This window comes from Ylistrum balloti, unplaced genomic scaffold, assembly GCF_031769215.1.
Source record: "Ylistrum balloti isolate Yb309-2 unplaced genomic scaffold, AGI_CSIRO_Ybal_v1 Utg370844, whole genome shotgun sequence".
Taxonomy (NCBI): domain Eukaryota; kingdom Metazoa; phylum Mollusca; class Bivalvia; order Pectinida; family Pectinidae; genus Ylistrum; species Ylistrum balloti.
In genome coordinates, this window is record NW_026782486.1 from 53,672 (window position 1) to 125,760 (window position 72,089).

Here is a 72,089-nt window from a genome sequence, read left to right on the forward strand (position 1 = left end):
ATCTTGAATAATACACCTGTAGTAGTATTGTGGGCGGTGTCCCTCGGAATCTCTGCTCAAGAAGGTTTTAAATACTTTCGTCCGATATGTCCCTCGGAATCTCTGCTCAAGAAGGTTTTAAATACATTCGTCCGATATGTCCCTCGGAATCTCTGCTCAAGAATGTTTTAAATACATTCGTCCGATATGCCCCTAGGAATCTCTGTTGAGGAAGGTTTTAGAAACATTCGTCCGATATGTCCCTAGGAATCTCTGTTCAGGAAGGTTTTAGAAACATTCTTCCGATATGTCCCTCGGAATCTCTGTTGAGGAAGGTTGTAGAAACATTCGTCCGATATGTCCCTAGGAATCTCTGTTGAGGAAGGTTTTAGAAACATTCGTCCGATATGTCCCTAGGAATCTCTGTTGAGGAAGGTTTTAGAAACATTCGTCCGATATGTCCCTAGGAATCTCTGTTGAGGAAGGTTTTAGAAACATTCGTCCGATATGTCCCTCGGAATCTCTGTTGAGGAAGGTTTTAGAAACATTCGTCCGATATGTCCCTAGGAATCTCTGTTGAGGAAGGTTTTAGAAACATTCGTCCGATATGTCCCTCGGAATCTCTGTTGAGGAAGGTTTTAGAAACATTCGTCCGATATGCCCCTAGGAATCTCTGTTGAGGAAGGTTTTAGAAACATTCGTCCGATATGTCCCTCGGAATCTCTGTTGAGGAAGGTTTTAGAAACATTCGTCCGATATGTCCCTCGGAATCTCTGTTGAGGAAGGTTTTAGAAACATTCGTCCGATATGTCCCTAGGAATCTCTGTTGAGGAAGGTTTTAGAAACATTCGTCCGATATGTCCCTCGGAATCTCTGTTGAGGAAGGTTTTAGAAACATTCGTCCGATATGTCCCTCGGAATCTCTGTTGAGGAAGGTTTTAGAAACATTCGTCTGATATGTCCCTAGGAATCTCTGTTGAGGAAGGTTTTAGAAACATTCGTCCGATATGTCCCTAGGAATCTCTGTTGAGGAAGGTTTTAGAAACATTCGTCCGATATGTCCCTAGGAATCTCTGTTGAGGAAGGTTTTAAAAACATTCGTCCGATATGCCCTAGAAATCTCTGTTCAGGAAGGTTTTAGAAACATTCGTCCGATATGTCCCTAGGAATCTCTGTTGAGGAAGGTTTTAGAAACATTCGTCCGATATGTCCCTAGGAATCTCTGCCCAGGAAGGTTTTAGAAACATTCGTCCGATATGTCCCTAGGAATCTCTGCCCAGGAAGGTTTTAGAAACATTCGTCCGATATGTCCCTAGGAATCTCTGCCCAGGAAGGTTTTAGAAACATTCGTCCGATATACCATTACATTCACGATTTTATATTTATTAAATCTCAACGTTGACCTTAAATAACCCTACCTTACAACTAATGCTTGATTAATTACAGGTATCGTTTCAGTCTAAATATGGAGACTTGTGAATCGTTCTGACAGCCAGCTGCTCAAGCCTTTTACCGTTAGTGCAGTATGTTAAATAGATCGTTGTAGATGAGTTAGTCAAACCCCTATTTCGAAAGTGTTTCCATTATTAAGAATAATTTAACAGATACCGAACCTGTCACCTGATTTGAAATGTGAAGAGGTTGTTCTCTCTCTTACATTTAGCTGCCGATGACATAACTAAAACCTCCAACAGGTTCATTCTAGAGAGACATCCTTTCTAAGGAAACGGATTTCTTTATTATTGCATGCATTAGCAACAAATTGATCAACATCGAGACTTTCACTTTGGGAAGGAAAACTGATTCTACAACGTACGATTTCCAGCGTTGAATCGCATTGATGAATCGAAAAGTTAAGAATCAATGTCGTAGATTCTTGAGAGGGGACATTTTGAACGAGATGTTATACTTTGTTTGATTTTGGTTTCCTATTCTTTGTTCAATAACATAGGAAATCCTCAGTGTTACAATCATCCTGTTAATGTAATGATAAAGATACTATGTGTTAATATCAGGTTCCTAAACGTCGGTGTTACCTTCACCAGATTACCGGTTATTGTAATGATAAAGATACTACGTGTTAATATCAGGTTCCTAAACGTCGGTGTTACCCTCACCAGATTACCGGTTATTGTAATGATAAAGATACTTTGTTCCCTGTTAATATGTAGGATTCCAAGGGTATAAACATTTTACTACAGGATCGTCTAGTTAATCAACCAATCTATCCACTTCTTACTGTCGTTGTAAGATCATATCAGGGAAACAGCCTTTTGTAAAATGTGTATTTTACAAGTGCAATTCATAGAAATATAGATTTTTATCAACTTCAAACAGTTCTAAACTATATTTTAATTTAAGCTCCTCAAAAATCCATCTTCTATAAAAAGTGGAACATATCCATTATCTGGTCAAGTGAGTTTTCTTTTCAAAGAAACAGCTGTACAAGTATCTGGTATGAATCATGCTTGGCAGGTTTCGTGAAATGTATGTTTGAAGCGAATATACCAAGGACGAAATTGTGAAAATAATGAATAGCTCCTTTCAAGCCTGACCTCATGTTTTCATATCAGGCTGAATTTATGGAAGGCTTACCATGAAATGTCAGAAAGAGGTGCCAAGTCTTTTACTTTCACTTTTCAGATATATTGATAGCCTCGTGTCTCTTAAATAACAAGACTTGTCTGTGTGTATATGGCCATATTTAAAAATCATAGACATCACAGTATCCTCTTCATTTGTCTTTCAATCTTTATGTACAATACAAGCAACTATTAAAAAGGTACATCTGTCCATTACAGTGCATGAAAAGTGTGCTTCTGACAATCCTCTTGTGAGTTTTACATTTCTTGATAGTAACACATCTGCTCCTCCTCCAGCCAAGTGTTTACAAATGTTTTCAGGGAAATTCACAGTTGGGGATGTTTTAGGCTGTATTTCAGGAGATGCCTGCTGTTGACATTGTTCTCATTCAGGAACCTGACATTACTTATGTGGAGAGACTTATATTACAGCTTTGTTGATGAAGCAGAAACATGGTATTGTTCTCTGTTTTTTGAAAGTGAATTATTCTTCTGTATATAGTTGGCCCCCTTTCCTTGATAATGAATTGGAATTTATAATTTACTAATATGTAATTTCTTCCTTTGTTTTTCTTAACAAACATTGTAACCATTTACTTAAGAATTAAATTTTTCTAGCCTCAGTGCTTAACACACAAAGGAAGGCTATTAAATTTGTAAGAATCTCTTATGAGAACTTAACAGTTTCCTTGCAGAAATTATGGTAGTGAGGTTTCAAGAATCAACCATTCTACTGTACTGACATTGAGAATCCCAATACCAGTAATATCAAGAGGGCCAAAGGGCCTGAATTAATCAGCTGGTATTCAATGTTTTTAAAAAACGATTTTACATCATGAAGTTTAAAGCTTTGGTTAATGAGAAGTCTTTTGAATGTTTTAACAAATTTAACCCCTTTGACATTTGATATGGTTCAAGGTCATTTGCTTTAAAATGTTTGAAAAAAAATGACCCCTGTGACTTTGAAGACTTGATTTATATTTGCAGCTGTTGGGCTTCATCAAAGGAACCTAACAGCCAAATATAAATATTCTAGGCCTTTAAATTACTGAAATGAAATTGATTGAAGATTATAACAATTTTTTCCCCTGTGACCTTGAATATGAGTCAAGGTCATTATTTTCACACACTCTTTTGGGCTTCATCTGTGATATCATTGGCCCTTTGGGCCAAGTGAGGTAAAAGAGTAAATCTACATACCAGGAATAAAAACAAAGAGACGAGATTGAAGAGTAACATCAAGCTCTCCTTTATTAGTTGGGTCTAATGATCCATGTGGTATCAAGCATGTACAGAGCTGTCAATGTATATACAGTAAAACTGCTATAGGCCACACAGACTAGGGCAGCAGAGGGACCCAGGCCCAACCAAGGGACAGCAGAGGGAGGGGCCAAGGCCCAAGGGGCCAGGACAGTGCCATAAAGTATTGGTCGGGTTACAATTGATAAAATCTTATATATTAAAGTTTTAAGTAAAATACATGAATTTGAATTTGATATTTCAGCTGTGAGGCGAGATTCCCTACGTGCCCTTCCTGCTCTTCAAATGGAACATGTGAATCCTATTATGCATAAAGAAATAACTGATATGTCGTTGGACAGATGCTAAAAACAAATGTACAAATAGGTGTTACATAACTGATGTTCAGAGATTTCTTATGAAAGATAATGGCTCTCAACACACTTTTGCTTAAAATATTGGAATCATTTCTTGATGTGAAGCCATTTTATAACATACTTGGAAGTACATTAACATGTTAACTACAAAATCTATATATCATAGTGCCTTCATGAGTGGGTGATATCTTACAAGCATTACCCGACAAGTACTGTGAACATAATCTAGTTCAATTAACACTCTGTTCATGTAGTGTCACATCTGCCTGATGTTCAAGACTCAACATGTTCCAAGATACCAATAACTGTTGGTGCAGAAAAAAAATCAAACCAAAATCACCTTAAAGCATACACTACTGTGATAACATGACAAAATATATAGCTATTTCTCAGTATCAGTTGGGCATTTCTTTTATCACCACAACATATTTACAAATTGGTTCTGAGCCACTTGAACATTATCATCTGAATGGTTTCTAATTCAGTCAACCTTACCAGGTATCTTATAATCTTCTTTTATCATATAAATACTACCTTAAAGAGTTCACACCAAAGGGAGATAAGTTTTCTTATCATGGTTTAAAGACCTGGAGAAAAAAAAAAAAAAAAATGAAAGGTCATTCATCCATATTAAATCCTAAGATTTTTTTTTTTTTTACATAAACACAAATGATAAAGATATTGAAACCATCTTTATCTTTATCTCCCAATTTTTATGTTTGTCTTTATCTCCCAATTGGGCAATCCAAGGCAGCATTGTTATTCCTGAAGGACTTCCTTCACATCAACATACAAAACAGTTAACTTGTTCTTAATATCAACATATAAAATTGTATAACAGAAACTTTTGGCACATGTTATTGACAAAAAGCAGAATAAATGTTAATACAGAAAATTCTATGTCATTTAGATATCCATATGTAAGGGTCCGATACACAGTTAAGTACTTCGTTTATAAACAAAAGTATGGTCGATGACTGAGAGACTGAGAAGTTACTGATTATTTACTATTAGAACACTGTATATAGAAATGAATTTCTGAAATGCAAAAAGCAGATATATGACTTGTGGAATGTCAAACGACACATAATATTGTACTAGTGAGGGGACAGTGAGTGTTCCCTACCCACAATATTGTACTAGTGAGGGGACAGTGAGTGTTCCCTCCACACAATATTGTACTAGTGAGGGGACAGTGAGTGTTCCCTCCACACAATATTGTACTAGTGAGGGGACAGTGAGTGTTCCCTACCCACAATATTGTACTAGTGAGGGGACAGTGAGTGTTCCCTACCCACAATATTGTACTAGTGAGGGGACAGTGAGTGTTCCCTCCACACAATATTGTACTAGTGAGGGGACAGTGAGTGTTCCCTCCACACAATATTGTACTAGTGAGGGGATAGTGAGTGTTCCCTACCCACAATATTGTACTAGTGAGGGGACAGTGAGTGTTCCCTACCCACAATATTGTACTAGTGAGGGGACAGTGAGTGTTCCCTCCACACAATATTGTACTAGTGAGGGGACAGTGAGTGTTCCCTCCACACAATATTGTACTAGTGAGGGGACAGTGAGTGTTCTCTTCACACAATATTGTACTAGTGAGGGGACAGTGAGTGTTCCCTCCACACAATATTGTACTAGTGAGGGGACAGTGAGTGTTCCCTCCACACAATATTGTACTAGTGAGGGGACAGTGAGTGTTCCCTACCCACAATATTGTACTAGTGAGGGGACAGTGAGTGTTCCCTACCCACAATATTGTACTAGTGAGGGGACAGTGAGTGTTCCCTCCACACAATATTGTACTAGTGAGGGGACAGTGAGTGTTCCCTCCACACAATATTGGTATTAACGCCATATCTTCTTCCAAACACTCTCACTACTTATCTGGCAATTTTAAAGTTTATGAAATAATCAATTTCTTTTTTCATTTCAAATAATTAAAGACAAAAAAGGGAAAAGTTTAGATTGTAAAACATAGATATTTTTTCAAAGTCCAATTTAAAGAACCTATGAATATTATGGTTTGGTCAGACTGAGATACAGTTACAGCTCATCCAAAACTGCCTTTATCTTAATTATAACAGAAATGGTTGAGATAAAGGATATGATTGAAGTCTGTATAAAGCAATGACAATAACCAGTTTAGAGCACAAGGAACTTTTCCAAACTGCACAGACATGGTACGAGTATGAAGTCAAACATGGTATTTTGTGGATGAGGGAACTATATATGTAGGGTTATAGTTTTACAGCTTTTATGGAAATTTCAAAACCTGCTATCACTTTTCTTCAAAGTGTATAAATTGTATATACATGCAAGATTCAACCAATAAAAATAGGATATACTCGAATGTTGATTCACACAGGTTAATAATATGTGGATAAGAAGCGGAGCACACTGCAAATTTGTTTAATTTATACAGGCCTGTGTGTAACAATCTATAGCTCTAATACTATCACTGTCTTAAATTATATATTACTTTTCATAAGAAAATATATTCAACCATACAGCTTATATATAAGACACAGCGCATGCACATGGGGAAATATAAATGTCTCCGGCCTAGTACAAACCAATCAAATACCAATGATATGACCACATATATATGGAGAGAAAAACATAATAAATATGTGTGTAATTACTATAGTCTCAAGGTCACATGTGACACATGTACCTGATGGAGAAAGCAAGTCCATGCCTGATTAAGACCTCTGTTGAAGGGTTGTCCTATCTGATACAACACATATACAACTATGACGAGTGCTGTATACTGGTCTCCCATGAAAGCTGATCGACACAGAGAGATGAACAGTGCTGTTGACTCATTCCTATCAGATAGTTTGCTTTCTCCAAAAGGTACATAATTATTTAACAATGAAATCATTGAACAAAATAACAAAAAACGCAAACTACAACAGATATGTTCACAGATGCAATAAGGCACATACAACATGATGTAACAGCAAAATGATGGTGTTGTTTCCTCCTGACAATTGTGAGCAGATCCAAGCTGACCAGTGGTCACAAAAGACATAGGATTTGGTCAGACTGACTAGATACATAAACTAATATGACCTTCCTCTTTTACTGTTAACAGGTGATAAACACAGGAATTGTGGTCTTCAAATGAATTTCGATTTCAGCTGTTATCTACCTGTTGAGTCATTATGTCCCCTTAACAGTGTCAGCACTGAATGCCCCCAGTGCTCACCTGTATGTATGTCTGCTGGCCTAATTACATCTTATTACATATTGAATACCTGATCAAACAGTTTCTTATACGATACAGGATCAACAGTCCTACTTTTATCATATATAACCATGTTAATGTAAAACTTCAAAATGAATTTTAATTCACTTTTCAAAACTGATACTACTAATCATATAAACCTGAAGTCTCCCTGAGTGATGAGAAGTTTTCATCCTAAGCAAGTGTTTATAGACACACAGTGAGGAAGGCCATAGATTTATCTCTAAAGTAAAGGATATCTATCACTGGGTGCTAATCAGATTTATCTCTAAACAATATTTATCACTGGGTTCTAATCAGATTCATTAAACTCAAACCTAACTACTTATTTATACATAAAATTTTACTATTTCACTCTCCTACACATGTTTCTGTTTGCTTACAGTATATACATGATTTTAGGCTTTCCCATCATTTCATTAACGGCAAGAATTATCTTAACACAACATAATACACTGTATTAATTTCTTTGGTGATTCAGTGAAACCGCTGAACACAGTACAGTCTTTTCCCACAAAATTTTCTTAATATCATTCAACAGTGAAAGACAATATCATCCATTTAGGAATAAAGAAGAAATCAACAGTATTTTTAACAATAGAAGATGCCTAATTTGCATAATTACAGTGATGTGAATGAGTAAAATAAGTAATTAACCACAATGCTACAATATAACACTAAGATAGCTTTCTCTGTGCTGAACCATCACACATGTAAAAAAAATTTACAATATTTTCAGCTATTTTTCACCAAAATTGAAATAAGTAAAATAAAACTAAAAAATTCATGAATCCAAAGTCCTTTAAATATTAAAATTCAAACCAAAACTTGTCTAACAGTTGAAATTAAAAAACATGAAGTCCTGCAACGGCTGAATTTAAAACCTAAATTCTTCTAATAGCTGTAGTTAAAACCTAAGCACTCTAACGTTTGAATTTAAAACCTGAAATTCTCAAACGATTGAAATCAAAACCTGAAATCCTCTTCCAATAGTTGAAATTAAAACCTGATTGTAACAGTTGAAGTTAAATCTATGATAAACCATGGAGCCTCAAAAATTCCCAACAAGAATCTTACTTTAATGTTTAAAAATGGGAATCTCAATCTCTTGACCTATAATGACTGTGTATAGGCTTTGATGTAGTACATAAAACAAGTATGTAACACAAATAACATGGGTAGTTTTGTAGGAAGATCTCAAGTTAACACCTGTAACACACCTGGATTAGAAACTGTATATATGTACAATAGATTTTATCATCTCAGTACCTCCATAGATTTTGAATGAGAAAATTCTATTTGAATCCTTTCCTGATATAAAATTTCTTATCTATCTTTTAGATGTGAACATGATCCATCTACAATCAATTGAATTTGCCTGCATTGTGGTATGATCTAGTTCAAACACTACAACATATGCTGTACTAAGGTAAAAAAATCAACAAGAAATTTGATTCTTTCAAACAGATATTTTAAAATTTCAATTATATTGAGCTTATTGTTACGGGAAATCTATAAAATGTTTTATGTTAAAACACACCATAAAAATTCTATTTGATGAGTTATTTGATCAGCAGAATTATAAAGTTGATAAATATAGTTACAGAGCTTCATACTAATACCATTCCAACGACACCCCTCCCATATATATCTATAGGTAATGTTAACCCTAGTACCTAGGAATGGTGAAGTAAGTGTTTACAGATCTAAATTTTGTTTTGATCACTACTTTTATCTACAAGTTTGAAATCACATTTAAAGGTTATATAATTTACTGCACACTGGCAGCACCACACACTTATATGGCTCTGTGTACTGTGGTGAAGTTATAAAACATAATATATATTTTAAATTAAGATTATAAAGGGAGATAACTGCATTAATGCCATAACCATGCGTGGATTTTCATGGGGTTACCCTTGACAGAAGTCCTAAAATGGAACCTTTATCGAGTCCTGGATAAGTGGAATATATTTTGTGGTCCCTTTGACCTTGGCAAATTTCAGTTTTACAGTACACTTCAAAAGGACTGCCTAAAGGTGTCTGTTACATAATGGAAGGGAGAGAAATTTGACGAAAAAAAAACTTGTCAACGCTGTAATGTTGGGCCATATGTTATTGACACATGATGAGAACCCCACTGAATATACATCACATTCTCAATGCCACAGAAATATCAAATATCTATATTTTCAATTTTAATAATGAACCAGGAAGAAAAATGTCACTTTGAGAGCATATGGAGTGAGAAGAATGCTAAGCTTGCCATTGGCTGGTGTCTAGATAACAAGTGATGTGCCCCATGATTGGCCAGTGGTTATAATCGCCATGGTAATGGATCTAGATAACAAGTGATGTGCCCCATGATTGGCCAGTGGTTACAATCGCCATGGTAATGGATGCAAAGTGGTAGTACCAGGGAATGGGGGAATGTATGAGTCCAAATACCTAGTGCTTACCTATCAATTTTATTTGAGATTCTTCAAGCTAATGGTTTCATTCATTAAATCTACATAATACAATGTATTTATAGATCATTCTCACTCTCATCAACATAGTTAGCTAAATCTATATCTCAACCAGGCATCAATGTTTTCACATTCTCCTATTTATAAAAAATACATATGCATGCAATTCTCATGTAAATATGGTCTTGGATACTGTGCCCTCGACATGTCTGGTCGCAGCCGCTCAAACTTTCACACCATGGCAGTCATTTTAAACCCACAAATATTTCTTGATATTATCTTTTAAAGTTTGAAGATGAAAGGACTTACAATACATACTGTTAAGGCAGAGACACATGTCTGACATTAAGGGTAACTTTCATTCAAATTGGCTGCCATGGTAACAAAAGTCGGCTCCAGGAAATAAACGCTTACACTGCTTGGTTCATGTTGGTATGAAATATGGTCCCCAATATTACAAACTTGTCTGGTAGCTCCACTTTGCGGATAAGATTTATTAAATAATAAATAAGGATTTTTATTAATAAATAATTTAATTTAGGAGAAATAAGGAAAATGTTTTCTCTTGGGATGGAATGCATTCGAACACAGCAATGAGTTGAAAAATGAAACAAAAATTAAAACAATTACATACATGTTTTCTGGAGAATCTGCTAGTCACAGTGGCTCTGTCACAGAGAAGACAATCAGTGCAAATTAAACATTCCGATATGAATGGACCCACAACACGTGACAGAGGCATTGTAATTACCAGACAAATGATTAATGTGACATTCTTACATGGGGACACATTCAACCAGAAAGTTTTGGTGTTAGTGCTACTAGTAATGTGAAAAATACACGTGTATGGTCTGAAAAGTCTCTTCTCACAAAATTATCTAATTCACAAAAAAAGGAAACAATGCAATATCACTTACAACAAACCAATACCAGCACTGCAAATAGCTAAGTTATCAATATGCAATTTTTTTTTTTATTGTTTAAAAAAAACTAAATGCTTATTTATATAATTACTGTCCATGCTCACTTGTATGTACAACAAATGGCTTCATCTGTACATATATCTGTATATATTTGAAGATATCAGTCCATCTGGTGAATATACGCAGTGCTTTCTTTCTTCCTCTGACAGTTTTCAGATATAAATCTTTCCCCATCTTGCCTTTCTAATATAAAAGATTTTAAAAAATGTATTTCTGCACCTGTCTTACTTGAAAGTCTTGGTCCAAACTTACAATAAGCACCACATTCATTATTTGTTCAAATTTCATTGTTGAAATTTTGTTTCAATATGAGCTTCATAACATATTAATACAGTTTTATCTGACCCTTACACTACCTAAAATCTCTAGAGTCTGCACTGATGCTCCTTAAATTCACTAGAGCCAGCATTAACACTTCTTACAATCTCTAGAGCAGCCAGCACTGGCATTCTTTTCAATCTCTAGAGCCAGCACTGGCATTCTTTTCAATCTCTAGAGCCAGCACTGACATTCTTTTCAATCTCTAGAGCCAGCACTGACATTCTTTTCATTCTCTAGAGCCAGTACTGGCATTCTTTTCATTCTCTAGAGCCAGCACTGGCATTCTTTTCATTCTCTAGAGCTAGTGTTGACTCTCCACAATCTTATGACCAGCGTTAACACCCTCTACTAACTAGAACCTGTTGTTTCTGTTAATTTTTCCCAGTTGATACCACTGTGTAGATCTGTAGGAGTGTTGAAGTCTGTATCATCAAAGTTGAATAGTTCTAGTACCTCCTGCTGTGTCTTGGGGGTGAGGATGGGATCGGAGGGGAATGACACAGGTGGATTAGCACTGAGTGGGGTCAACCCTGTACTGGGCATGATCACATCCAACCAGTCGGACACATCCATCTGATTATTAGCACAGTTGTCTGGGTCTGTTAGTCCCAGCCCCGTCAGGTCAGGTTCAGACCCGTGGGGTGCCACTTTGTTGTTGCCACCCTGTAACAATGGCACATTTAAGAAGTCATTAACTCCATCACACTTCATTTCTTGGTCTGTCTGCATATGCATTGAAGTTGTGTCATTTAAGTCTAAAGTGAAGGATTGGTCAGAAGTCCAATCCATTGAGTTTAAATCCTGGTTCAACATATAGTCATTTATATCCAGCAGGTCATGAGTACTTGTGTCTGGTGACAACACATTGGCTACCATCAGTGGAGGTGGTGTAGAACTCTCCTGCTTCACGCAGTGTGATGACACTTGTTGTGGGCTGTTCAGCAGCAATGTGACATTATCAGACACAGTGTCTTGTGGAGCAGTCACAGTGAAAGAAGACGACAATCCAGTATACTGTTCTGAACTAGTCACAGCATATGATGCCACTGTAGTTGTGGTGGTTGTGGTTGTCATGGAGACACTCGACTGTGACACACTAATTGGTATAGTAGCGGTCTGTGTGGTTGTTTTTGGTGTTGGAGGAGGTTCCTGCGCAGCACTTGGTGGCAATTCTGTGGGAAATAAAAGTTATCAGATTATTATCTTTACCCACAAAAAAAAGGTTAAGTGAAGCTTTCTGTTCTAAATAACAGGTGAGCAGTCATGGCAGCTCACATGGAATTTCTATAGCTGCTGTTACAGGTACACCAAAAGTGTACAATTATCTTGACCCAGGACTCCATGATCAGGCCCCTCGGTCAACACTGTGGGATCATTATGTTTTGAAAGAAAACTCTATGTATGTGCAAACAAGCATTAAAATAATGTGTTAGAAGTGCTTTTTCAGAAGAAATGTATAAAAAAAAATAACTTTTTCTGAAAGTTGATATTAAACCTGACTGTATGACCTTTATTAATCTTTAATCCCTCTATACTTGTCTCGAGACAATGAAGTGAGAATAAAAACATTTTTCCAGTACATTTATACGCTGTTGATTTCCAAATATCTCTACAAATTGACATGGGGAACTTTTGTAATGTTTAATGAGATTTGGTTGAAAACATAACATCACTATTTAAGTACAAGAAGTATGTCTGATGTCCACAATATAATCGTACCCCCGGTTCGGATGAGTATCTCCAAAACATCGTCCATGGCTTGACTTTTCACTGGAATTTTGTTGGGTACTGTACCATTATTCAGCTCTGTTGCTCCCGATCCCTGTAAACAGCCAGACATTAATTACAACTCAGGACAAACTTAGGAAATAAATTGTTCTTCTGACAGTGGTTCAGACCAAGAGGTTTGTATTAATTTCAGTATAAAAACATTAAGCTGGTGTTTATTACATCATTGGTAACAAATTCTGATCCAAGTGTAAAACTCAAGGTTCCAACCCTGCTGTATCATCTCTCACTCAAAATGACTAACTGAATGTTGTGATAGAATCATAGTTGGTAGCTTTTATAACAAAACAACCCCCTCTTTTGATACACATCAGTTACATGTGAATTTCTATCTTTTAATGATGATATGTGAACAAGATAACAGCAGTCCAACATACACAAGACTTGAACAATCAAACTATCAGCTGGCCAGCCAAATGCTCTTGATCAATTTTTCTTAAATACAAATGATAAAAGAGAAAAGATGATTCTTTTATGTAATTTTAACAGCCAGGAAGTGAACACCCAAATTGACTTCAAGACATAAACGGTCTTTTGTACAACATTGCAAAAGACTGCAATATTTCAAAGGAAGCTTATTGATCTATTAAAGAAGAGTACTTGCACATTTGCTTTCACTCTTCTCTCCAATTGTATGTAATGTTGTGTAAATAGCTAGCCTTCCATCAGGTAATGTGCTGGCTAGACACTGTATACCCAAGCATCATTAATGGTACCCACTCAGCATATTGATGAACCATACAGGAGCAATCTCGTCCACAACATGTGCATCACCCCTGTCACAGGCGGTGTACATATAGCTACTACAGCTACCTGTTCATGTTGATAGGCATAGCACACAAAATGACAATCATTATAAAACTAAATAATGACATTAAATAATGAGTTTGTTAGATAAACATTTTAGTTGCCAGGACACTTGTTCTGTACCATAGTTAACCTATCAGAGCACCTGTTCGGTACCATAGTTAACCTATCAGAGCACCTGTTCTGTACCATAGTTAACCTATCAGAGCACCTGTTCTGTACCACAGTTAACCTATCAGAGCACCTGTTCTGTGCCATAGTTAACCTAACAAGGCACCTGTTCTGTACCATAGTTAACCTAACAGAGTCCATATTCTGTACCGTAGTTGACCTAACAAGGCACCTATTCTGTACGATAATTACCTAAAAGGGCACCTGTTCTGTACCATAGTTAACCTATCAGAGCATCTGTTCTGTACCATATTTAACCTATCAGAGCACCTGTTCTGTACCAAAGTTAACCTACCAGAATATTGCTACCTTTCTGCATAAGATTGATCCTATATAATGCTTGTTATGAAGCTTTGAAACACTCAGTTTACTGGAATCCTTCCAGAAATATGTCAGACTGATAAAGAACAAGTTCTTATGATGTTTTTCATTTTTTCCAATATTAGTTTATATAAAGCAGTGTGTTTTGAGATCGCAGCGCGGGGCTGTGTATCTATACACTACAGAGAAGTACCCTGATCTGTCACTGAGATGGTAGGTACAGCAACAGCACAGGAATGTGAGAGGATGTACCTTGTGAATGCATGCTGTTCATACATGTGCATTGTCAGATATATTTTTAAGAACACCTACGACAGCCCTTGCTGTTTTTTCAGCTTTGGTAGCAGTTCTATCATGGAGATGTCTGGCACATGTTAATCTCTCTTGGTCTGCCATGCTTTCTAGCTACATATGTATGATGGGTTGTTGGAGCAACTTGCCAGTCAATTTAAGCAATCTTTCTACCTAAGTATTTGTTTTATCTCCTAGGTACATTTGTGTATGTTTTGGGTACCTTTCCAGAGCTAGCAGTATTTACATTTCTACCCAATATCCAGCCCTATGAACTCAATTACTGCTTATCCTGGATAAGTCACATCTATGTAGATCTCAAAGGATCAAACATAATGGACTTTCCATAGCCAGACACTGTGTAACTCATTATCATCTTACCTAAGATAGTTTGACCCCTTGACCCCTGTCACACACCTTACCAGTTGTAACCCAACCTAACCTTGTATATCATAACCCTTGTACCACACCTTACCTGTTGTTACCAAACCAAACTTGTATATTATGACCCCTGACCCATACCTTACCTGTAGTGATTCCTGTCATAACCCTGTATATTATGACCCCTGACCTATACCTTACCTGTGGTAATTCCTGTCATAACCCTGTATAATATGACACCTGACCCATACCTAACCTGTGGCAATCCCTGTCATAACCCTGTATATTATGACCCCTGACCCATACCTTACCTGTAGTGATTCCTGTCATAACCCTGTATATTATGACCCCTGACCCATACCTTACCTGTGGCGATTCCTGTCATAACCCTGTATATTATGACCCCTGACCCATACCTTACCTGTAGTGATTCCTGTCATAACCCTGTATATTATGACCCCTGACCCATACCTTACCTGTGGTGATTCCTGTCATAACCTTGTATATCATGACCCCTGACCCATACCTTACCTGTGGTGATTTCTGTCATAACCTTGTATATCATGACCCCTGACCCATACCTTACCTGTGGCAATCCCTGTCATAACCCTGTATATTATGACCCCTGACCCATACCTTACCTGTAGTGATTCCTGTCATAACCCTGTATATTATGACACCTGACCCATACCTTACCTGTAGTGATTCCTGTCATAACCCTGTATATTATGACCCCTGACCCATACCTTACCTGTGGTGATTCCTGTCATAACCCTGTATATTATGACCCCTGACCCACACCTTACCTGTAGTGATTCCTGTCATAACCTTGTATATCATGACCCCTGACCCATACCTTACCTGTGTATTCCTGTCATAACCTGACCCCTGTATATGACCCTTGTATATCATGACCTGTATATTTGTATATCATGACCTGTCATAACTGACCCATACCTTACCTGTGGCAATCCCTGTCATAACCCTGTATATTATGACCCCTGACCCATACCTTACCTGTAGTGATTCCTGTCATAACCCTGTATATTATGACACCTGACCATACCTTACCTGTGGCAATCCCTGTCATAACCCTGTATATTATGACCCCTGACCCACACCTTACCTGTAGTGATTCCTGTCATAACCCTGTATATTATGACACCTGACCATACCTTACCTGTGGCAATCCCTGTCATAACCTTGTATATCATGACCCCTGACCCATACCTTACCTGTGGTGATTCCTGTCATAACCCTGTATATTATGACCCCTGACCCATACCTTACCTGTAGTGATTCCTGTCATAACCCTGTATATTATGACCCCTGACCCATACCTTACCTGTGGTGATTCCTGTCATAACCCTGTATATTATGACCCCTGACCCATACCTTACCTGTGGTGATTCCTGTCATAACCCTGTATATTATGACCCCTGACCCATACCTTACCTGTAGTGATTCCTGTCATAACCCTGTAGTGATTCCTGTCATAACCCTGTATATTATGACCCCTGACCCATACCTTACCTGTGGTGATTCCTGTCATAACCCTGTATATTATGACCCCTGACCCATACCTTACCTGTGGTGATTCCTGTCATAACCCTGTATATTATGACCCCTGACCCATACCTTACCTGTGGTGATTCCTGTCATAACCTTGTATATCATGACTCTGTCTTTAATGCTATGACCTTACCTGTTGTGAGTTATGTTTATTCCTCACAGCCTCATCATACTTAGGAGGTTCCTTCTGTGGCACAAAGAATGGGTTGGACATGGTCCTGCCCAATGACAGTTTGGCCTCTACAGGAGAAGATGGCAAGGAGCTTGTCCTGAAACACAACACAAACACTTCATCTGTGATATCTTTCAATTTGACTGAGTACAATTTTTCATACGAAATGTTTCTTGGGACCATTAGATTTTCATTGAAAGCACAACACTCTCATGTTGAACTTTGCTAATTGCAGCTCATTTTAAAGAACTCATTCCAGCTATGTGTACCATATCCGGGCACCACTGTTACAAGTATTCCGACTAACAAACTAATTATTATGTGATACTTTAAAGTATCTCAAGGAGTATATTGAATCATGAGGCTTACCTTGTGGTAGCTAATCCGTTGAGTGGCGCAGTCAGTGTTATCGTCTTGGCACCAGAGGTCACTAGTAAGGTGGGCTGTTTGAACACAGCACCAGAAGTAGATGTACCAGGTTTTACAATGTTGAGACTCTGATGCAGCGACTGGGTTTTAAAGAAATCTGTGAGATTTGGTTTGGTTCCTTGTTTTTTGTTGTCAGATGCTGAACTTGTGGCAACCATAACAGTAGGAATTCCATGATGTGCAAGCTGAAGACCATGGGCTGTGGTCAACACAGGTGGGTTACCAATCATAGAATGCAAAGATTGAGAGGGGATCTGTACCAACTTGGTTATCCCCACACTGTTAGGTATTGGAGAGATCTTACCATCCCCCAAGTTCACCGTGGTCAGCATCTGAGGAGGGGACAAGGGCTGTTGAGGTGGGGAGATAGGCTGTTGTATTAATTGTGGAGGAGAAATTGGTTGTTGTACTGACTGAGGAGGTGATATTGGCTGCTGTAAGATCATTGGGGGTGAATTGGGTTGAGAGGTTATGGTGTGTATGATCTGTGGAGGAGGGGTTGGCTGTGGGCTTGGCTGTATAAATTGTGGGGGTGAGGTTGGTTGTTGGATTATCTGTTGTATTACTTGTTGTGGAGGAGAGTTTGGCTGTTGGGAAAGCTGTGGTGGTGAGGCTGGCTGTTGTGTCGGGTATGTTGTTTGTTGCTGTTGTAAATGTCGCTGCTGCTGCTGCAGATGATGATGTTGCATCTGCTGCAGCTTAAGTCTCATCTGGGACTCCTCTAACTCCTTCTGTAGCTGGGCAATTCGCCGTTGTTGTTGTAGCAGGATCTCACTACTGATCTGTGGTGTGGCTCCAGGCGGAGAGTTGGCTTGTTTCACTGGTTGAGGTTGGGGTTGTGCTTGGAGTTGTGGTTGTGACTGGGGCTTGGGCGATGTGACAATCGCTGATACTGGTGGAGTTACAGCCTGACTTACATCTGTGGGAGAAAATCTGCGAATATCCTGAGGTCCATCAACATCCATGTTAATGTCCATAGGAGCTACAGACGGAGGTCTGGAGTTGTCAACCGCCATAGGAATGGAGGACTGACTCAAAGTCAGTGATCCACTCTTATTCTGAGCATTTAGTGCTGATTGAGCAATGTCCATGATTTCTGGTGAAAGTGGAGTGGTGGTAATGATTTGTTCTGTCTTTGGGGAGCAGGGAGGAGACTGCATACACACAGTCTCCTCAAGTGGTGTTAGAGGAACAGACTTAACATTCACTAATGTTGGCACAGGTCTCTTTACCAAAGATGATGCATTATCATTTGCCACACTTGTGCTCACTGATCCCTGTGCCACACCAATTATTACATCGACATAGGGCTTCAATCTTTCTATCAACTGAGGCTTAGGACCAGACACTGGCAAATTTCTTTTCTTTAGTTCCAGTTTAAGATCAGCCACTTTCATGTCCTCCAGGTTAGAGAATGGTTTCTGCACTACATGATTGGACTTGCTCTGAGTTTTGGAGTGGTGAGTTTGGGACACTGGATGTGTGTGAGTACGTACTTGTGACCCAGATTTTTGTACTATAGAATGTCCACTTTGCACTTGAACCTGTTGCACTTTTTGAACTGGAGGCTGTGACACAGTTTGAAGTTGAGCAGGTTGCTGTTTTATCACAGTATGGGGAACAGTAGAAGACTGCAGTAATGATGTTGAAACTACAGTAGTAGCTACTTGTGAGGGCACCATGCCTTGTGCTGGCACCACCGTGGGGGTGGATAACATCCCTTGGGCAGGAACTACATTCTGAGGAGGCAGGAGTCCTTGGGCTGGCACCACACCCTGAGCCTGCACCACTGTGGGTGGACTGCTGGCAAATGAGGGAGGACTATTGATAGCAGAGGTGATAATAACACTTCCTGCAACACTGTGTCCCGGTGACACAGTTGTACTCGTCTCTGACTTCTGTTGTGGAAGTAAAGTGACGGGTACCGGGAGGTTCTTTTGCTGAAATTCCAACTGCCACTGCAGAAACAGCTGTTGTTGTTGAAGCATCCAATGGTATTTGGTTTCTGAGGTCGGTGGAGTGGTACTAACAGAACTCTGTGGAGAAGACGATGTAGATGTCACTGTTGACGTCACTTGCGATTTAGACGCACTTGGCGGTCCCTTGTATTCATGAAATTTGATCACTTTTGACTTTGCTGAAGTTTTTGGCTTTGACTTTTTCTGTCGTGAGACTTTGTTAATGCCATTACCAGAGTTTCCATTCTTGGATGATGACGATGAAGACAGGGATCCAGTGAAGGAAGTAATGGGAGTGTTGAGAACAGCAATCGATTGAGTATTGAGCATCTTGTTGAATGTAGGGGTTGTGATAGTTGTCTGTCGTGATTTAAGTTGTAGTGGTGGAGGATCAGGTGCTGGGGGCACCACTGGAGGACTGCCGATGTCCGACATTCCAGATTCCTCTGTCTGGGAAGGAGACGGTGCTCCCTCACTACTGTCATCATCAAACACAAAATGGTAAGACTTGGAATCTTTGTTGTCAGGAACTTGTAACTGCACAACTCCATCTGAAGAAAAGGGCCAAAAATATATATCAACTTATAGCACTAAGGTTTTGCGATTTAAATCATGACAGTCGCTTTACTTGGAAGCAGGTTGAAGAAGATAAATGATAACAATTAGCAAACTATATAGGATAGCAATTTTCAACAATGTCAGTTGGGTGGCACAGTGGTAACACACTCAGATTGGATGTGAAAAGGTAAGGGATTATCTACCCGACCTCATGGGTTTTGCCAGGGTACTCCTATTGCCTCCCTCAATAAAACAACTTGAACACTTCCATCAAGACCAACAGCATGATTAATATGGGTTTAAAGTTTGTTACATAATTGTTGCAAAATAAATAAAGTTTATAATTTAAACATGTCAGTCAGCTGATAGATGGAAGCTATTTAAGTTATATTATGGTATGAATGATGAATTTTGGAAATTAAACCCAACTCATGCCATGCACAAAAAGGAACTGAGATAATTCCACTGAACCATATTTACCAGATTATAAGCCAAACCTTTTCCCCTTGTGAGTCATGTGTGTGGCTTATACACCGGTGTGGCTTATACACCAGTGCGGCTTATATGTGGAACAAAAAAATATCGGCAGGATAACAAAACCAAAAAAACAGGAAGCGTACCAGTATGAGACGGTACTGTGTTTTTTACAAGTACCTGCCCCTGTTTGTGACTGAAACAGATCATCTTGTACCGTCATTTGCAAAATTGAAATAAAGATAACATTCTCATAGATTTAATTAATCATACATTTTAGAATGAATCACAATTATATCTTTTGAACTTTTGTGGTCTCTTCAAAGCCGTAGCGGAAGTTTACAAAAGCCTTTTGCATACTGGGATCAATGGGTCATCTGGTTATAGGTCAAATTCTAGCACACCTGCCATACTTGTCTACGGTATGAAAGGCTTCGTGTAACTTACAAAAAAAATACAGGACTTTAAGAATTTGGTCTTGGTTAATAGATAAAAGTATAGACACCAATGGAGAGATTGTTTAGTGAACCGTACGTTATGTCTGTTCCTATATCTGTGCGTAAACAATCTGTGACGACACCCAAGCTTTTTACGTTTTACATTTTATATCAAGACGGTAAAGGATCAGTCATAACTTTGATAAATTGCCTTCGACTGGCTGTTATAGCAACAAATTTTGGTAAATGTAATGCTTTGTAAGAAGTGCCTACCGCTATCTGTTATTGGTATATATCAAATGTCAACAACAGTGGTCACCACTAGAAAGGGTGCAGCTTATATGTGGATACAATCGGAAAAAATGCTAAAAACTGGCTTATAACCCATAAAATATGGTATATTTAACATTTTGTGTGTTTTTTCTGTATGAATAAGGAGTTGTTGAGGTAGTGGGCTGAGTTACGCTGATTAGATACAAAGATGTTTAATTTGAAAGGACAGAAGGCAATAGAGTGAGAGCATGCAATCAGTTTGTTAAGTGTAGTTTTATAGAATCTGTGTCTACTGTTTAGGGATTGGCTAAGGGTGATTGTTGGGAATGCTAAACAGGAGGAATGAGCCTATTTAATGTCCTTGTATTAATTATGAACCCCTAATGATCTAGCTACCTGTGATAGCATCTGTGAGCATTTCATCCTCAGTTTTTAGAATGTTGCCTCGTATTAGATCCAGTGGGCCTGGCCTGTGAAGGAGTTTTTCATTGAGATCATCTGCAAGTCGAGCACGCTTCAACAGACGTTGACGTTCATGCAGAGAAGGGTCTATTTTTGTATCTGAAAGGCACAAAACCATAAGACATGCAAAACCTTATAGCCACACAATAACCAAAACTTAAAACATAACCAAAGGGGATGTAAAACAACAGCACAGCTTATGGTAATCGGAAAAATATCCCATTTCCTTTACAGTAATTTGTTCCTTATCACCACTGTGAAAAGTAGAAAGGAAACAATCTTATAGGGGTTTAAACTTAAATCATTATTCTTACTATACTGTAGTACACAGTAGTGTATTTTCTAAATAAAACTACGGCACCCGATTCATTCTTGGATGAGGATCCACTTGTGAACAAGGTACAGGACAGTTTACTTTCAGTTCAGTTATTCAATTATGAACAAGGTAGTTCATCAAATAATGCTGCTGTTTTTTTTTATTCCCATCTTTTAAGGGTCTTCTAAAACAAAAGTAATTTAAACAAAACTCCTGTTTCTTCAAACTTAGAGAAGAGCAGCAGGCAGTTAGGCATTAATAATGTTAAAACACACATCAAAACAAGATTAAAGACAAACTTCTACAAAATATACCTGCCTTCTTTGAATGGCACCTGGTCCTAATTTTAACTATGTGCTCCAGATATTTAGGTATCATCCAGCATGCATATACCTTTGTTTTCTGTTCTCAAATTTGCTACATATCAAGATAATGTGTTTTACACGCACAATTTGTTTGTTTTCATCTTTATAGCCTTTCATCCACTTCCTTCGTCTTATTCTCCGATATTCACATTATGTAAATTCAAAGGCTGTAGACATTAAAAGATTAATTTTTTCTGAACTGTAGACTTCCGTTCTTTTTTGGTAATAATAATGGCTACACCAATGGGATCAGATCTGTTATTGTGTAATTAAATGTGCCCCATTAGGGAGCACATGTGCTTGTTTAATTGGCCACCTATGGCTACCCCTATGTGTGACTAACAGGTAAGCATGAGAAGAAATAGCATAGCATTATTAGACAAGATGAAAAGTTATCAGCGTCTTATGCAGAGAGGAAGTGGAGCATGTGGATACTATAGAGAGAATTATGAAGTGGTATTGCTGGGTATATTAAACAGTAGATCTATAACTGGGGAGGGAGAATATCTTACTACATAAATCTGTGTGTCAAATCTTATTTACAGTGTGTCAACTATTTACATAAATCTAGCTGGCCATGCTGAAGAATAATCTTATCTTATACTTTGTGTGTCAACTATTTACATAAATCTAGCTGGCCATGCTGAAGAATAATCTTATCTTATACTTAGTGTGTCAACTATTTACATAAATCTAGCTGGCCATGCTGAAGAATAATCTTATCTTATACTTTGTGTGTCAACTATTTACATAAATCTAGCTGGCCATGCTGAAGAATAATCTTATCTTATACTTTGTGTGTCAACTATTTACATAAATCTAGCTGGCCATGCTGAAGAATAATCTTATCTTATACTTTGTGTGTCAACTATTTACATAAATCTAGCTGGCCATGCTGAAGAATAATCTTATCTTATACTTCATGTGTCAACTATTTACATAAATCTAGCTTTGTGTGCCATGCTGAATAATCTTATCTTATACTTTGTGTGTCAACTATTTACATAAATCTAGCTGGCCATGCTGAAGAATAATCTTATCTTATACTTCATGTGTCAACTATTTACATAAATCTAGCTGGCCATGCTGAAGAATAATCTTATCTTATTCTTTGTGTGTCAACTATTTACATAAATCTAGCTGACCATGCTGAAGAATAATCTTATCTTATACTTTGTGTGTCAACTATTTACATAAATCTAACTACAATATCTATCTTATTCTCTTCTTTTTATTTAAAACATTTTGGAATTTTGGTTTCCATCTCCCTGTGTAGATTTCTATGATCAATAGGCAGAGAAATACAGTACAGTGGAATATTTAGGGCATGAACATGTATTTGATGTCATCCTTCATATCATATAAGTGATACACAGAGAGGATAAATTTTAGGCAAAACTAATTAATATAACTTCACATTTTGTAAAATTTAACGTTGGTTCTGTCAACTCCATGCGTCCTTTAGCTTGGCAAATGTGGTTAGAACACTTCAAAAAAACATAAGTAAGTAGACAGTTCCTAACACTGACTTTCTGATTGTCACTCTTCAAATCAGATCAATATTAAGATAGACTTTAACAATTAGATCAGAGAGAAGTGTTAGAGAACTGTCCACCAAACTTCACTCTTAAGAATTTGTAGTTACCTTCTAATATATGTTGTTGTACCAGCAGCTGGCGATCGGGCCGATGGATGATTTTGTGGCGTAACAAATCTCCAGTCTGCAATGCAGAAATTCAAACTCATATTATCATCAAAACAAAACTGATTTTGTCTACCTTATTAATCAACAACTCTAGTAAACTGAAACAGAAAACCTGTTACTCTGGCCCCATTGTTTTCAACAGAAAGTACCAGGTATTAGTGGTAAAGTTACCAGTGTCAGGACAACAATATCAGTTGTGACAAAAAGATATGACATCCAGGTAGGTGGCAACAGAAAAGTTTCACATCCAGGAACATGGTGACAGGAAAGTGGGACATCCAGGTAGGTGGCAACAGAAAAGTTTCACATCCAGGAACATGGTGACAGGAAAGTGGGACATCCAGGTAGGTGGCAACAGAAAAGTTTCACATCCAGGAACATGGTGACAGGAAAGTGGGACATCCAGGTAGGTGGCAACAGAAAAGTTTCACATCCAGGAACATGGTGACAGGAAAGTGGGACATCCAGGTAGGTGGCAACAGAAAAGTTTCACATCCAGGAACATGGTGACAGGAAAGTGGGACATCCAGGTAGGTGGCAACAGAAAAGTTTCACATCCAGGAACATGGTGACAGGAAAGTGGGACATCCATGTACGTGGACACAGAAAAGTTTCACATCCAGGAACATGGTGACAGGAAAGTGGGACATCCAGGTACGTGGACACAGAAAAGTTTCACATCCAGGAACATGGTGACAGGAAAGTGGGACATCCAGGTACGTGGACACAGAAAAGTTTCACATCCAGGAACATGGTGACAGGAAAGTGGGACATCCATGTACGTGGACACAGAAAAGTTTCACATCCAGGAACATGGTGACAGGATAGTGGGACATCCATGTACGTGGACACAGAAAAGTTTCACAACCAGGTACATGGTGACTAGACAGTGGGACATCCAGGTACATGGTGACAGGATAGTGGGACAACCAGGTACATGGTGACAGGATAGTGGGACAACTAGGTACATGGTGACAGGATAGTGGGACAACCAGGTACATGGTGACAGGATAGTGGGACAACCAGGTACGTGGTGACAGGATAGTGGGACAACCATGTAGGTGGTGACAGGATAGTGTGACAACCATGTATGTGGTGACAGGATAGTGTGACAACCATGTAGGTGGTGACAGCATGTCTGGTCAGTACAATCATGTCAATAAACCTGACGTAAAATAAACAATTATCTGTGATAAGCAACAGTTAATAGATCTACTTCAGTTATCCTAGTATCTGATGAGAACAAAAACACATCAAAAAGCATAGAGGATGTTGTCACCTACAACCTGTAAAGATGTTTACCATTGGGTAGAGTGAGTTGATAAAGACAAGAACCAGCTATTCTACAGACAGCATCCTCTTCCGAAATATCAGTTCAGAAATGTTTGGGTAACTACTATTGCTGGGAAGATCTATTTTAGGATATTACATATAGTCTATGTCCAGATGTGAAATTCTGACAGTCTTTTGTGGATCAAAGTGGAGAAGGGTCGACAGGAACATGGTCCTGGTGAATGGACTGGAAGGGAACACAAAGTTGAAAAGCCATCTCCTCATTATCACCACAGTAACCTCCCCTCTACAGACAACCTGTCTCATCAAGGGTTGTCTAACACATCAAACACCCCCAAACCCAGTCAGCCAGCAAATATGAAGAAATCAGGCTTGGGACAAGAACACAGGCAACAGTTTAATTTAATTTAGTGACTTCCATCAGGTACCCCATAGTGCCAGTATTAGCCAACATGACTTGGCAGAGGCAGGACCTATAGAGCACAGCTATCTGTAGACAGAGTACTATCTCTGACAAAGTAATGAAGGACTCCAGGTTCCTTTATCTTACATAATCCAATAAATAATGAGATAGAAAACTGCAGGCCAATTGATAGGTAGATATGGATGAATTGTACATATTTAAGATAAACAGGCTGATGTCTCCAAAGGCTCTGATTACATAGCACTGATCAGTATCAAATTCTCCCTCACCACGGACTCCCTGTCTCCAGGTACAAGAATATCATGATAATTAGTTGAAATCACATATCCGTATCAAAAACCCAGTAGGTTTGGGTACCAGAGACTCCTGTTTAAATTTTCCTGGTGTTTGTGGCGATACACGGCTGCTGATCATACACCAAATAACCTCTGTGACCTAGTGTTCACAGTGGTATCCACTTTTGTTTTTTTCATTAACTAGTGCTGACAGATCTTCCCAAAAGATGAGACACTCCCGTTACCTAATTCCACTCCCCTATCCATATAGGCCCCCTACTGACCACTACAAACACCAGACATGCTGTACAGATAGCACTTACAAGGCATTGTACTGGTCAGGCTAGAGTCAATACCAACAGACAATTGGTTGTAGGAGCTTACATGTTTGTGCTGGACATACTAGAGTGAATATCAGACAAATACACAAAGACATACCAGAGTCAATATCAGACAAATACACAAAGACATACTAGAGTCAATATCAGACAAATACACAAAGACATACTAGAGTCAATATCAGACAAATACACAAAGACATACTAGAGTGAATATCAGACAAATACACAAAGACATACTAGAGTGAATATCAGACAAATACACAAAGACATACCAGAGTCAATATCAGACAATTGGTTGTAGGAGCTAACATGTTTTCACTTGTCAGATTAGAGTAACTACCAAATGGTGCTGGCAACTTGCATATTAGTTCACCCAAAGTCATAAAAATCACCAAGGGAATGTGACCAATGAGCTGTAGTTATCTCTGACAACCATGCATTATACACTTGTCCATAACATTTGTAAGTAATCAAGACGTAACCTTACCAACACTTAGAAAATAGCAAATATTGAGAAAGAATATGGAGAAAAACCATAAAATAATACGAATCACAACTAAAGTACATAGGAACACCATGAAATGGTGGCAATCAGAACGGAAAAATATCAACAAAACCATCAAACTGGGAGCAATCACCAGGCGGCTTATAAAAACGACCATAAAGATGTTACATACTCTTTATTAAGGAGGCTTCCATCATCTGGCAACAATATAGCACATTGACTGTGACCAAGTTTCTATATATAGATCATTTTTCATCCTGTTGCCACATCACTTTCTATCAGGTACATATTAATACGGGTCACTATCAGGCATTAAGGTGTCTACTGCTGTGTGTACCTGTGTTTGTGACATATGGACTTAAGTTATCATTTTGTGTGTGTTTTTCCAGTGTGAATGACCTTAGTTGTGTATTTGTGCAAGTTGGTTGTACGATGGTAGGTGTCAGTTATGTGTATATGTACATGAAATAATAGATTTAGATGGACTCATCTGAAATTTGTCCAAAAAGAGGTGCCTTTTGATAATTTTGTTAAAGCTTATTCCAAATAATTCTACTGATACTGAGTTCCTTATTTCTGATAAACCTTTACCAAGTAATCCTACTGATAAAGTAACTCTTATTTCTGATAAACCTAATCCTTTATCCAATAATCCTGATAAAGTTACCCTTATTTCTGATAAACCTTATTCTATACCCAATAATCCTACTGATAAAGTGAACTCTTATTTCTGATAAAAACCTTTATCCAATAATCCCTGATAAAGTTACCCTTATTTCTGATAAACCTTATTCTATACCCAATAATCCTACTGATAAAGTGATCCTTATTTCTGATAAACCTAATCCTTTATCCAATAATCCTGATAAAGTTACCCTTATTTCTGATAAACCTTATTCTATACCCAATAATCCTACTGATAAAGTGAACCTTATTTCTGATAAACCTTTACCAAGTAATCCTACTGATAAAGTTACCCTTATTTCTGATAAACCTTATTCTATACCCAATAATCCTACAGATAAAGTGATCCTTATTTCTGATAAACCTAATCCTTTATCCAATAATCCTACAGATAAAGTGAACCTTATTTCTGATAAACCTTTACCAAGTAATCCTACTGATAAAGTTACCCTTATTTCTGATAAACCTTATTCTATACCCAATAATCCTACTGATAAAGTGATCCTTATTTCTGATAAACCTTATTCTATACCCAATAATCCTACTGATAAAGTGATCCTTATTTATGATAAACCTAATCCTTTATCCAATAATCTACTGGTACAGTAACAGATATGTTTAGATAAATGCTTCACCAATAAGAAAGTATACAGCATGTGTCTGACCTTACTGTTCAAGTAACATCACCAGACACTGACTGGCTGCCATCGCAAAACTTACCAAATGGTTTGTTTGAGATAGAAAAACTACTGCTAAAGAAACGAAACTACCCTTGCTAAAGAAATGAAACCACCCTGTGACAGGCTCATTACGTAAACAGAAATTTGTACTCAATGCTCCTTCATACTGTTAGGTATGACGTATGAAACAAAACATTCCTCAGTGCATCACTGACCTTGATCTTCAACAGATAGCAGACATGTTTTAAACAACTTACATAGTTGCAGAAAATTTATTTAGGCATAACAATTAAGACCATACCAATTAAGTTCATAAGTCTTAAATTGTTTCAGTTTGACTGAGGACAAAGTCCAATAATTCTGCAATTATAGCTTGGTATTTTCTGCCTATATTCCCACAAGCTGCTACAGTATTTTTATAACACAGATTTTCCGTGATGATATGGAACAATAACACTCTTGTCATATAAGGGAAATCCAATACAAGTGCATGATAAAACTTCCAGATATGTCACATTAGAAATTTTAAATAAAACCTTCTTTCTCCCATCAAAATATTTATTTCTCTTATTGGCATGATAAGAAACACAAAATCACAAAACTAACATTATCAATTTTTCTATCTCTATATTAAGCCACATTTCAAGATGGAAAAACCGTCCACCATTTTTAACTTTCATAAAACACAGTTATTTCCTATACAATGCTTTCTTTGAAAAGCACTGAGATTGCGTTGCCCCCTGGTGACAGTAATAAACATTTATTTACTGAATCTCAATCATCTGACAAGCATAAAGCAGTGGTGAAAGATCCACCAAATATTCAGAAGGTTTCCATTTAAATGGTGCCATGGTGACCTTAAAGTAACATCTCTGGATTTCTCCCATGTTTGACACACAAAAACATCTATCTCTCTTGTACGATTGACACATGAGGCAATTTATCTTTCTGGAGTAATGGGGTCATCAAGCAGTTTCTCATTAAATTTATTTTGTTGGAAAGAGTTCTTGAGAAAATTGCAGACTGCAGTCAAGTATTTATCTTTTTGATGATCCATCACCTTGGGTACACTACCTAGGTTCCTGAACCCTAAATATTACCTGACATTTGATTCATTAAGCAAGGTGAAATCATTTGAAAAGCTTCATTCCTACAAGTCTCTTTAATTACTTTGTCCTTACTTATGACTACTTCAGTATTAGAGGCCAATCTGAGTCTTGAACTGATGTCCTTGACCTGTTGACCTTGACTATAAAATATGTGCTCATTAAGTCAATATAAAAAAACTGTTGGCTCAGCTGATTTGAACTTGTAACCATGATAATGAGAGCACTACGAGCCTAGAAATAAATCAGTAATACAGGATGGACCAGGAATCTATAAATAAATCCCCTTCTCTAAAACTGAAGTAAATGCTAGCTATATACACCCTTCTCTACAACACAAGTAAATGCTAGCTATATACACCCTTCTCTACAACACTAGCTAGCTATATATACACCCTTCTCTACAACTATATACACCCTTCTCTACAACACAAGTAAATGCTAGCTATATACACCCTTCTCTACAACACAAGTAAATGTAGCTATATATACACCCTTCTCTACAACACAAGTAAATGCTAGCTATATACACCCTTCTCTACAACACAAGTAAATGCTAGCTATATATACACCCTTCTCTACAACACAAGTAAATGCTAGCTATATATACACCCTTCTCTACAACACAAGTAAATGCTAGCTATATATACACCCTTCTCTACAACACAAGTAAATGCAAGTAAATGCTAGCTAGCTAGATAGCTATATATACACCCTTCTCTACAACACAAGTAAATGCTAGCTATATATACACCCTTCTCTACAACACAAGTAAATGCTAGCTATATATACACCCTTCTCTACAACACAAGTAAATGCTAGCTATATATACACCCTTCTCTACAACACAAGTAAATGCTAGCTATATATACACAACACTTCTCTACAACACAAGTAAATGCTAGCTATATATACACCCTTCTCTACAACACAAGTAAATGCTAGCTATATATACACCCTTCTCTACAACACAAGTAAATGCTAGCTATATATATACCCTTCTCTACAACACAAGTAAATGCTAGCTATATATACACCCTTCTCTACAACACAAGTAAATGCTAGCTATATATACACCCTTCTCTACAACACAAGTAAATGCTATATATACACCCTTCTCTACAACACTAGCTATATATACACCCTTCTCTACAACACAAGTAAATGCTAGCTATATATACACCCTTCTCTACAACACAAGTAAATGCTAGCTATATATACACCCTTCTCTACAACACTAGCTATATATACACCCTTCTCTACAACACAAGTAAATGCTAGCTATATATACACCCTTCTCTACAACACAAGTAAATGTAGCTATATACACCCTTCTCTACAACACAAGTAAATGCTAGCTATATATATACCCTTCTCTACAACACAAGTAAATGCTAGCTATATACACCCTTCTCTACAACACAAGTAAATGTAGCTGTATATACACCCTTCTCTACAACACAAGTAAATGCTAGCTATATATACACACTTCTCTACAACACAAGTAAATTCTAGCTATATATACACCCTTCTCTACAACACAAGTAAATGCTAGCTATATATATACCCTTCTCTACAACACAAGTAAATGCTAGCTATATATACACCCTTCTCTACAACACAAGTAAATGCTAGCTAGATATACACCCTTCTCTACAACACAAGTAAATGCTAGCTGTCTATACCATTTTTACAAGGCAGTACTTCATGCTAGCTATCCCTCCTTTTAAACTGATGTCAATCAACACCTGTTTTCACTAAGCAATCACAAATGATGGTGTCAATTAGCCTTCATTAAACCCCCTAAAATAAGTACTTAATTTAAAAGTGATTGAGTGAGATTTGTGTCAGGTATTACTCCCACACTCCCTAGCCATCTGTTACTCAAGGTCATTGGAGGGTTTGTCTACACTGTGATACTGGAGAAAAAAAACCCAAATCTTCAAAGTTTTATCACTGTGAAATACGCAATTGTATTTTGCTTTTATAACTCAACAGTCTTACTCATCTCATAAACTCATCGCTTTATAAAATTTCTTAAAATTCAATGGTCTTTCTCTCATTACTTTATTTAAATAAACCTAGTCACTATCTTATGAACCCATTGCTCCTCCTAAAAATCCCGTGGAGGAACATATCTAGTCATAAAAAGCTACAAATCCGTCAGGGCTAAATTCTTTTCAGATGAACCTAATCCATGAACCTCCCCAAACCCTTGGTGGACATCATTAATATTACCAAATGGTAAAACTAGTGTGCATCTGGTTATCTCTGTTTCCAACCAGCACCATCATCAGTAGAAATAATAAAAAGCCATTGTTTATTATAGTAATTAGACTAAACAACAGGTCCAGCCCTATAAGATATCTTTGTCTCTCCTACTAACATAGCTGGAAACTTAATATATATCATCCTCAAGTGATATTAAACTGTTAATGAAGACCATCAAGTTCATCAACAAAATAAGAAAATTTCACCACTAAACAATTGGCGTTTGTTTCTATTACAAAGTTTTAGTTATGACAACCTTAAAGTGGTCCAATTAAAGAACAGCAATATTATTTCTGAGAGACTTAATCCTCAGCTGATTTGGATATATTTGTGGTTTAGGCTAAGGTTGTGTACAGGATGATTAGATAGGTAAAAGTACATGTGTTGAATGATAGGCTCCAATGTATTAGAGTAAAGTACAACTGGGAGAGGTCATCTATTGGTGGTCCTGACAGCTCCTTACTAGTCAGCATCATCAGCATCTCATAAATAACCCCATGCTCACTTTAATAAGAACAATGATTAAATGTTACTAAAACACTGAGACGTAAGAGTACATGAAAGATATTGGGGGAAAATTGAAGTCCTAATGTTGAAAGCTTGTGTGTAGGCGCTAAGACAAGTATCCCTTGGGTCTGTGTATCAGGTATTGCCAGCCTCAGCAGCAGAGGGAAAAGCATTTGACCAGGTGATAGACAGTACCCATTAAACCTGTGCACCAACTGCTGTGTTAAGGGAGGATAATACACCTGGGGGGCTGCCAAATTCTTCCCTCTCCAGGACTACAGAATGACTCAAGGACTCCCAAATAATTAATACTGTATGATGGATGAAAAAAAATCAACACTTGCATGGCTTTCCCTTCTCCCAGATTACCCTATTCTTCACTTAACAGTAAAAAAAACATGTACACTGTTGTAAATTGCTTTTAATTTGCTGAGATGTGTTTTCTTCTGTCACCTTCAAATGTAAAACAAATATTTGTTTAGCAGTGAGAAAGCTAGGAAAGATTAGAGCACTATGGGTGATAATGTGCTGTCAGAGATAGCTCCAGGCAAATTTCAGTGTAACATGTCAGATGGAGAAATACCCACTGTGCTCCACCATGTCATTTATTTTTGGTGTGAGCGTTATGGCAGTGCCTCTCTGATGTTAGGACCTTAGAGCGACCTCTGATGTATACAGAGGACATAGACTACACAGGGAGAAATACCCACTCAACATTTTACAAGCTTTTCATGTCTTGTCATTATAGCTGAGCCACAAAGACCCTAGGTCAAAGAGACAACTGATATGTACATAGGACATCTACTTTATATTACAGGGAGAAATAATTGCTGTCTAAAACAATATATTTGCACCTCATTTCTTGACAGCCTTACAAAACACAGGGCCTAGTGATCCCTGACATAAACAAAAGACATACAAATACCCACTCTCTTCCTTTAGACTGAATTATGAAATATCCTGAGTCAGCAAAAAGAAAATAGGTCACAACAACCCACATATACTTTAATGTAATACAACCTACATATTGTTTGTCATCAAGCATGAATTGGAGATGATGCTTGAAAGATTTAAAATACAGGAAAATTTATGTGATCATTTCAATATTGGGCTGGCTTTATTCTTATCATGATGTATTAAACCATTTGTATGAAACCACCACTGTTTTCCAGGTGTAAGAACCTCAAAGTTAGTCAAGTATCATCCAATAACAATGCAGTCTTAATCTAAACCATCTGATCACTCTTTCTGAAGGAATTCAGAAAAGTTGTGTAAAATGATGTGTAACAATCAAAGAACATCTCTATACGGTAACTGTTAATTGATTGGTAAATACCCAACAGTGATAAAAAAACACAACGAAAAGTAAAAGTTTGATGGAGAGGTTGGATAGTTTGTAAAGCTGAGCCCTTGTATAAATAATATACAGATGACTTGGTGGTTGTGTATGTTTGATGTGATATCCTTGACTCGAGTGTTATTGTAGATGTACCTATCAATGCCTACTCTACATTATGGAAACAATTGGATATTAATTGCTATTGTACGCAGGACTGAAATGATCATAAACTTATATTTATAGAAAACAATTATAGCACTTAGACATATTGTCTTAGTAAAGACAAACATGGAACTTCAGTAGACATTTTTTATCTAGGCTGTATTGGGCAAATGACACATAATGACATAGGTACAACTCAGCATTTAATGGTGGTGTGGGGGGATGGGGATGGGGGATGGTCTGATGACAAATAGACGTCCTCCACTGTTGGAAGTCTGATGACAAACAGAAATTCACTACAGGGGGAATTTGATGACAAACAGAAATTCCCTACAGGGGGAATCTGATGACAAACAGTAGCCCCCTATAGGAGGGAGTCTGATGAAAAATGACAGTCCCTAACTGGGGAGATTCTGATGACAGTGGTCCCCTATAGAGCAGACTGATCACAAACAGTAGCCCCCTATAGGAGGAGTCTAATAAACAGTTGAAGCAAGGTATCGTTGAGAAAATGGTACAGCTTTAGCTCTGTTACATGTCAATGACACTTGTGTTGTTATCAAACACTAAGCACAAGGTTCACCTTGTGCAGAGAATTACAATGTAATCAAGGTCAAGTATGTTATTACAGACATAAAGTTCTTCAAGTCGCCATTTTTTGTCAGCATCACTGCTGATGAACCAGTGCAGGCAAAAGGCTGATACAGCTGATCTATAAGTAACTACTTATATAAGCTTTTCCACATTTCTCTCTCAGCAGAACATCTGGCAATTCCATCACTACAAGCAACTTCAACATTCAAGTCTAAGTTGGCAACCTATAAGCACCTCCAAGATACATCAAAATGAAACTGTTGTGGATAATTCCGCCACTAGGCAGGCTGCCAATTTCAGACCTTGACAAGAACACTGTGTAATCTGAATACAATGTTTAGAATTAAAATTGATCAACAACCGGGGGAAATTGTGACCTAAATAAGTTTCCTAGGCCATTGTTTGTTCATAGCCTGTGTTATCCTTAGTTATTGCATAATAAATAGGATGGGAATGTGTGCTGTGCATGGACTGCCGTTTGTGGCTACTTCTGACACCAGGCAGTCGGCTACTGTTTACTGTATACAATGTATCAGCTGGAGAACATTTTTACGGCTACACATTCTCAGCAATCTGACTTTCAAACCTAATGTGCAGCTACCAAATTGAAAATATTTTAGACTGGAAGCGAAAAGGGACTTCTTTATCAAAGGCAGTATCTTGGAGAATTCATATTGTCCTGAACTTTCCAATTCAAACTGAAATATAACTTAGACTCAAAGTTGATATTTACAACACTATCCAATGTAGTCTTGCTGAATTCCTATAATTGTACTGAAGGTTAGAATTCAAGAATTTTGTAACAGATACTGTATAATTGAATTTCTTTGAAACAACCTGAACTTATCTACAAATTAAAACCTATATTATCCTGGAGCAACAATGCAATACATAAAGATAATATTTATTACAGTGCTTTAAGTGCAGTCAGATGTAATCGTGGAGCTCGGCCATACATACTTAAAAGAACCCCTGTATAAAGATGCATGCAGTAGAAACTATAACCAGCCACAGTGCTTCACCAACAATTCCACTACACATGTCACACATTACACTGGGTGAACTTCAGTCTGGTTCGTCCCACTTTCAACATCGTTGGTGTGGGATCTCTAATGTGACAAGTGGTTGTGTTTCACATCTTCGCTCAACACAACATTTCAATGGTATGTTTGGAGTATATCCTTAGCAGATAATTCATTTTTGACAAGGTGGAAAGTAATATTTGGTTTGCATCATTTTACACAATATCCATTAAGATAAGAATTAGACGAGAAAAGTGAAAGTGGGGATCTTAAAAGCTATGTGGTAGTCGCCTGTTTCTTCACTCCTGGATGCATGCAATGGTTTATTGAAGTGTGGTTACAACGATTTCCGAAATATCATGTTTTTGTTATCCTTTTTTCAGAGTAAGCCATCAGTGAACTGAAGCTAAAGTGCAATTTTGACAGCCATATCTACTTCTGCACCTTCAGGCAATCTCAGTGTCAATATCCCATTTAGGATCCTCACAACTCTTGCAAGCAATGCCAACACCAACACCAGTAACATCAGAGCAGATAACCTTTAAGCATTTTGATGACAAGGATAGGATGGTTTGTAAGTCATGTACTACTGTGATAATAGTGGTGGGTAATGGATGGAGACACTTACCTTCGCCCGTTCTAGATGTTTTCTCTGCTCCGCAAATGCAGGTGGTGTTTTCAGAGCTGGCAAATACATACAGATAGAGCATGAACCTTCATTATCTGGTGAAAATCTTCCAAACCATGCATACCAAACACAAATCACTAACATTTCCTACAGACCGGCCAAACAAGCTTCAACATTACCTGTTGTTTAGATAGGGCTACAAAAATCTCCTATACAATGAGTAACTACATATTAAACTAATTTCATTTTCCCTTGTTTTGTTTATTGTCTTTAAACCCGGCAGAAATGACTGTTAAAGGATTTTTCCAGTTAACTGATTAAAATTTCAGATATGGCTGATTTTCCCAGGGAGGATGTAAAAGTACACAAAGGATATAGTCCCTCCCTGGTGATATCACACAGGGCGGCTTACTTACGAGGATAAATGCCCTGATCGACCAGCTCTGTCACAGACCGCCTCATCAGCAGCTTACGCTTTAGAGCTGTAACAAACATTGACAAACAGAGATGTACCACCAAAGATATCAAACATAAAATCCATAGGATGTAATTTATATGAAACTGAATCAAACTTAGTGTCAGATTAGAAGAAAGGGTATGAACTGATTTTGACAAAAAACGAAAGAGAGAGAGAGAGAGAGAGAGAAAGAGAGAGAGACAGAGAGAGAAAGAGAGAGAAAATCCAATTTGAACTTCCACAATTCCACTTGAGTTTTATCAACACACTAGTAAGATGAACTCACATTCTTTATTTTTGTCCATGCTTTGTTGTAGTGACATTTCCTCCAACAGAATCTCTGGACTGATAGGTTGTTCTGAAGGGGTATCTGTGGTGTCCCCACCCCCCTCAGGACTGTCTCCCCCTGCGGCTGCGGCAGCTGCTTTGGCCTTCTCCTCCTCCATGCGACAGTCCTTGCAGTAGAACTTGTGTATGTATTGGATGGCCTCCTGGTCTAGGTGTGTCCCTCCCCCATACAGGGGGGCCCAGCCTGAACCACTGCTCGAGTCTGTAACACACAAACATAGCAAACATCATATATACAGTTGAAAAGGTGGGTGGAGGCAGGAAACATTTTACATTAGTATACTGGAAGTCTATCATCCATACTGGAACTGTATTTTATTATGGAAGTGTCAATGTTGTATGACAAACACGTAATTGACAATATTCATTGCAGTCTATTTCTGTCATATATCAACACTGGCCCCTGTGTCAATCTCCATTAAACAATGCAATATACTTAGTCTTTAAAAACAATGGCCTCTCAGTCAGTCTACATTTTAGCATAACAATACCCCTTTGCCTCTCTCAACATCTACATATATTGTATAAGTATTCATAAACACTGGCCCCTGTGTCCCTCCCCATATTATCATACATTGTACTTCAGTCTGTATAAACACTGGCCCCTGTGTCACTCCCAACATTACCATACATTGTACTTCAGTCTGTATAAACACTGGCCCCTGTGTCCCTCCCAATATTATCATACATTGTACTTCAGTCTGTATAAACACTGGCCCCTGAGTCCCTCCCAACATTATCATACATTGTAATTCAGTCTGTATAAACACTGATCCCTGTGTCCCTCCCAACATTACCCTAAAATGTGTTTTAGTCAGTGTCTACAATTCAACCTCATGGTTTTATTTCTGTATTGGTAAAGAATGAGGAGTGATTATGCTGAAGCAGTATCAGAAAAAGGTATGTCTTATCTCTTGTGAAGATTGGTAAATAACTAATGTCTTTCTTAGTGATCAACTTTACCAAGAATTTCTTCCAAAACCAGGAAGGGCTAGCACTGTATTAGTATAGAAAGCAATCTTTATCAAGAAGCAGCTTTCACAGATAAACCATTCAAGTGTAAATCAATCATATAAACAAGACGTGGAGAAATGATAGAAAGTTTATTTACTCCATTGGGGATTGGTACTTTCTCTGAACCCAGAGGGAAGGTTAAAGATGATAAAAAGACATATTTTATCATCATGCCAGCAGAGAGTTATCACCTAGATCACAGTTCCCTCCTAACAGCTCCCAAAACATACCCAAATCACCAACATAACACAACTCTCTCCTAGCAGATCCCAAAACATACCCAGATCACCGACACCACACAACTCTCTCCTTACAGATCCCAAAACATACCCAGATCACCGACACCACACAACTCTCTCCTTACAGATCCCAAAACATACCCAGATCACCGACATAACACAACTCTTTCCTAACAGATCCCAAAACATACCCAGATCACCGACACCACACAACTCTCTCCTTACAGATCCCAAAACATACCCAGATCACCGACATAACACAACTCTCTCCTTACAGATCCCAAAACATACCCAGATCACCGACATAACACAACTCTCTCCTTACAGATCCCAAAACATACCCAGATCACCGACATAACACAACTCTCTCCTAACAGCTCCCAAAACATACCCAGATCACCGACATAACACAACTCTCTCCTAACAGCTCCCAAAACATACCCAGATCACCGACATAACACAACTTTCTCCTAACAGATCCCAAAACATACCCAGATCACTGACACCACAACTCTATCCTAACAGATCCCAAAACATACCTAGATGAATGACTTTCATACCCCATTAATGCTGTGTCAGTTTTCCTTTGAAAATAACAAGTGCTAAGGTAGTGAACAGTTAACTACATTAAATCAATATGATTTACCACATAACTACATTCATATTGTAATTAGGTAGTTCGATAGATTAGTAGGAGTTTTAATCATAAAATTCATTACTGATTAACTCAAACTAGTCTTTTGTCCCAAAAGGATTGTAAGCAAGATGTCAAATCCTAATTTCTAAGCAGCATCTTTACTATAAGGAATTTGAACAATAAAGACATGTTACCTAAGTTTACCAACGATTCTCTGTACTAATTAGCTGGAAATGAGGGGGGCTTTGAAAAGGTCATGTGATCTGTCAGGGCTATCTGGCATGTGATGTGATACATGTCTCCTGGGAAACATTATGGCAGGCTGCCCTACCTGGTGTTACATGTGTTCTCAACTTACATCTTAATATATATACCACACACAATATCAATTTGTATATTCTCTTGGGCATCTCCTACCCGATTAACTACTGAAATATCAATTTGTACAGTATACCTCTCAAGCCTCTCTCACTGAAAGGAATTATTTTGTCTGTTTTTGAAGCTATGCTAAAGATAAAGAGTGTTTTGTTATGACTGACCGAAAATCAAGTGTCTTTACTTAAAATGACTTACCAGTGTATTTTGTTGTTAAGAGAAAATTACAGTAAACTACATAAACATTAAGACAATTTTCTGTGTTTTTTTTTATGTGCTGGACAGGTGTTTTCTCCACAAGGCCTTTGGAAGCACTGACCAGCATGATAAACACTGGAAGGTTTCAACCTCCTTTGCCAGCAGTACATACAGAACATATGGTGCCTATCTCCCAAACTTTGTTTAAAAGTGAACTCCGTCTGATGCTTAAACAAAACCTGAGCTATCCAAACAGAAGACGTTATTTATTTTGTCATACTTCTGTAATTTCCTGCTGGCCACCTTTTAAATTTTGTGGAAAGTGTATGAAAAATTGGTAATTTCTGATCAATTGATTTCAAATAGACTTTGAGTTAATGTAAAAAAAAAGAGTTCAGAAAATGGTGCTCTTGAAGTTTTCTTATGTTTCATAATGATGAGCTTGTGTTTTCATCATCTTAGGGGACCAGACAACCTTCAGATGAGAGGGGTTGTAAGAAGTAGTCTTTTCTAAGCATCCATATTGTCTTGCCATTCATATTTTCTATTGGAAGTCTTGGCAGTACAAAAGCTACACACTGTACAACAGTGGTGTTATGTGGCCATGTAATTTACCTAGGCAACCAAAGGAGAACATCAATTATTCCTGGCTGCAAACATGTTTTGTCAGATGGAGATGATGAGGCTGTATTTGACCTACAATGACTGGCCAGACTTCATAATCCTTTACCTTCATACAGTAAGAGTAAAAATAATCCACAAAGAATATATTTAACAACTAACCACTATATATACATTACTAATTTTCTCTTGCACTGGAGAAAATGTTTCCCTTTGATAAAAAAATCCTTTTCTTTTTTACTACATCAATCATTCTTGGTTGTTTGTTAAGAAAATCAAAATAGATATTTTCTTTTTCCGAAATTTCTATTGACTGAATGTCCTGTCATAAAGAAAACCACTATTTTATTCTCTGAAACCTGTGAATATCATCTTCATGGTGTTCTTATTTAAGTATGAATGACATTTTACCCCTTCAGGATTGTAAAGTTTTCTAGTCACCATGGTTTTCTGGTCACCATGGTTTTCCTGATTTGTATTGGCCTAAAACCCCACAATAGTAGATATACTCCAAGACTGGTGTACTTAGTGATAGGTAATTACATAAGGATGCTCACTGTATTCCCAAACTAATGCTAAAACAAAAATGATTTGTCACAAAAAGACACCAAGATTTCTATAAAGGCAACAGAATCAACATTTTTAATTATGATCTGGTCCCTAGACATGACAACTTGAGTGACCAATTTCCTCTTCAACTTACGAGACCACAAATTATTCCCGTTAGTACTTTGAAGCTTTATGATGACTAAGATCAGACAAAGCTTTCTAATGACAAAGATCACTCTCAAAGATCCAATCAGCTGCCAGTAAGTGATCAAACATCAGAGTAGAGATCTGGATAATAACATCCCTGACAGAGAAAGGAGTGGAGATAGACCACAAAGCAGCTGAACATTCTGTGTTCACATGGCAACATGACCACAAACATTGGTGTGCCAGAGTTCCAGAAATGGCTATCACAAACACTGAACATAAGCCTAATTTGGCACACATGTCATTGCCTTTTATCCATGAAATTGTTTACTATTTTTATAAATGGAAAACATCCTGGAAATTCTGTGAGCTATCATAAATAGTGAAAATCCTTCTTTGAACTTTAACATCAGACCATCTTTAACAAAAGAAAATTAATTCCATTTAACAGGATACAACATCCCTCTGCATACTCTTTCACACTCAGCATTTTGATTTTAAACACGAGCAAATAAAATCCTGTAATTATTCCTATACAATAAGATAATTTTTGAATTGTTAAAGATTGTTATAGCTTGTTCTGTTACTATGTACTTGACATTAAACAAAAATATCATCAATCAATTTATTTCAAATTGTGCCTTTAATAAAACTCTTCCCCACATTATGTTTGTAATTACAGAGTAGATGAGGAATTTGATGTACTAGATATGAGAAGTAAGTCAGGTTTCTTGTAAAACTAGAACACAGAGTGACATAAAAGATTTGTGTGATAGAGTTGTTGGCCTGATAACAGAGGTATTTTACATCAGATAGATTCCAAAAACAGAATACACTTACTAAAATCAGCACACAAACATTTCATGGAAATCTTCCGATTTTTTTTTTTTTAAATTCCTCTATAAAACACAGAAAACAAGAATTCTACAACCTCACTCTAAATAGATAAGGTAGAAGTTTCTGTTATTCTTTAGCTCACCGTAATACAACCAAGTACTGATGCTTCAAATTCAGCTGTTTTATATGCACATATATTTACACTATAAATCTGAAGATATCTTGACTTTTGAGTTAATGTTGTTTAACAAAAATAATATATCTGTCTGAAAGTGTTATCAATTGAATTGCTGACTCTGGTTTAACTCCCAGTGGGCTACCGGGATCTAGGAAACATCACACTTCCACTCTAGACCTCTCCCAGTTTTCTGTCTGAGGTGTGGCAACATATTATATATCAAAACTCATTTTGAAGTAAACTCAATGCTTAAAATTTGAAACAAAATATTTGAATTTGATATGCCTGAAAAAAACTGGTTTAAAGAAATGCTTTACTTACAGTGTGTCTAAGGGAAAAGTTTACCTAACATATTAATGTTTTCCAAAATGTTTTGGTAACCTAACATTGTCTTGTGGCTAGATCAATGTTCTATAAATATATATATATATATATGGAAGCTCTCACACAAAATTCCACAGAAAAATATTGTTTCCAGGTATAATACTTCAAAATAACAGTAAACTTTAAGTCCACGTACATCACAGAGGTTAAGTTTGAACAAGCTTATTGGCCTTTCTTATAGTTTAATTGATTTACACCAATTTGAATTCAAGCCATTTGAATTAGGACAAAACTGTTCTTGGCTTATATTTGTTGGCACTGTATGTCCTTACTACATTATAACAGACTGTAAAATAAATTTGAAATTGTCATAAACAATATTTTATCTCGATGTTTTAATGAGGAGTCATCACTAAACCTTTTGAAGCGTCTCTTCTGATACCATATAAGAGTTTAACACTTATCAGAAATAAACTTCGGTTGAAATTAAATTTTCTCCCTCAACGCAGAAACGACTATAAAAATGAAATTAGAAAACATAAATAGATCCAAAATAGCTCCAGTAAATTGTCTCAGTCTTCATCCCGTTTCAAACTTCATAATCTACTTTTACTGGAGTTTCAGAAAGTGCCATATGAGAAAAATAAAGTAATGTTTCAAGTTAAATTAGAACATTAGAAATGTAATGAGAGTCGGAGAAAACGTACGAGGATTAACTGGAATGTCTAGGTAGGTTAGAGGTTATTAATACTGATGCCGTCTCTGATAAAGAATTGCAGTAGACCATACATCATACCTCATTTGCTCACAACTCTGTCCGAGTCAATTAGAAATGGCTGCCCGAATCAATTAGAAATGGCTGCCCGATATCTACAGACAAGTAACAAGCCGTTTTATTATTTTTTTGAAAAATGTCCCAACAAATCTGCTATAATTAGTAACATATTGGTGCGTATGCTGTGGATGAATGAAAACGTAGGAGATAGAGAGAGATTGCAATGACTCATCCTCATCAGAATGTGTTGTTGCTTATTACCACCAAAGAAAATACCAGGCCAATGTGTAAAACATGTGGTATGCTATCACTGCACTATAAGGAAGGTCTTGGCTGGCTTTCATAATGTATTTTCAACCCTTATACCATCTTATATGTATATATGTTACCTTGACAACTCCCAAAGGAGCTGCAAAGACTACCTACAAGGCGGCATGGATCAACCTCATTTGTTCTTCATCAAATCTGTTTTGGTTTCTGTTTCTCTACATCGTGACATTATAAAGTGGGTCAATAAAAAGGCTATAGCTTCACTCCCCCACTCCCGCTCTGCTGGATGTTGATTTATCTTAAGATGTTGTGTCAGGCTGTTCTTCACTACTCAGCTGCCGAACCAACTTCACAAGACATTTTTTGCATTGACCGATTTATTACCATAAATAATTTAATATCATCTTCAGTTTCTAATCTATGTACACCTTTATAGCGATGATATCCAGGAATTCTGGTTTAAAGTATAAAGCACTCCGCAGTTGTGGGCAACCAAACCTTTAAAAAATCATAGCTCGGAGAAATCGCTCACAGGAAATGGCTAGTCCAAATGATGACAGATTTCGTAGGAAGTGATTGGTCAGAGTGACAACAGAGAAGAAGCTAGCCCTACACAGGCGTAACTGGTCAACATGACAACAGATTGAAGCTAGCTCTACACAGGCCTGACTGGTCAACATGACAACAGAGTAGAAGCTAGCTCTACACAGGAAGTGACTGGTCAACATGACAACAGAGTAGAAGCTAGCCCTACACAGGCGTGACTGGTCAAGATGACAACAGAGTTGTAGCTAGCCCAACACAGGATGTGACTAGTCAACATGACAACAGAGTCATAGCCAGCCCAACACAGGATGTGACTAGTCAACATGACAACAGAGTCGTAGCTAGCCCTACACATGAGTGACTGGTCAACATGGCTACAAAGGATTTCTGTACAGGAAGTAGCTGAATCAGAGAAGTATTCACTGATGAGATTTCCATCATCATGACCAACATCAAATCATTCAATGTGGCTGACTGGGATTCACTTTGAAGATGTTTAAGGAAAGGAAGAACACAAACCACAGCTTACATTAGCAATCCCAAAGCAGATCTAGATCTTTGTACAATACCTATATAAATTTGTTACAATGGACAGCTTGATTTCATCCACATCTCATTCACATCCCATGATAAAGCAACAATATTTTTAAAGTAATTACTTTGAAATTATTTACAAAAACATCAGAATAGGGATAGTAGTTAATATAACCTTGGACAATTAAAACTGTTTTCTATTGTCAGGATGCTGGTAAATTGTTGCAGTATTCAAGATCCATTTCTGAGAACTGGAAATCTTATACCATTTTTTAGAACTGACATAAAAAACATCTCACGGAACATTTCTAGATGAAAATTTTGTGTGTAAGTTGTATATCACATGTAGCTTTTTTTGTGTTTTTGTATTTATCTTAAATAAGTTATATCCACAACATTCCTCCAGTCAATGATATTTTCTAATTACCTTTCATGCATTACAAAATAAACATATATCCCTCTCATTGTGTTGACAATGTATCAAACTCCTGTAATGATGTTCCTCACCAACCATGTGTGTATATCCTTGTCTGAGTATACATACCATGATGTAAATTAATTTAGCGGGGCAAAGCCATTATTTCTTTACAAGCAACAACAATACAGAAATCAATCAGTCTATTGGATACTTTTATTGCAGTAAGGAGGAGTTTGCACATGTACAGTCTGGGCATACTTCCAAGTGAACTGCTGGCTACCTATTCAAGGTCAGGTGACTGACCCCTGCACACTTCCCCTGGACATCAGTAACCTGGTAACACTTCTCCTTATCTTCTCATCTATATATCTCCTGGGCTGTAACTGTCACTGTGCATTGTGACTGTGTGTGGTGCATCAACTGCTGACTCAGCAGTATTCAGCTGTAATTCATAGCACTTTGACAACTACAGCTGTATTCCCACCTGGTTGATTCAGCTAAAGTGATAAAATTAATATCACCTAGTTTCCTTGATTGCTTCTCATATGGAAAAAACAAAAATTAAAATTTTGCAAGCAGAAGTAAACTAAACTTATATTCAAATATCTCTGTTTAAGCCTAGCTAATTCAGGTAATGTGATATTTCTAAGGTTGAATATCTTCCCATTGACATGTAACAAAATAAACCCAAAAGTTGAATTTTCCTATATAAACTATAGCTAAAAAATCAATCCCTGCCTTGCGGAAAACTAGGGACATGAGGGTTATGAAATGTAAAAGTTTTTGAATCTACTGGGTATCAACTATCTGGAGAAGAAATACTTTTGAAATGTAATATTTAGCTATACTTTGTTTAACACTTGGTCATAGATGTGCAAGAATCTGTGGTCCTTGTCAAAGAGAAGCCATCATTACCTCATAGTGACATCACCTAACTGACAACAACAGTTGTCTATACCTCAGAATGACAACCGGATGTCAACACCTCATTATGACTGACAACAGCAGTTGTCTATACCTCAGAATGACAACCGGATGTCAACACCTCATTATGACTGACAACAGCAGTTGTCTATACCTCAGAATGACAACAGGATGTGGACACCTCATTATGACTGACAACAGCAGTTGTCTACACCTCAGAATGACAACAGGATGTCAACATCTCATTATGACTGACAACAGCAGTTGTCTATACCTCAGAATGACAACCGGATGTCAACACCTCATTATGACTGACAACAGCAGTTGTCTATACCTCAGAATGACAACAGGATGTGGACACCTCATTATGACTGACAACAGCAGTTGTCTACACCTCAGAATGACAACAGGATGTCAACACCTCATTATGACTGACAACAGCAGTTGTCTATACCTCAGAATGACAACAGGATGTGGACACCTCATTATGACTGACAACAGCAGTTGTCTATACCTCAGAATGACAACAGGATGTGAACACCTCATTATGACTGACAACAGCAGTTGTCTATACCTCAGAATGACAACCGGATGTCAACACCTCATTATGACTGACAACAGCAGTTGTCTACACCTCAGAATGACAACAGGATGTCAACACCTCATTATGACTGACAACAGCAGTTGTCTATACCTCAGAATGACAACCGGATGTCAACACCTCATTATGACTGACAACAGCAGTTGTCTACACCTCAGAATGACAACAAGATGTCAACACCTCATTATGACTGACAACAGGAGTTGTCTGTACCTTAGAATGACAACATGATTTCAGAGTAATGACATATGTATTTGGATCTAATACACTTTCTCTCTGCCCAGCAACATATCTGTGTTTTTACTTCACTTAAAAATCAATACATCACTTGACAACTTTGGTTTGAATATTTCATAAGGACAAAATGAAGACAAGTGTCTAAGTCTGGTAACATTATTCAGCAGGGATGAAGTCTTATTGTGATGGATATACAATTCTCCTTCTTACCGCAACACGTCACGTCAGGAACATCACGCTGACTGGTAGTCAAATCAATATTGAATAATGATTAAAACTTAACTCATATATTTAGGTTTGAACAAAATCTATCTTCAATCAGGCTGTAGAATATCTCCTATCTACATAGTGGTACATCTTCTATCTACATAGTGGTATATCTTCTATCTACATAGTGGTATATCTTCTATCCATTCAGTACGATGAGTTATACCTATGAAGTATATACTCTATCCACACAGCATCACAAACTGTAAAAGCCACTGGAATGTGTTCAAGTAAGGTTTATGATAACAAGTTTGTTTATAGAATCTGTCAGAATTGTTACATAGCCTTGAAGCAATATATTACATAACATACACAAAGTAGCCTAGGAGATCTACACAATACAACACAGATACAGGGCTGTTGCTCAGCAGGCACTTACTAGCTCTATCTTCATAATCCAGTTCACTTCATCAAATTAAACCAACACACACACCTAGGGTCTATCTTCCTTACATTTCCACAAGATATTACTTATATTCTTACTGAAAATAGAAATCTGTTTTAATCTCAGTTAAACTATAAAGCAGCTTTATCATAATGGGTGTGCTATATAATTCTGAGATATAAACATAATAGATTAGTGTCCTATCAAAATGATCTAAAGAATCGGAAGAATATTTACATAGGAAAGTGAAAGTAGACTGAAATGAAGGCTAGAGGGTACTACAGCTCTAAAGTGATGGCAGATACACCCATACAAAAACACTTAGGTAGCCATGAAACTCTGTTATCAGTCGTGTGTCATTATAGAGCCCATCAGACGTGACCTTATCTGTTCCTCAAAGCAACTCCAGCATCCTAACCCACATGCTACTATCGCTGAACTCTTGGGAATTAAATTTAACCTCGGCAGATTATGTCATAAGACAATGTGATCTATCTCACACCTCTGGAACAACAAAATAGTGTTATACTGCTGATAAAATCATTGCAGTCACTTTCACACCTCAGATTTTTGTAATGAAATGATATTATTAGATCAGAACTAAACAAAAACAAATTCTGTTTAGTGGGTTCATTTTAGGTATCTGAAAAACGTATACAAACTTGAAATGATATTATTAGGTCAGAACTAATCAAAAACAAAGTCTGTTCAGGGAGTTCACTTTTAAGTATCTTAACCACGAATACAAACTTCATTTTCCAAAGCCAGTAAAGTAACCTTCATGGTTACTTCAGTAACAATATAATCAGGTAAGAACTTGATGTAGGATAATACAGTACAACTATAATATGATCAGGTAGTACAGTACAACTATAATATAATCAGGTAAGAACTTGATGTAGGATAGTACAGTACAACTATAATATGATCAGGTAGTACAGTACAACTATAATATGATCAGGTAGTACAGTACAACTATAATATGATCAGGTAGTACAGTACAACTATAATATAATCAGGTAGTACAGTACAGCTATAATATGATCAGGTAGTACAGTACAACTATAATATGATCAGGTAGTACAGTACAACTATAATATAATCAGGTAGTACAGTACAACTATAATATGATCAGGTAGTACAGTACAACTATAATATGATCAGGTAGTACAGTACAACTATAATATGATCAGGTAGTACAGTACAACTATAATATAATCAGGTAAGAACTTGATGTAGGATAGTACAGTACAACTATAATATAATCAGGTAAGAACTTGATGTAGGATAGTACAGTACAACTATAATATGATCAGGTAGTACAGTACAACTATAATATGATCAGGTAGTACAGTACAACTATAATATGATCAGGTAGTACAGTACAACTATAATATGATCAGGTAGTACAGTACAACTATAATATGATCAGGTAGTACAGTACAGCTATAATATGATCAGGTAGTACAGTACAACTATAATATGATCAGGTAGTACAGTACAACTATAATATGATCAGGTAAGAATTGATGTAGGATAGTACAGTACAACTATAATATAATCAGGTAAGAATTGATGTAGGATAGTACAGTACAACTATAATATGATCAGGTAAGAATTGATGTAGGATAGTACAGTACAACTATAATATGATCAGGTAAGAATTGATGTAGGATAGTACAGCACAACTATAATATGATCAGGTAAGAATTGATGTAGGATAGTACAGCACAACTATCAAATAATCAGTTCAAAGTTTTATGAGATAACATGAACACACCTTTTCGTTTCAATATTGATCAAATTATCAACTACCAAAATCTTAGAACTTGCCATGATATCATGATAAAACACAAATAGGTAAAGGGATACATCATCAAATTAAACATGGAGTCTTAATTAATTAGATCTGGAAAAAAAATCCAAGACAGCCATCATTCAAATTATGGAAAGTGTGTTCCCTACTGTTCAGTCATCAGTGGGTTTAATCTATAGCTCCACAGAGACATGATTCTAATTAGGAATCCTATGTAAATCAGGAGAGACTCCATTTAGAGAGGCCCTCCACAGTAGGACACCTAGAAACCACTCTATTGCTTGGTGGAGCCATGCTGGGGGAATCTGGGGGAGGCAGAAAGGCCATCTCCAGAAGACATCTGCTGGTCAGCAGGATTCCTAGTGACCTGGCATGATACTATGACCACAAATCTTTTATGTGACAAATGTCCCAATGGCACCTTAGTAATCAGGGTGGTGCTAAAATGGTTCTCTTAATCTGCCTTATAAACATAAAAACAAAATTTTTTATATATTACAAAATGCAATCTTGTTTTTATTGTAACAATTTTTTTTTTTTTGATAATTCCATGTTATCATGAATATATTTCTTAAAACATCCAACTAATTAAGTTTATTATCAAGCATCTGCCTGCACCTGGTAATAAACTGCTCAAGTTATTACTGTTTAATTGAAGATTAATCTTGGTTTAGATATAGAAACTTACAAGCTATGTCTGGCCTGGAATAAAAAATCTGTAAGCACAGCAGATAATCTGTGAGAGACTCTGACAATGTTTATTAATTGGAACAGAAGGGTAACCTGTGAGGCTGAGTATTGATGTGTTTACAACAAGTGTTTGGTGGAGATGTGCTGAGTAAGCACACTATCAACAATATAGTTTACGATGACATCTTTGATGTGGCCAACTACTTTCTTCACTCCCCTGTCCTTCCTCCACATTATGTAACTTGTAAAAAACATTTACATTTTCATCAGAAACATACATATATAAACAGCCATCCAAACTTACAGGTAGCCCTGTCAAATAAATTGCCTGCCATTCGTGTTCTACACATAAACAAATAACATGGCTAATGAGATAGGGTATTTATTTTTTGGGTGATCTAAGCGATATGGTAACTTGGTCCATTCGGTTTCCATTTTCTGGTGCTTTAACATCAGTGACTATACCTCACAGCTCATGTTTACATCACTTACTGCCAAACTATAAATGTAACCTGCCAAAGCTTATATAGTGTGTTTTGTTGGGTATTGAGTTTTATCATTGTCATTATCAGCTTTCTTTTTTAACAGTGATGAACAGGAATTTATTGAACTTAAATTTCACTTATTAACAAATTGGCAAAAAAGTACTGAAAAGGTAATTAGATTTCAAGTGAAGGTAATAGATGTCTAAAAAAACCTGCCAAATGTTCATGTTCACCTTGGAACCAGTTCTTCTTTATTTATCGTAAATGTTGCTATTTCAATCACTTCTTTGAATGATACACCTTATAAACATGTTTTAAAGTGTGCCTCATCCTTTCTACTTTTATGTTTTACAGTAGTTAGTATAAAACCAAATGAATGGTCTGAGGTAATAGAGAATATCTAGTAACCACTAAAGATTAACATGACAACAATAAGCACTAGATTATAGACTCTACATAACAGGTTTAACTATCAGATATACATTATAGACTCTACATAACAGGTTTAACTATCAGATATACATTATAGACTCTACATAACAGGTTTAACTATCAGATATACATTATGAATCCACATAACAGGTTTAACTATCAAGATATACATTATAATCATACATAACAGGTTGAAATAAGATATACGCTTTGCTGCACCATGTGACATATTTTTCAAAGCAAATACATTATGCTACATAACAGGTTTAACTATAGATATACATTATAGACTCAAAATCCCTTTGAACTTGATATACATGTGTCAGTGTCTACATAACAGGTTTAACCTGATATAAGGTCCTTCTGTCAGACAGTGTCTAATGTATAGTATCCTATATATTAATACAGACTGTTTGGACAGCGTGACTCTAGCGTTCCCTATGTATCTACCAATGTTTCTCACTGGTCAGTCTGTCAGAACTGTATAGGGTACATTTCCAGAACATTTTACCATTGGAAATATGTAACATATTCCAGCATATTCTCCAGCTTTCCTTGGCAAACCTCCCAGTATATTTCAAGGTCAGCAACCCTCGCCTTTGATAGCTACTTAGTAACTTGTTTCTAATTTGTGTTTACTTCTCTCAATTACAACCTTTTCCATGTAGTTAAAGTATGGATGGGTAATTATAACAGACAGGTCAATGATACCATATCATTAATACAAACACAACAAAACACCCGAAACACACAGAATGTCACCTACACAGGTATTACAACACAGAATGACAACTACACAGGTAATACAGCACAGAATGTCACCTCCACAGGTATTACAACACAGAATGTCACCTTCACAGGTATTACAACACAGAATGTCACCTCCACAGGTATTACAACACAGAATGATACCTACACAGGTATTACAACACAGAATGATACCTACACAGGTATTACAACACAGAATGATACCTACACACCTACACAGGTATTACAACACAGAATGATACCTACACAGGTATTACAACACAGAATGATACCTACACAGGTATTACAACACAGAATCACACCTACACAGGTATTACAACACAGAATGATACCTACACACCTCCACAGGTATTACAACACAGAATGTCACCTCCACAGGTATTACAACACTGAATGATACCTACACAGGTATTACAACACAGAATCACACCTACACAGGTATTACAACACAGAATGATACATACACAGGTATTACAACACAGAATGATACCTACACACCTACACAGGTATTACAACACAGAATGATACCTACACAGGTATTACAACACAGAATGATACCTACACAGGTATTACAACACAGAATGATACCTACACAGGTATTACAACACAGAATCACACCTACACAGGTATTACAACACAGAATGATACCTACACACCTCCACAGGTATTACAACACAGAATGTCACCTCCACAGGTATTACAACACAGAATGATACCTACACACCTACACAGGTATTACACCACAGAATGATACCTACACAGGTATTACAACACAGAATCACACCTACACAGGTATTACAACACAGAATGACACCTCCACAGGTATTACAACCTATCTTTGATATCATACTGACAATCCAGATTTCCAACACAATTATTCACTATTTCCAAAGAATTTCAGTACCAATCAATAACGTTTATTGTATAACTGTCCTGTTTTGTCATGTCATATCATATTGAGTAATAAAACTACTGTGACATCATAATCATGTTATGTATTGATGATGTCACATGATTGTGTCTGTAGTAAAACACATACTGTTTATCTGTTACAGAACTTTGTTTAGGAGTTTCCCCTTATTATTCAGAAATAGCTATAGTGTAAAAATAATCTTATACTTGTGTCACTGTAATATGGAATTTATCAGATAAATCCAAAAACTTCAACTAAAGACTTGTGATTTATCAAATTAAACTTACTGAATAAATTCCACATAACACTGACACCGATATTAAAACCTCTGTTTATAAAACATTATTAAATGATAACCAACTTAAAAGTAGGTGTAATTGTCCTTTCTAAAATTGTATGCTCTCCTTGATAAAGAACATGTCAGTATTATGCTATATAAAATTGTATGCTCTCCTTGATAAAGAACATGTCAGTATTATGCTATATAAAATTGTATGCTCTCCTTGATAAAGAACATGTCAGTATTATGCTATATAAAATTGTATGCTCTCCTTGATAAAGAACATGTCAGTATTATGCTATATAAAATTGTATGCTCTCCTTCATAAAGAACATGTCAGTATTATGCTATATAAAATTGTACTTACCGCCAACTGATGGTGTTGTGGTGTTCTGAACGAGACAAGTCATTCTTTATCTCTGTAGTTTGTTAATAAATAGTTGAATAAATTAAATAAATTATTAAATAAATAAATAAATTCACACTTTTTTATCTACATTGTCCACACATTATATACACTGTCCCCAGTACATATGGACACATCCCTCACTGACTGGGTACTACTGGTAAGTCCAGACTTGGTACTGATAAGTCCTGTGGCTCCTGATGATCAGCCAGCCAGTCAGCTGTTTACCAGCCCAGCTGGGGGTCTAATCAGCTGATATTGGTGTTTCAAGTCACCCTCCTCATAGGTCACACACAACACCAAGTCCAATGCCAGTCACACAGACCAAGCTTTGGTACCAGTCTAAGGGTCTTTATACCAACAGTATAAAAACAATTAACTTTAGGTGAAATGTTTTATGTAGAGGTTACAGCATCAGATTCTGGTATGTTGATGGCGGTCGATGTGTTAGATGTCCTTGGGTATCCTACTGCTGCCTGGTCAGTGTGATGGTATGGTATGGAAAGATGACTATTGTTAACCATTTCTGACCCTTTGGTGACATGTGGGTACACTACTTAAGTCCAACCCAGCTGCCTGGCCAGGCAGACTAGCAGTGTGTACTGCTACTCACCATCCACCAGTGCCAGGGCAGGCACCATTCTTTGAGAGGGGAGAACTCATATGTGCTCTCTCTGCTAAAGATAACAGCTGAGTCTGGTCGATCTTATTCCTCAATAAGTGCTAGGTAGCTCTGGTATAATGGCATCCAGCCTAGTGTTGGAGGGGAGAGAGTCCAGTCAAGGTAAACATCCCCTAATACCTATCCACTAACAGTCCAGGTGGTGTTGATTAGTCCTATGTCAGTACATACATACAACAAATATCTCAAAGCCTTTTTCCTACCCCAAACAACAGGACCACTTCAAATTCTAGCTATGGTGGGGGTTAACTGGTACAGACAATCCAATATTTTCATTAGAAAGTCATGATCATCCCACCTTGATCATGGAAAAAAATACCTAGTTACTACAGTCCTTATCACAGAGCTCTGACCAAGAGAACAGCATCCATCACTTACAACCCTTTATCTGTCACTACAGCCCTGTATTACATGGCCTTGACGAGGGCAAAGAATACCTAGTCACCAGAGCCCTTTATCACAGGGCCTTGACCAGGGCAAAGAATACCCAGTCACCACAGCCCTTTATATGTCACTACAGCCCTTTATCACAGGACCTTGACCAGGGCAAAGAATACCTAGTCACTTCAGCCCTTTATCACAGGGCCTTGACCAGGGCAAAGAATACCTGACCAGGGCAAAGAATACCTAGTCACTACAGCCCTTTATCACAGGACCTTGACCAGGGCAAAGAATACCTAGTCACTTCAGCCCTTAATCACAGGGCCTTGACCAGGGCAAAGAATACCTAGTCACTACAGCCCTTTATCACAGGACCTTGACCAGGGCAAAGAATACCTAGTCACTTCAGCCCTTAATCACAGGGCCTTGACCAGGGCAAAGAATACCTTGTCACTTCAGCCCTTAATCACAGGGCCTTGACCAGGGCAAAGAATACCTAGTCACTACAGCCCTTTCTATGTCACTACAGCCCTTTTACCTTGACCAGGGCAAAGAATACCTAGTCACTACAGCCCTTTATCACAGGGCCTTGACCAGGGCAAAGAATACCTAGTCACTTCAGCCCTTTATCACAGGGCCTTGACCAGGGCAAAGAATACCTAGTCACTACAGCCCTTTATATGTCACTACAGCCCTTTATCACAGGACCTTGACCAGGGCAAAGAATACCTAGTCACTACAGCCCTTTATCACAGGGCCTTGACCAGGGCAAAGAATACCTAGTCACTACAGCCCTTTATCAAAGGACCTTGACCAAGGCAAAGAATACCTAGTCACTACAGCCCTTTATCACAGGACCTTGACCAAGGCAAAGAATACCTAGCCACTACAGTCCTTTATCACAGGGCCTTGACCAGGGCAAAGAATACCTAGTCACTACAGCCCTTTATCAAAGGACCTTGACCAAGGCAAAGAATACCTAGTCACTACAGCCCTTTATCACAGGACCTTGACCAAGGCAAAGAATACCTAGCCACTACAGCCCTTTATCACAGGACCTTGACCAGGGCAAAGAATACCTAGTCACTACAGCCCTTTATCACAGGACCTTGACCAGGGCAAAGAATACCTAGTCACTACAGCCCTTTATCACAGGACCTTGACCAAGGCAAAGAATAACTAGCCACTACAGCCCTTTAGTATAACATGGACCAAGTCAAAACATACATAGTCACTTTAGGCATTAATTATATGGACTTAACCATATAACGTAGGGCCTTTATCAGGGCAAAAATCCTAGATTACTTCTATCCATTTATCAGAAGGCCTTAACCAGTGCAAACACATCTAGTCCCTTCAGCTTCTTAACACCTGGCATCAACCAAGACAAAACAAATAACTATACACATTGTTCCCCCTAGTTAAATGGCTCAGACTGGGCTGGCTAAATAAAATAACTTTTCTTTTGTATTTTTTTTTTTGATTTGGAATATTTTTCAAAATACACCACATCAGCATAATAATACATCTGTACACATGATGACAAATATCCATTCAATGATAAGATGTACATGTCTTGTCAGCAGTAGGGGTACAGGAAGTTGTCCAGACTTATCACGCCTCCATTATCTATATCTTGTTATGACCACAACGACGACGTTCAAACAAGGCCACATTAGCCTTACTGTTAATTCTGATCACTACACTGACCAGGAAAGACATCTTAATATAGCTTGTCAATACCTACTGGTAAGTCAATTAAGTCTATTCTGTATCAATAATAAATAACTTCCCATTGACATAAAACTTGGATTTGTTAAGCCCAGAAACAACATTTCTTTTATTCCATTACTAAACAGGAATAAAGATGTGCTATACAGCTGCTACATATGAAAACATTTTCTTTCTTTTATCCCTTAACAGTTGGCATAATTCTGAAAAAGGTGAACATTTGAAAACAAGAATAAACAGAAGTACATGTACTACAGTGGTTTTACTGGTCTCCTTACCATCACACATTGTTGTAAAAACAAAGATGATCATTAATGTCAAGACAAGATATTCTGGATTTCCAAACCCAGTCTAGTACAAGTAATATGTTCCAGGAAAATTAACTTCAATCAAACAAGAGAAAGAAAAGTTCTACCTGAACATAGCAGCAACATACTGAAGGTATAAGACACAGGACAAATGGGTATGTAGCATCAATATGTTTTAGTTTTTGTGTAGATGACGATCTACAGACAGCACATTTAAGTCAATTCTAAAATATAATGCCAAATGAAAACATCAGATTCAAGTATATATTTTTACTATTTTGATAAACATCTAAGGAATTCTAATAAATCTGAGTGGGAAATAAATACTTGTTTTTTGTGTATTCAAGTTTCCTGTTTCATTTGTGTATTACAGCATTGAAGATTCTCCAAGAAATTGAATGGTTGTTGTGTTTATGAAATGATTGATACCGGATACTGTTACTGTACATAAAACAAGAGAAAAAATCTACTACAATTCAACATGAATTACAACCAAGTGTAACTTTACGATGACATTTGGTATATCACAGGAATGTCATAACCATAACATTCTCCACACCAAACATTTATTAAAATTACAAAATCATCTCTGCTGGAATGTGTTGATAATGAAAGTCAGCACTACACTTAAACTAAAAGTTTGTAATATATACAAAAGCTACAATTACAAGTATTTGGCACAAGCTAGAGGTGACCCCTCATCCCCTCCCTATACAGGAGATCTCTATTGGTTGCTACCATCCTTAAGAGTAACCACAATGTCCCCTTCCAGCAGATGTTCCAATGAATGGACATGACACTGCCTCTAATGGGTCCCGGATGTTTATAATTCCTTCCAAGGCTTGTAGGAATCTTAGAAAAAAGGAATTTGGGCCTATTGGTGTAGAGATGCTACAGTAATCTTAACATATACATGCCACAGAAATATAAACATTAAGTGCATCAGGAAAAGGGAAAATTTTATTACTAAAACAAAACTACTGTAATAATCAAATATTTCTCCATTTCAGGAAATTGGAATAAATCAGCATTTTGAATTGTCAAAATCATTTTGAGCAAAGTTTGAATTTTGACTTATAACGACAAACTTAGAATTCAAAGTAAATTACCAACTACCAATATAGACAGAATACCTTGACAGTTAGGTGTAAGTACGGTGTTTTTTTCTGATAATATGACGTCAATTGTTATGTAAACATGTCAAGGGAAATAACTCTGAACAGATAATAACTACTGACATGACAAGACTCACACTCCTAGTTTACCTTCCCTACATATATAATCAACATATTTAAACAATTTACAACAATTTAAAACAAAAGCAGCATTTCATGTAAACAAAGGGAAAAATTTATCCACACAACACAAGTATTGGTTTATCAGATCAGAGTTTACTTAAGAGAAAAACAAAAAAAATAATTAAAATTTTCTTCTGAACACTCTGATGGAAGTTGGTATGAGAACTGTTTATAAACAGAGATCCAGAATTAATGTATGATAACACTCAATGTATCACTAGGTCAGTAATAAGACTGCCAAGTTCTTTGTATCTGCCAGCAAAAGCTTTAATTAACAAAGTGTCACAGGCCATTCCATAGCAATAGTTCTTAAATATCAGTAAACTCCTGCAGGGCATAATTCAAGATTTCAGATAATTATGAACTGTTTGGTTCTGATACAATTCTGTGTATAACAACATTAATGCAGCATTTGCCTTAATAGTTGACACCATTACAAACACGTAACTGCAATATCACTTCAGTCATCACCAACGTGAACAAACAGGTTGTTTCTATCTGATAGGACCAGTCACAGTAGTTATCACTTCTGAGCACATATTAAAACCTTTGTTTTTTTCCCTCCAGAACATCTCCATCATTATAACATTTCTTGTTTCCTATCTGGAAGTATGATTACACATCCTATAGATCCGACTCGGTAATTAAGAACTCATCTGTTAACAAACTCTGATAATGTGGTTCCTTCACTTTTTACCATCAAACATTGATATGAGGAGGATATTGTTGGGTAATTTACTACCATGACAGCTGTTGATGTGTCACTGATCATTTATCATTATATATTAAGTAACATTCCATTTGTAAGCATACCAATATGAAAAGTCTGCAGAAAATTGCAGATGTGAATAACATCCTGTAAGTTGTCCTAATTTATGTTCCTATATTTAATTATACAAATATATATTTAACCAATGTTAAAGAATTCAGTGCACATGTGTTCTAATGGACAGTAGATTGGAGTGTGTTGTGGTGTACAGTAGGAGTGTGTGTTGTGGTGTACAGTAGGAGTGTGTGTTGTGGTGTACAGTAGGAGTGTGTGTTGTGGTGTACAGTAGGTGTGTGTGTTGTGGTGTACAGTAGGAGTGTGTGTTGTGGTGTACAGTAGGAGTGTGTGTTGTGGTATACAGTAGGTGTGTGCGTGTTGTGGTGTAGAGTAGGTGTGTGTGTTGTGGTGTACAGTAGGAGTGTGTGTGTTGTGGTGTACAGTAGGAGTGCGTGTTGTGGTGTACAGTAGGTGTGTGCGTGTTGTGGTGTACAGTAGGAGTGTGCGTGTTGTGGTGTACAGTAGGTGTGCGTGTTGTGGTATACAGTAGGTGTGTGTGTTGTGGTGTACAGAAGGAGTGTGTGTTGTGGTGTATAGTAAGTGTGTGTTATGGTGTACAGTAGGTGTGTGTGTTGTGGTGTATAGTAGGTGTGTGCGTGTTGTAGTGTACAGTAGGACTAGGTTGGAGTGTGTTGTGGTGTACAGTAGGACTAGGTTGGAGTGTGTTGTGGTGTATAGTAGGTGTGTGCGTGTTGTGGTGTACAGTAGGACTAGATTGGAGCGTGTTGTGGTGTACAGTAGGACTAGGTTGGAGTGTGTTGTGGTGTACAGTAGGACTAGGTTGGAGTGTGTTGTGGTGTACAGTAGGACTAGGTTAAAGCGTGTTGTGGTGTACAGTAGGACTAGGTTGGAGTGTGTTGTGGTGTACAGTAGGACTAGATTGGAGTGTGTTGTGGTGTACTGCATAGGACTAGATTGGAGTGTGTTGTGGTGTACAGTAGGACTAGGTTGGAGTGTGTTGTGGTGTACAGTAGGACTAGGTTGGAGTGTGTTGTGGTGTACAGTAGGACTAGGTTGGAGTGTGTTGTGGTGTACAGTAGGACTAGGTTGGAGTGTGTTGTGGTGTACAGTAGGACTAGGTTGGAGTGTGTTGTGGTGTACAGTAGGACTAGAGTGTGTTGTGGTGTACAGTAGGACTAGATTTGAGTGTGTTGTGGTGTACTGCATAGGACTAGATTGGAGTGTGTTGTGGTGTACAGTAGGACTAGGCTGGAGTGTGTTGTGGTGTACAGTAGGACTAGGTTGGAGTGTGTTGTGGTGTACAGTAGGACTAGGCTGGAGTGTGTTGTGGTGTACAGTAGGACTAGGTTGGAGTGTGTTGTGGTGTACTGTATAGGACTAGATTGGAGTGTGTTGTGGTGTACAGCAGGACTAGGTTGGAGTGTGTTGTGATGTACAGTAGGACTAGGTTGGAGTGTGTTGTGGTGTACAGTAGGGCTAGGTTGGAGTGTGTTGTGGTGTACAGTAGGACTAGGTTGGAGTGTGTTGTGGTGTACAGTAGGGCTAGGTTGGAGTGTGTTGTGGTGTATAGTAGGACTAGTTGGAGTGAATTGGAGTAGAAACATGAAGACATTCATGGGTTGTGTATAAATAGGTAGTGAAGAATGTTGAAAGGACTCAAGGTCTTTGTGATATTGACCCAACACTTTCAGAGGCTGTAGGTTACAGGACGCCTGACACTGTCAGAGACCCTGATGGAGCCTGCCAACGGTTAATATCATTGAATAGTTTGGTGAAGGTCTACACAATTTGCTACTGACCCTGTGCCAAGCTCTGTGCCAAGACTCCACTGAATTAATCCGGATCTCCACAGTAGTACAGAATGTCAGGTTAAATAATGAAGTAATCACACCAAACGATCACCTTCTCTAGTACACAATTATGTCATTTGTGTGGGTAATAAAATGTTAACCAGAATTGATATTTTTCAGCTACTGTGCATTATGATATAAACTGATAAGGTTGGCAATGTGTGTATTTTTGAATTGAATATCATTGCCAAATTACCATAATCATAGACGTACTATGAGGTTCAAATAAAAATGTAATTTAAGATTGTCCAAATAATTATAAGAGTGAGCTTTGCATCACCCAGTACACTATCAAGTTGTTTTACGTCATTGATGATAACACAATATTTGTAATGCCTTCAAACAACATATTCTACATTTTCACTGACTGCCATCAGCGACAATAATAACTACTGAAGACAGACCTTTTACATCTGCAGAACAATCCTATCTATACCAATAGATCTTTAGGGTTCTAAATAAAACCAACATTAACCAAACGACTCCTGTTTTAATTCAGATGAATATAAACTGCCATCCTGACAAGGACTATTTATAGCCCTTAAATTTAATATTTTTGACAACAATTTCACATAACTATTTTTATTAGACTTTCCACATTCATGTTTTAAAGATATATGAAGGCAAATAATAAACTTTGTCACTGGGGACACTAACTACCACAATACCAGGGGGTCTATATAGTCCTTGTTACTGGGGACACTACCTACCACAATACCATGGGGTCTATATAGTCCTTGTTACTGGGGACACTACCTACCACAATACCTGGAGGTCTATGATGTACTTGTTACTAGGGACACTACCTACCACAATACCTGGAGGTCTATGTTATTCTTGTTACTGGGGACACTACCTACCACAATACCAGGGGGTCTATATAGTCCTTGTTACTGGGGACACTACTGACCACAATACCATGGGGTCTATATAGTCCTTGTTACTGGGGACACTACCTAACACAATACCAGGGGGTCTATATTGTCCTTGTTACTGGGGACACAACCTACCACAATACCTGGAGGTCTATGTTGTTCTTGTTACTGGGGACACTACTGACCACAATACCATGGGGTCTATATAGTCCTTGTTACTGGGGACACTACCTATCACAATACCAGGGGGTCTATATTGTCCTTGTTACTGGGGACACAACCTACCACAATACCTGGAGGTCTATATTGTTCTTGTTACTGGGGACACTACCTACCACAATACCAGGGGTCTATATAGTCCTTGTTACTGGGGACACAACCTACCACAATACCAGGGGGTCTATATAGTCCTTGTTACTGGGGACACTACCTACCACAGTACCAGGGGGTCTATATAGTCCTTGTTACTGGGGACACTACCTACCACAACACCAGGGGGTCTATATAGTCCTTGTTACTGGGGACACTACCTACCACAATACCTGGAGGTCTATGATGTACTTGTTACTAGGGACACTACCTACCACAATACCTGGAGGTCTATGTTGTTCTTGTTACTAGGGACACTACCTACCACAATACCAGGGGGTCTATATAGTCCTTGTTACTGGGGACACTACTGACCACAATACCATGGGGTCTATATAGTCCTTGTTACTGTGGACACTACCTATCACAATACCAGGGGGTCTATATTGTCCTTGTTACTGGGGACACTACCTACCACAATACCTGGAGGTCTATGTTGTTCTTGTTACTGGGGACACTACCTACCACAATACCAGGGGTCTATATAGTCCTTGTTACTGGGGACACTACCTACCACAATACCAGGGGGTCTATATAGTCCTTGTTACTGGGGACACTACCTACCACAATACCTGGAGGTCTATGATGTACTTGTTACTAGGGACACTACCTACCACAATACCTGGAGGTCTATGTTGTTCTTGTTACTAGGGACACTACCTACCACAATACCAGGGGGTCTATATAGTCCTTGTTACTGGGGACACTACTGACCACAATACCATGGGGTCTATATAGTCCTTGTTACTGGGGACACTACCTATCACAATACCAGGGGGTCTATATTGTCCTTGTTACTGGGGACACTACCTACCACAATACCTGGAGGTCTATGTTGTTCTTGTTACTGGGGACACTACCTACCACAATACCAGGGGTCTATATAGTCCTTGTTACTGGGGACACTACCTACCACAATACCAGGGGGTCTATATAGTCCTTGTTACTGGGGACACTACCTACCACAATACCAGGGGGTCTATATAGTCCTTGTTACTGGGGACACTACCTACCACAATACCAGGGGGTCTATATAGTCCTTGTTACTGGGGACACTACCTACCACAATACCAGGTCTATGTAGTCCTTGTTACTGGGGACACATCCTACCACAATACCAGGGGGTCTATATAGTCCTTGTTACTGGGGACACTACCTACCACAATACCATGGGGTCTATATAGTCCTTGTTACTGGGGACACTACCTACCACAATACCAGGGGGTCTATATAGTCCTTGTTACTGGGGACACTACCTACCACAATACCAGGGGGTCTATATAGTCCTTGTTACTGGGGACACTACCTACCACAATACCTGGAGGTCTATGTTATTCTTGTCACCGGGGACACACTACCTACCACCAAGGCCTGCGACAATTCTTGTTACTTTGTACACACTACCTACCACCAAGGCCTGCGACAATTCTTGTTACTTTGTACACACTACCTACCACGAAGGCCTGCAACAATTCTTGTTACTTTGTACACACTACCTACCACGAAGGCCTGCAACAATTCTTGTTACTGTGTACACACTACCTACCACGAAGGCCTGCAACAGACCTTGTTACTGAGGATTTCCAAACAGGTAGACATGTAATAGACTTTGAGATATAGCTAAGCTCACTTGGAATTATGCCAACCAAAGACAAGATGGAGACAGAAACTTGACAATGACCGTTTTTCATACAATACATTGTGATTACATGTATGTGTGCCCTCCTCTCTACATGACCAGGCACATTTGTATTTGTATCCTTACCTTTTGATAATATATCTTTTAACTTATTATGTCACCTCACTACCAATTCATCAAATTATTGATTTCTTCATTAATTTCCTCAAACTTCACATTCACCAGGCCATCTTTCTACTTATCTACCCAAGGCTCACCTCTTTATAAGACCTGTCCTAGTTGCCTATGGTAACAGAGTCGCAGTCCTCTTCTAGTTGTCCATGGTAACAATATAGCAGTCCTGTCTCAGTTGTCTATGGTAACAATATAGCAATCCTGTCTCAGTTGTCCATGGTAACAATATAGCAGTTCTGTCTCAGGTATACATGGTAACAATATAGTCATTCTGTCTCAGTTCTCCATGGTAACAGTGTAGCATTTGTGTTAGAGTTGTCAGTGGTAACAATGTACCAGTCCTGTTCTAGTTGTCAGTGGTAACAGTGGAGCAGTCCTGTTCTAGTTGTCAGTGGTAACAGTGGAGCAGTCCTGTTCTAGTTGTCAGTGGTAACAGTGTAGCAGTCCTGTTCTAGTTGTCAGTGGTGACAGTGTAGCAGTCCTGTTCTAGTTGTCAGTGGTGACAGTGTAGCAGTCCTGTTCTAGTTGTCAGTGGTGACAGTGTAGCAGTCCTGTTCTAGTTGTCAGTGGTGACAGTGTAGCAGTCCTGTTCTAGTTGTCAGTGGTGACAGTGTAGCAGTCCTGTTCTAGTTGTCAGTGGTGACAGTGTAGCAGTCCTGTTCTAGTTGTCAGTGGTAACAGTGTAGCAGTCCTGTTCTAGTTGTCAGTGGTTACAGTGTAGCAGTCCTGTTCTAGTTGTCAGTGGTTACAGTGTAGCAGTCCTGTTCTAGTTGTCAGTGGTGACAGTGTAGCAGTCCTGTTCTAGTTGTCAGTGGTGACAGTGTAGCAGTCCTGTTCTAGTTGTCAGTGGTAGCAGTGTAGCAGTCCTGTTCTAGTTGTCAGTGGTAACAGTGTAGCAGTCCTGTTCTAGTTGTCAGTGGTGACAGTGTAGCAGTCCTGTTCTAGTTGTCAGTGGTAACAGTGTAGCAGTCCTGTTCTAGTTGTCAGTGGTGACAGTGTAGCAGTCCTGTTCTAGTTGTCAGTGGTGACAGTGTAGCAGTCCTGTTCTAGTTGTCAGTGGTGACAGTGTAGCAGTCCTGTTCTAGTTGTCAGTGGTGACAGTGTAGCAGTCGTGTCCTAGTTGTCAGTGGTGACAGTGGAGCAGTCCTGTTCTAGTTGTCAGTGGTGACAGTGTAGCAGTCCTGTTCTAGTTGTCAGTGGTGACAGTGTAGCAGTCCTGTTCTAGTTGTCAGTGGTGACAGTGTAGCAGTCCTGTTCTAGTTGTCAGTGGTGACAGTGTAGCAGTCCTGTTCTAGTTGTCAGTGGTGACAGTGTAGCAGTCCTGTTCAGTGTAGCAGTCCTGTTCTAGTTAGTTGTAGTGGTGACAGTGTAGCAGTCCTGTTCTAGTTGTCAGTGGTGACAGTGTAGCAGTCCTGTTCTAGTTGTCAGTGGTGACAGTGTAGCAGTCCTGTTCTAGTTGTCAGTGGTAACAGTGTAGCAGTCCTGTTCTAGTTGTCAGTGGTAACAGTGTAGCAGTCCTGTTCTAGTTGTCAGTGGTTCATCCTAGTTGCCATTGGTAACAGTGTAGCGCCCCTGTCGTTATTGGTAATACAGACTGTCCACTAACAAATATCTGATGCACTCTGTAGTAATAAATGGAGAGACAATTACTAGGAAACAGTTTTATTAATGATTCTGGAATCGTCTTTGTTGTTTGAGAGAACATAAAACTGTAGGAGTCTACCTCAATATCAGATTGAAATGACTGTGTCTACTGATACAATGCCCAAGAGAAGCTGATGATTTCGCTTAATATTGCTACCAACAATTACAGGTACTTAAAGAACAGCCAGATGTACAAACATTAATGATTGGTATGTAAGGAGAGCAGTACAATCTCTGTACCATTGTTTTATGGAGGACTCGGTGTGATGTAATAGCACTAAAGCAATTATGTCCTCATCTAAAAGTATTGTTTGTCTTCTGGAGTGTAGGAAGGTGTAGCTTTAGGGGCTTGGGTTGGTTAGTACCCAGGTTCTGGAGTAGAGACTCAGGTCTGACAGTACCCAGGTTCTGGAGTAGAGACTCAGGTCTGACAGTACCCAGGTTCTGGAGTAGAGACTCAGGTCTGACAGTACCCAGGTTCTGGAGTAGAGACTCAGGTCTGACAGTACCCAGGTTCTGGAGTAGGGACTCAGGTCTGACAGTACCCAGGTTCTGGAGTAGGGACTCAGGTCTGACAGTACCCAGGTTCTGGAGTAGGGACTCAGGTCTGACAGTACCCAGGTTCTGGAGTAGGGACTCAGGTCTGACAGTACCCAGGTTCTGGAGTAGAGACTCAGGTCTGACAGTACCCAGGTTCTGGAGTAGGGACTCAGGTCTGACAGTACCCAGGTTCTGGAGTAGGGACTCAGGTCTGACAGTACCCAGGTTCTGGAGTAGAGACTCAGGTCTGACAGTACCCAGGTTCTGGAGGAGAGACTCAGGTCTGACAGTACCCAAGTTCTGGAGTAGACACTCAGGTCTGACAGTACCCAGGTTCTGGAGTAGAGGCTGGTCCATCAGTAACCAGGTTCTGGAAAAGAGACTTAGGTCTGACAGTACCCAGGTTCTGGAGTAGAGACTCAGGTCTGACAGTACCCAGGTTCTGGAGTAGACACTCAGGTCTGACAGTACCCAGGTTCTGGAGTAGAGGCTGGTCAATCAGTAACCAGGTTCTGGAAAAGAGACTTAGGTCTGACAGTACCCAGGTTCTAGAGTAGAGACTCAGGTCTGACAGTAATGGGTCTGGAATTGTTGTGTACATCATGAATTGTTGATGTTTCACCATAGATGAATGTTGCTCTTCCTTGGACTTTGTGATATGTTGAAAACGATAAATAAAATAATATCTTTTATAATTAGACTTGTTTTTATCACAGTTAGGAATCATAGATGGCCTGTAAGTAAAGGTCTTTCTACAGAAATGAAGTTGTTTGACTCATCACATTGGTTCAGCATTGAATGTTATCTTATAGGAATAGAACTGACATTAGTAACCCATAGTAACACTTTGTTCCCTCTATGGATATAACAGAAATATGACAAACACTTTCTCTGTAAGGAAGTACCTTGTTTAAGTACAAAAACTTGTCGACACAATTCTTTTTAAAAGTAGCCCATTCTTCATTGTTAAAATGTTTAACGTAAGAACATGTTTTTGCTCATAGGGTAATTCAAGTGATTACTTGTAACTGGAGTTTAATGAGAAGCATGTGTTTCTTCCTTGACATTATAAGAGAAACAAATGGGAGGGCTTACACTCCAGGTATCCTGTATACCTTAATAGTGGCCTACTTCCTGGTATAGTAACTTCTCACTGTTTACTTCACCTACCACCTGGAGTAGGATAGGAGCAACACTGCAGTTATACTTCCACCTAATTACAGTTTTTGTCACTAAAGATTGATGAAATTGGCATCATTAACAGATTGCCATACTGATGTTAATTAATGAAATATGTGATAAGTAAATCCTGAAGGTCATCAATACAAATTCTCTAAGATATATTTCACCAGATATAAAGATTCTCTAACATAAGTTTTCACTAGAAACAAGGATTCTCAAAGATGTGTTTCACCAGAATTAAATAAAGATTCTATAAGATATGTTTCACTAGAAATAAGGAATCTCTACGATGTGTTTCACTAGATATAAAGATTCTATAAGATATGTTTCACTAGAAATAAGGAATCTCTACGATGTGTTTCACTAGAAATAAGGAATCTCTACTATGTGTTTCACCAGAAATAAAGATTCACTAAGATGTGTTTCACCAGATACAAATAATGATTCTCTAAGGTGTATTTTACCAGAATTAAACTAGCTCTTAGAACATCTGACATCCAAATTTGTACAATCCCAAGATTTAATACAATCCTAAGATTTAGTACAATCCTAAGATGTGTTACACTGTATTAGAAGACATTAAATACAGTACTGGTGATGTACCTGTCCATAACATGTATCAATTGATGGGTTAGTTACAGGAAGAGAAAAGGTCAGGGTCTTCTATTTTTAGTTGTAAAAGAATGACACAGAGTTGGCAGGCTAAATCTGCTAATTCCTTCCCACAATGCCCTCCTCCTCACTAGTGACAAATCGTAGTCTGATAACTGGTGCTATAATCTCTGGAATCTTCGCACTTTACATCCTAGGAATTCCTTGTACACCTGACCAGCTACTTCCAAACTGACCAAGCAATGACCCTCCTGACATTGATAACTTAATTATTACCCTGATAATGACCCTCATCAACAGTGCACTAGACAATACACATACATAGCAGAAACAGACCAAATTTTTCAGTAACATTTGGTATATCTATAAACAAAGTTAATTGCTACTATAAACCATAGTGGTAAGAAACCCCAGGACAAAGAAATAAAATATAATTTCAAACAAGAGGCCCAGGGGCCTTAACAGTCATCTGACTATAAAGACCTATATAGGAAAGAGGCAAAAAAGGCCAGACATCAAGACCCTTGGCCTTTCAGTTATTGAAAAGAAGTTGCTTAAGCATTTTGACACATTTGACTCCTGTGACCTTGCAAGTTGGTCCAATATCAACACCTTGGGCATTTTGGTAATTGAGAAGTCATTCAAATATCTTAACACATTTGAAACCTGTGACCTTGAAAGTTGATCAATGTACTTCATATTAACAAAGTCCCTACATCCTAGCATGCTACAGGACTAATATCATCATCCTGGGCCTTTCAGTTATTAAGAGGAAGTTGTTTATGCCGTTCAACACATTAGATCCTTGTAACCTTTCAAGCAGATCAAGGTCAGATGACCTAAAAACCCAGGATGTCTATTGAAAAAACATTTATGAAAACACTTTCTTTTCCTGATCAGTCCAAAAATTTAAGAAGGCAGACCTAGAGAGTAAAAGTAATCTACTTCTGATTTGAAGAAGATCCATCCAGTACTTCTCATGGCATAGCAATAACAAACTTTTAATGTGAAAATCCAAAGCATGTATTTTGGATCAGTCCCAATATAAGATAGTGCACAGCTAGGGACCATGGCAAACCTACATGAGAAATTTGAGAATGATCCATCAAATATTTCTCCAGAAATGGTGTTTGTTGAAATACAAGATGGCGGCTTGTAGGCCATGTTGCTTTTCCAATCAGTCCCAAAATTAAGTAGCAACCACTGCAGATGAAGATGGACCTATATCTGTAATTTCAAAGCAATCCATCCACTACTTCTGCAGAAGCAGCATGAACAAGAATTGCTTAATGATGGATGATGGGATTGAAGAATGATTTGAATGAAAAAAAATGATGCACAATTGAGTTCACTTCATAGTGGTCCACCAACTTGTAATATTTCAATGTTCTGGTGAAGTACATTTAATGCATTGACCAAACTGTTTCTTTATGACCTCAGTAAAACAGTTAGTTTTTCAGAAACAAGAAAGACTTCTTCTATACACCTCATCACTATAATAAACATTACCAGCAAATTGACATTCAAGGCTTTTTCTATTCAACTTAATTATCTGACATAATGAAAAGAAGCACTTGTACTGAGTGTTGTGCTTTTGTTTGCTACTAGCATTTAAACAAATTGAAAGCTCTTTAGCTGTCAAAGAGGAAATTCATGACATTGTGATTTATACTAAAGTACATGATATTAGAAAGATAATGATCAAAGATTGTATAAATGAGCCCATGCTGTGTAGAGAGTAAACTGGGAACCAACTAATATGAACAATAGTGATAGGCAAAGATTCTTCTAAAAACACAAGTCCTGATACAACTAGTTTGAGAATTCACTATCAGGTTGTCTTCTATACATGATTATCAGGTTGTCTTCTATACATGATTATCCAATTTGTTATATTTCATTTAAATGAAAAACGGGAACGTTTAGATTTAGTCTAGCAGTACAATTACCCAGTGTTATAAAATGACCTTACAGTAACTGTGTAAGTATAGTCCATGAGCCACCCCTGGTAATCTGCTGTCTTATTATAGCCTGCTTACCTATCATCTGTCCCTTACTTCAATCTGGTTATTCCAACTTTTTCTTCTGGTGATCCCATACTCACCCCGATAGCCACTTGTTTTACTCTCTGTGATTCCTGTTACCTTTCATGGCCCTATCATTTCTATATTCTGCTCCCTTGAATGACTTCTTTCCTTGTCCTAAGCTGGCAAGACCCATACTATACCAGTTCTATATTCTGCTCTCTTGAATGGCTTCTTTCCTTGTCCTAAGCTTGCCTGACTGTTGCTAATACCAATTTTATATTCTGCTCCCATGAATGTGTTCTTTTCTTTAAACCTAAGCAGGCCTGACCTATGCCCATACCAATCCTATATTCTGCTCCCTTAAATTGCTTCCTTTCTTTGCACCTAAACTGGCTTGTCCCATGCCATACCAATCCTATATTCTGCTCCTATGAAGAACTTGATCTTCCTTACCCTAAGTCTGCCTGTACCATGCCCATAGTAATTCTATAAGCTGCTCCTACCAATGTCTTCCTTCCCTCGTCTAAAGTTCTATGTTCTGTTCCTATAAAAGGCTTGTTTCCCTCACCCTAATCCTGCCACCAGTCCATTCTCCAGACATCTTTTTCCTTGTCTATACTGTGTCTAATCCTTCACAAACTCTAGATGGCATTCAGACATATATTTCCTTGTAGCTTGTTTCACAAGGAAAAAAATCTATCTACACTTCTAGTACTTCTTTCACATATGACCTTATTCTTTATTCACCTGAATATACATGAATCAGCTTTAACGGCCTTCAACTCTCCACTATACTTGAATCAGCTTTAACGGCCTTCAACTCTCCACTATACTTGAATCAGCTTTAACGGCCTTCAACTCTCCACTATACATGAATCAGCTTTAACGGCCTTCAACTCTCCACTATACATGAATCAGCTTTAACGGCCTTCAACTCTCCACTATACATGAATCAGCTTTAACGGCCTTCAACTCTCCACTATACATGAATCAGCTTTAACGGCCTTCAACTCTCCACTATACATGAATCAGCTTTAACGGCCTTCAACTCTCCACTATACATGAATCAGCTTTAACGGCCTTCAACTCTCCACTATACATGAATCAGCTTTAACGGCCTTCAACTCTCCACTATACATGAATCAGCTTTAACGGCCTTCAACTCTCCACTATACTTGAATCAGCTTTAACGGCCTTCAACTCTCCACTATACTTGAATCAGCTTTAACGGCCTTCAACTCTCCACTATACATGAATCAGCTTTAACGGCCTTCAACTCTCCACTATACATGAATCAGCTTTAACGGCCTTCAACTCTCCACTATACATGAATCAGCTTTAACGGCCTTCAACTCTCCACTATACATGAATCAGCTTTAACGGCCTTCAACTCTCCACTATACATGAATCAGCTTTAACGGCCTTCAACTCTCCACTATACATGAATCAGCTTTAACGGCCTTCAACTCTCCACTATACATGAATCAGCTTTAACGGCCTTCAACTCTCCATTATTCTTTTCACCCAAAGATACATGTACAATGTTTGAATAATTTTCAACTTTGTTATACTTTTCACCCAAAGACACATGTACAATGTTTTAATGACTTTCAACTTTGTTATACTTTTCACCTAAAGACACATGTACAATGTTTTAATGACTTTCAACTTTGTTATACTTTTCACCTAAAGACACATGTACAATGTTTTAATGATTTTCAACTTAGTTATACTATCACCTAAAGACACAAGGTTCAATGACCTTCACCTTTGCTGTACACCTAAGGGTTTGATGAAGTCAAGAGCATTTTAATCTTTGATTGCTTCATTAGAGTTGAGGAGAGAAAACTTTCAATAACTGTTTTGATCATATATACTCTACATGGCATAGAACACACACAAGTTATCTTCATCTCTAAAATTTGGGAGGGATTTGAATTTCATGGCAACAACTATGTTATCAGTCATCAAATTTAAAGGTACATGTTGTAACAGTTACATCTCATCATAAAGGATACATTATACATTAAACACACCTCCAATCAAAATCTAATTTCTTACACATGGAAGTTGTACAGGTTATGTATGAAATAGATGTATTATAACAGGTCATATGGTTACAATACGTTGTGCAGCAGAAACACCTGTGTGTATGTAGGTCGGCCACTTCTACCGATGTAATGCTGTGCGATCTGATGCATGGGATGACATCACTTATATCAACATGGAAATATGCCAACATACCAACTCAACAGTACTTCTGTATCACTCTATCACCACACTTCAAATCAATCTAAAAAAAACAACAATTTCTTTTCTCTGTATTTCAAACCCATTTCCAGATTTTTTTTCAAATTATTTTCCATGATTTTTTTTTTATTACAGTCCTGTGAATCAGACATGGTATTTTAAAATCTTTTACAATTTTTGAATTACTGAGTGGTAGGATCTGCTAGTAGAATTATTCCTAGTCCATAAGATTTGCCATATCCCAGCACGCCAGGTTCCAGATCCTTGAAATTGTGGCACAGATTACTTAATATTCTTTCAAAATCGTGCTTGATCCCAAACTATTACATTGATTAGATTACAGGTCTCCTATAGTTTATCTAGACTGAGTAACATTTCCTCAGCTTTCCTTCTGTAAAGCTTCTGGCTCCCCGCACCACTGATGATTCCTGTATGGACAAACATCTGCATGATGCAGATTTATTTATTATTATACATATAATAATGCAACACTTTGCTGAGGTGTCTTTAATACAATCTTTCAATATTTACATTGATCAAAGGCACGAAAAAATGTTATTTTCTTGTTAAGCACCCTGAGTGAGGAAGTATATAAGGGCAGACTTTTGCCAGGCTTTATCATGGTATAGTAAGAAGTAATTACCAGGTGTTGACAGGTAAAGCTTTCATGTCTTTAACAAATCAAGTTTATTATACACACTGACCCTCAGAACAAGTACCTACAGTCCCAAATAGCTACACATGTACAGATTCAAGTACTTCATCAATAAAACTGTATAAAATTGTGATTGTCATTATCTTACCCAAATAACTTAGTTATTTCAGGTTTGTTTTCATTCTGGTCTGATTAGAGATAACATCAAAGTTATGTGTAATATTTCAACAGAAATAAGCCTTCCTGTTGTCTAACAGGGTAATCCAACAGTGTACTTAAACATGAAGTAGCATTTGAAACTAAAATTATGACCTAGTGTCCTGAAAATACATTCCTAGTTTTCCATTCTCTTCAACAACTTTGTAGCAAACTAAAGCAATGTAACATCTATTGGTCGAGAATATCTGGCATTCAATATCAGAAAGAATAATATGCTCCTGGTTCAAGATGCAAAATTGTGTTAAGGGGGCACAATACATAAACTAATAGTACAACATTGTGCATCCGGACAATCTTGATATGTTGCGTCCAGAAAATATGTTAACAAGGATGTAAAAATTTCCCCCCTTCACTAGCCCAAGGCTAGCAGCCTGCTAATTCCAACTAGTCTGAAACAATATTCTGCTAGCCCCTAATATTTCCACAACTAGGTGAAATATTAAAGAAATATGATGACATTTTTGGATTCAATAACAAATTAATTAATAAATTCTTACCAAAACAGAGATTAAATGTATCTATATCATCAAAACAAGAGATCCCAGAGGGATCTTGGCGCCCCCCCCATTGTTTTATCTCTATATGCTCTTTGGAAGTTGGATCTTTTCCCTTCTTTTCTCTTCTCTGTTTTTGCTCTTAATGATAAGACATTTGAACATTCCTTTTCAGAAATAGC

General features: G+C 37.8%; 1 protein-coding gene across 1 annotated transcript; it reads right to left on the reverse strand.

Moving 5' to 3' along the window:
• Window positions 1–3,786: 3,786 nt before the first annotated feature.
• On the reverse strand, window positions 3,787–52,262 carry LOC132559043 (myocardin-related transcription factor B-like). Its single transcript, XM_060223651.1, has 10 exons — window positions 52,152–52,262; window positions 36,263–36,526; window positions 35,936–36,001; window positions 35,520–35,575; window positions 23,629–23,704; window positions 21,237–21,401; window positions 17,081–19,649; window positions 16,673–16,808; window positions 12,928–13,030; window positions 3,787–12,380 (listed from the first exon to the last, which is right to left on the reverse strand). Exons 1-10 carry the CDS (start codon window positions 52,192–52,194, stop codon window positions 11,557–11,559), a joined length of 4,302 nt encoding a protein of 1,433 aa, XP_060079634.1. The 5' UTR covers window positions 52,195–52,262; the 3' UTR covers window positions 3,787–11,556.
• Between the last annotated feature and the right edge of the window lie 19,827 nt (window positions 52,263–72,089).

Coding starts and splice junctions, on each gene's coding strand:
- LOC132559043 (XM_060223651.1), bottom strand. CDS start 52,194: ATGACTTGTCTCGTTCAGAACACCACAACACCATCAGTTGGCG. Junction 36,002..36,262: donor CATGGACAAAAATAAAGAAT/GTGAGTTCATCT, acceptor TGTTTGTTACAG/CTCTAAAGCGTAAGCTGCTG. Junction 13,031..16,672: donor ATAAACATAACTCACAACAG/GTAAGGTCATAG, acceptor GGCTGTTTACAG/GGATCGGGAGCAACAGAGCT.